The sequence below is a fragment of the Pogona vitticeps genome, chromosome 5 (genome assembly GCF_051106095.1).
Source record: "Pogona vitticeps strain Pit_001003342236 chromosome 5, PviZW2.1, whole genome shotgun sequence".
NCBI lineage: Eukaryota > Metazoa > Chordata > Lepidosauria > Squamata > Agamidae > Pogona > Pogona vitticeps.
Window position 1 is genome coordinate 106385946 of NC_135787.1, and position 72089 is coordinate 106458034.

Genomic DNA, 72089 nt, shown 5'->3' on the forward strand with positions numbered 1-72089 from the left:
TTCGGAGAGATCCAGGGTTTGCTGGAAGAAGGAACAGCAGAGAGGTGGCAGCCATTTTGGAGAGGCGGAAGCCATTTTGTGAGGCAGCAGCCATGTGGTCGCATCTCAAAATGGCTGCCTCCTCTCTGCTGTTCCGACAGCTGTTCGGCGCTAGAATCTGGCTGTTCCCAGGCTAGGAGCAGGGCTCTACTCGGTCTTACTACCAGGTAAGTGACTTCGCTGAGAGAGGGGGAGGGTTTGCTAGGCATGCACCCGGCGTACAAGACAAACCCCCCCCCCACTTGGAGGAATGTTTTTCAGGGCCAAAAAGTCATCTTGTATGCCGGCAAATACGGTAATTCTGCTTTGGTGCCGATAGAGTTGACAAGGCGTATGTTGACAAGGTTGACATGCAAAACATTGAAGGTCTTTGTGGTGCACTGCTGGACCTGAATTTTTGGACTGGCTGCCCATTGCTCCTTTAATGTACTACCACACATTCTTCAACTGAGAAATTAAGAATCAAAATCAGATTGTGTACATATGCACGGAAGGGAGAGAGCATGCGTAAGTGTAACACACACTAGAATGATATACATACTGACCTTAATTTGCATTTACAACCAATTCAGATGGCATTTGGACAGCAAGCAAAACAGAATTCAAATTCATAATGCAGAAATTGGTTATGAATTCCTCCTTACCTAATTGCACAAAACATCAAAATAAAAGTCAAAAAATAAACTGAGGAAAGATCACAGTCTGGACAAGACACATCTTTAGAAAATACATCCCCGAATATCCCAGTTAGTATGGCCACCAGCTGTAGTATTGGCAGACTGTGGAAACTGTGGGCTTAAAACCTCCAGCTATGTAGTGAATAAAAAATTCCAGACAGGGTCCTACAGAGCAGTTTATTACAATTACAAGTCGGCCTCAGTTATACCACCCCTTATTGTATAATTTAGATTTTACTTAGATTTTCCTCAACTGGCAATATAGCCTCAATAGATTGAATCGCAGACTCTAGTGTTCAGGGAAAATAAAAAAGTTTCCATTTTACATACAAATCTTCATATATGTCAGAATAACAAATAAAACATATTTACTTGTTACATAGTTTTGTATATAAACTGGTTAACTTCATTATTATGTTTAATTGACTGGTTATGTAAATATTTCACTCAGACCCGGCCACTCACAGAATACTGACATTACTAACTGACTCCAACTGTCACTGAGCTCTGACTGAATAGAAAGGCAGAGAAACGAATGTGAAGTAGAGAGGGAACAACTGGCTGCTACTGTGATTGATATTCACCCCAAATTCTCTCCCATCCAAACCCCTTAAAGACATAATATTCAGGTTGCTGGGTTGCTGGGTTTACTTGCAGGAGGCACAGTGGAGAATCAAACTCCCATCCTTGGGCTTGCCAGCCATCTACCCAAGAAACATTGTTGTTCTTCTTTACTCGTTAAGTTGCGTCTGACTCTTCATGACTCCACAGACCAGAGCACGCCAAGCCCTCTTGTCTTCCACTGCCTTACCAGAGTTGGTTCAAAGTCATGTTGGGAGCTTCGATGACACTGTCCAACCATCTCGTCCTCTGTCGTCCCCTTCTCCTCTTGCCTTCACACTTACCCAACATCAGGATTTTTTCCAGGGAGTCTTCTCTTCTTATGAGATGGCCAAAGTATTGGAACCTCTGCTTCAGGATCTGTCCTTCCAGTGATCACTCAGGGATGATTTCCTTCAGAATTGATAGGTTTGATTTCCTTGCAGTCCAGGGGACTCTCAAGAGCCTCCTCCAGCACCACAATTCAAAAGCATCAATTTTTCAGTGGTCAGCTTTCTTTATGGTCTAGCTCTCACTTCGATACAACAATACTGGAAAAACCATAGCTTTGGCTATGTGGACCTTTGTCGGCAAGGTGTTGTCTCTGCTTTTTAAGATGCTATCTAGGTTTGTCATCGCTTTCCTCCCAAGAAGCAGGTGTCTTTTAATTTCGTGGCTGCTGTCACCCTCTGCAGTGATCATGGAGCACAAGAAAGTAAAATCTGTCACTGCCTCTATATCTTCCCCTTCTATGTGACCAGTGGCCATGAACTTGGGGGGTTTTATGTTGAGCTTCAGACCATTTTTTGCACTCTCCTCTTTCACCTTGATTACAAGGTTCCTTAATTCCTTTCTGCCACCATAGTGCTATCATCTGCATATCGGAGGTTGTTGATATTTCTTCCCGCAATCTTAATTCCATCTTGGGATTCATCCAGTCCAGCCTTTTGCATGATGTATTTTGCATATAAGTTAAATAAGCAGGGAGACAATATAAATCCTTGTCGTACTCCTTTCCCAATTTTGAACTAATCAGTTGTTCCATATCCAGTTCTAACTGTTGCTTCTTGTCCCACATATAAATTTCTCAGGAGATAGATAAGGTGGTCAGGCACTCCCATTTCTTTAAGGACTTGCCATAGTTTGTTGTGGTCCACACAGTCAAATGCTTTTGCATAGTCAATGAAGCAGAAGTAGATGTTTTTCTGGAACTCTCTGGCTTTCTCCATAATCCAATTTGGTTTCTAGTTCCTCTGCCCCTTCAAAATCCAGTTTGTATTCTGGGAGTCCTTTTTGAGCATAACTTTGCTAGTGTGTGAAATGAGTGCAATAGTACGGTAGTTGGAGCATTCTTTGGCACTGCCCTTCTTTGGGATTGGGATGTAAACTGATTTTTCCAATCCTCTGGCCAATCTTGAGTTTTCCAAACTTGCTGGCATATTGAGTGTACTACCTTAACAGCATCATCTTTTAAGATTTTAAACAGTTCAACTGGAATGCCATTGCCTCCACTGGCCTTGTTAGTAGCCATACTTTCTAAGGCCCACTTGACTTCACTATATCTGGCTCAAGGTCGCAATCACACTATCTGGGTTGTCCGGGACATCCAGATCTTCCTGGTATAATTCCTCTGTGTATTCTTGCCATGTCTTCTTGATGTCTTCTGCTTATGTTAGATTCCTCCCATTTTTATCCTTTATCATGTCCATCTTTGCACAAAATTTTCCTTTAATATCTCCAATTATCTTGAACAGATCTCTGGTTTTTCCCTTTTTATTATTCTCCTTCATTTCTTTACACTGTTCATTTAAGAAGGCCCTCTTGTCTCTCCTTGCTATTCTTTGGAAGTCAGCATTCAGTTTTCTGTAACTTTCCCAATCTCCCTTGTATTTTGTTTCCCTTCTCTTCTTTGCTGTTTGTAAGGCCTCGTTGGACTCCCACTTTGCTTTCTTGCCTTTCCTTTTCTTTTGGATAGTTTTTGTTGCTGCCTCCTGTTCAATGTTACGGGCCTCCACCCGTAGTTCTTCAGGTACTCTGTCCACCAAATCGAGTTCCTTAAATCTGTTCTTCACTTCCACTGTGTATTCATAGGACACACTTTTATTGTTACAGCATCAAGCCATATAAATAAAACAAAATTAAATGCAGAGCCTTAAGTACTGTCATATACTACAAAAAAGCCAAGTCAAATAAGCAAAAGACAATAAAACTACAAATATGACAATGTAAGACCAATGTCTAAGTTTGGCTATCTATTCTGGCTACTATGACATGCCGCTCAAAATTTCGCTACCAGTTCTGTAGTAATCCGATTTTGATCAATTTACAATTGGTTACAGTAGTCTGAGTCTGACTGGCTTCTCTCCACAAGCAATACTGAGTATGCAATGGGATGAAGCAAAAGCAGCCCTAAAACAGAGAATAATGGACATGGAAAGACAGATAGATCTTGGTAGATGCCCCAACTTTAGAGCGATGGACACGCACAAATATCGCTTGCTCCCCATGGCCTATTTATCAAGCTTGAGACATATAAGTTTAGGAAAGCCTTTACTCTGGCTAGATGTGAGGCCTTTCCCTCAGCAGTCCTGGAAGTCAGGTTTAAGAAGATCCCGAGGGAACAGAGACTTTGCCCTTGTGGATCTGGTGAGATAGAATCCATTGAGCATATGATGCTCAGATGTAGCAGACATAACAAGATTCGAGGAAAATATATTACACCTCTCTTAAAAGACATGACAAGCCAGTCAGACTGTGTATTCATAAGGGATTTGGTTTAGATTATACCTGACTAGACCAGTGGTTTTCCTACTTTCTTCAATTTAAGCTTGAATTTTGCTACAAGAAGCTGATGATCAGAGCCACAATCAGCTCCAGGTCTTGTTTTTGCTGACTGTATAGAGCTTCTCCATCTTTGACTGCAGAGAATATAATCAATCTGATTTCGGTATTACCCATCTGGTGATTTCCATGTGTAGAGTCACCTCTTGTGTTGTTGGAAAAGATTGTTTGTAATGACCAGCTTGTTCTCTTGACAAAACTCTATTAGCCTTTGCCCTGCTTTGTTTTGAACTCCAAGGCCAAACTTACCTGTTGTTCCTTTTATCTCCTGACTTTAGCATTCCAATCCCCTAAAATGAGAGGACCATCTTTCTTTGGTGTTAGTTCTAGAAGGTGTTGTAAGTCTTCATAGAATTGGTTGATCTCAGCATTGGTGGTTGATGCATAAACTTGGATTACTGTGATGTTGAAAGATCTGCCTTGGATTCGTATTGAAATCATTCTATCATTTTTGAGATTGTATCCCAGTACAGCTTTCCCCACTCTTTTGTTGACTATGAGGGCTACTCCATTTCTTCTATGGGATTCTTGCCCTCAATAGTAGATATGACAATTGTCTGAATTGAATTTGCCCATTCCTGTCCATTGATGCCCAGGATGTCAATGTTTATTCTTGCAATCTCCTGTTTGACCACATCCAGCTTAGCAAGGTTCAGAGATCTTACATTCCAGGTTCCTATGCAGTTTTTTGTTTGTTTGTTTTTTTGTGTGTGTTTTTGCAGCATCGGACTTTCCTTTCACTTCCAGGCACATCCACAGCTGAGCGTCCTTTCGGCTTTGGCCCAATCACTTCATTATCTCTGGAGCTACTTGTACTTGTCCTCCGCCCTTCCTCAGTAGCATATTGGACGCCTTTCGACCTGAGGGGCTCATCTTCCAGCGTCATATCTTTTAGCTTTTTGTTTCTGTTCATGGGGTATTCTTGGCAAAGATACTGGAGTGGCTTGCCAGTTACTGATCCAGGTGGATCACGTTTAGTCAGAACTCTCCACTATGACCTGTCCATCTTGGGTGTCCCTGCATGGCATAACCCATAGCTTCTCTGCATTACTCAAGCCCCTTTGTCATGAAAAGTCAGCAATCTGTGAAGGGGACAATTCTTTTTAGGGTATCCCTAGTAGCACACATAGTCAATAAGATTAGGGCACTGAGGGAATATGAAGTTGAAGAAGCTCTAAGGTATTAATTGGGCTCTTCTTTGCAGTTTCATGCAAATCGGGCAGTGAGTAGTAAATTTAGTGGTGTCTGGAAATGTAGCATGCTTTCTTTCTTGTTGGTGGTGGATATGGGTTGGCTGAGAATTGAATGATTCGGTACCAATGGAAAAGAGGTCACACCTTTTGTAATCAACAACAAATTGCTTCCAGCAATGTCTTGTCATTTCTCCTTCTCTTTCAGTCTCCATGATAACTGTTAAAGAGCATTTGTTTTAGAAAAGGGCCTTTAAACATTTTAGTGTGAAAGGTAATGGTGAATGTCTCAGAACTATGCACTGCTGTCAGATTATGTCAGGAAAAAAGAGACCTTGTTGTGCAAATGGAATGCAGTGACATTTTCCACCAAGCATTTCAAGTAATTTAAATATGATCCACAAATTACTTTTAGGATGGGATTAGCCTCTGACCTTTACCTTTTGTGACATTATTTTCAGTTGTCCTTGAAGACTAATACTTGGACTTCTCCTATTCTTATCATTCTCAAAATGTTCCATTCTCTGATAGAAATGTCATTAAAATGCCTCCACTGACCTTCCATAATAAGAACCTGAAGAGAAAAGTAACAATTCAGAGCCATGTTCTGGAAAAATACGATGGAAATGTTTCCTTCTTTAAAAGCAGAGATGTGTGAAACAGTTTTCCGTTTGGAAAATGGACATCAATACTCTAAACATTCTCAAAATAATTTGAAGCTATTGAATAGCGCACAGCAGAACAATGAGTATGACCGAAATACTTTCATATAATTTGTTTCCCTTTCACGCATGGGAGGCTGAATAGATGATGGAGAGCACAGCAGCAAAAAGCTGCATCACTCAGCTTGGTGGTGGTGGAGAGGTACTGACTAATTTAAAAATTCCTTTGAGCAGAACCAGTTCAAATGCAATGGAACTGCCAAGAAATCCATGGAGGGTTGAACAGTATGGGCAGTGTGTGTGAAGCTGCAAATGGAGAAATTTCCATAGTATAAAACTCCAGTATCCTGTATTTGCACTTCAAAACTGTCCCAAAAGAATACAGTTGTCTCTACCTGCTGGGCTACACATCCATGTTGGTTGTGGATAACACTAAGAAGTACAGTGGTTCTGCAGAAGAACTGTACCTAAGGAAATAAATTTAACAATAAGGAATGGAAAGACGGAGAGTGCAGTACTTCATGTACTTAAAGTAGCAGCATGATCCACTGAAGACAGTAAACACAGAAGATAAGGCCACAAATTACATTACACTTGATTGGACGTTACCTCAGCAAATGAAGTTTACCTCAGTAAATGAAGTTTTGTTATTGCAGCATTTATTGAAGTATAAAATACATTACAACAGTTCCATCAGATTTTCAGACTAGGAAAATGCTATGGCTGTGTACAGGAGGAATAAATTGTGCTGAGATTTCTTTATTTTAGAAAAGTATTATGGCACACATCCCAGAAAAGGCATGAGAAAGGCCCATTGTCCAGAGGAGCCACTCCACACATGAGAAATGGGGATGTAGGAAGAAGGGGGCAAAAAAATTTCCATCCATGGAAAGGAACTGTGGAAAGGTCTCTTGTCAGCCTTGCTGTGGTACTTGGAAAGGGGGCTGGGCAGGGGAAAAGTTGAGAGCTGGAGAGCAGCTGGCAGACTGGAATCTTTTTTTTTTTAAACATTTTATTAGTTTTCCGGTCTATCTACATTATTTTGTGCTTATCAGACATCGTGTTACATATTTTGCTTAGAATTATTTGTTTTTTACATCTCAGTGTTTTCCTGGTTGTCCCCCCCAATTCCAAACATCTTTCAAGCATTCAAACCATTCACATACAGATTTTAGTACACAATATGACCACTATCATAATATTACTCTCATATTATATAAAATTCTTCTAATAATTCTTCTATTAACAGTCTTCTAGTAACATTTTTATTAAAGGTGGTTCCAGATCCATAACACAGCTTTATATCTAATTTAGTTTACCTACAGTAAAATAAAAAAATCACCATATTACATCTTTACTCTAATTAGGCCTCCCTTATTTCAATTTAATTCTCCTTTTTAATATACAGAATATACCCTTTTACAAATCCAAATGGTGAATATAAACCTGTTTTCAATATTAAGAGTCCCTTCCTTGTTTTCCCTTTTTTCATCTTTCTAGGTAATTCCCTCTCTAATTTCTTTCTCATTTAATATTACTGTGTTTTCAAGTTTTCTGTCATCCCTCATGTCCTCTGAAGCCATTTTATAGGTCTGATCTATGCCCACCAACTCTCTATGCACCCAGTCCATCCTCAGTGAGTCCTCCAGGCATCTTCTGGTTAATTTTGCTGTCTTTTTCCCCTTGTCCCTCCCTGGCACTCCTCCCTGATCCAAGACCGGTGCCTCTCTTGGAGCAATTTCCTCAAGCTGCTGTTTTAATTGGGATGCCTCATCTGAGATATTCCCATCTCCTTCCTTGCCGTTCCCTGCTGCCGGCAGACCACAATCCATCTGATGTTGATTATCTAATTTTGCTTCTTCATAGTGAGATTTCACGGTGTCCAATATTCTTTCAAGTGCAAGTTTTATTCCATTCCAGAATTCTCCTTGTTGTGCCATTGCAATATTGTAATATTGTGTCCACGGCTGATGGCCTTAAAAGTCCACTTTAGGGTTAATTTCCCAGCCAAGCTCAGAGGAAGTCAAAAGGGAATAACAGCCAAGTAGTCAAGGTCACAGCTCCTGGGCTCCACGCCAAGAGGTTCCAAATAGTCAAAATAAAATTCAGATTATCAAGTATAGGTTGCAGGAAAATTTCTCAAGCTTCACAGCATCAAACTGTAATATTTTCAAAGTATATTTTAAAGTTATTTCCTTTCCATCAGCTATCCCTCTCACCAGATCTTTTGCCGCTTTTTAGTTTCTGAGGGACAGCATTTCTTTTTCCATATACTGTATAGGAATTTTTCAGGGGTATAAGCAATTAGTTATAAAAGTCTCACCCGATGGTAAACAGCGATGTCAAAAGGCTGGTTCTTGCTTCTTTGGCCGGCTGCCAGCGACTTGCAAGCAAGCCGAAGCTGCTTGTTTCTGCCCGTTCGTTGATTGGGGAGTTTCCTGGATCAAACGGGGTGGCCGCCGCCCCCTGTGATCAACAGGCTTTCTCCCCCAGTTCACCACCCCTCCAGGGTGGTTCCAACACCCTACGGTGTCCCGAACAAGGTCAGGATTCAGCCCAGGGGACAGAGCTCTGTCCTCCTGCTGCTGTCTCGTCGCGACGTCAAGCCGGAAGTCCAGACTGGAATCTTGAGGGCTGCATTCTTTCTGTATCCATTTTTCTTAAATAAATCCAGTTTGGCTCGAAAGTAATACTGAAACGTCTTACAGATTCATTTTTTCAAGTTAGCTTAGGTTTCTTCATGTACAACACATTGCTGTAGCTGCTGATGGTTCTTGCCCTCCACCCGGGATATCACGAGACAGTTTCTGTCCTTAGAGACTTGTAGGGGGGGCAGCCAGGTTACTTAAAGGCTCCCCCCAGGACCACCCTCTTCTTTTCAGGCAATCGGGCAAAAAGGAGAGAGGCTGTGTGACTTCGCTATTTTGGCTGCGTCAGTTTGGCGATTGAGCTTCTTGGATGGGAGGACAGCAGCAGCTCCCTCCCTGGGTTTGGCATTCAGCGTTTATTTTGTTTTCTGGATTTTCTGTTACTTTAATTTAGTTGTTCTGTATTTGCATTGCATTGGTTGTTTGGGAGTTTTCGTTAACAAGGGGAAAGCGACGGCGTGAAAGGTTTTTAATTTTATTTTAAAACAGTAAGGACTGTAGCATAGGGAGACGAAGAGTAGCGGAATAGTGTCAACTGTTAAATTAACACACCATTTATAAAAATGATTTAAAAAGAACAATGTAAAACAAAGGGGAAACTGAAGAGGAAAAGCAAATGGCTAAATCGGGGTCCTGGTTTCACAAGTTACTGCATTATGGGTCTTTGGTTAGTGCTTGGTTTGGTTTTATGTTTTATTCTGATCTTCTCTGTTTTAATTTTGGTAGCCTTGCGTGGTGCTGGGGACCTCCATTTTAGTTTCTTCCTTTTGCACCATTTTGATTTTGAATCTTAATGAATGCAAGTTTGGGGATCAGGAGGCCGATGGGCCTATCATCCATTGCACACCACTTTTTCAAAATAAATAAATAAATATTAAAATAACATAATAATATAAAATAAGATAAAGAGGAGCTACCCTAGGGGTAGCTAAGAACTATTAAATAGAGTATTATTTGGCTATAATAAATAAATAAAATAATAATAATAATAATAAATTAGTAAAATAAAATAAATAACGAAGAAAGAAAATAAAAATAAATTAAAAGAAAATATAAAATAAATAAAAATAATAAATTAAAGAAACTTACAATACTTCAGTGATACTGTAATTAGTATAATAATCAGGCAGTTAATTAGAACTTATCATTTTTATTAAGTCAAATGGGTGTTCATTGCTTGTTGGACCAAATTAATAATTTGGTTGCCTTTTATCTATATAGTTAATCAACTGGAGCTTATTTACAGGAATAAATAATTGATTAATAATTAAATGCATACATGAGCTAAATAGTTAATCAAAGTAAATTCATTGAGCTGATTAATATATTAAAGTTGATCCGTTAATATTAATTATAATACATGAATATATAATTATTAAGTAATAAATAAATGCAAGCAATTACTGGGATCTTTCACTAACAGGGTGATACATTTACTGTAATTACAAATGGCACCTTCAATAATTTCCTCCAGGCATAAGCACACCAGCGGGAATCCATAAAGTTTTAAGCTTTGTGACATAGCTACCGAGGTGCCTTTAATGATCTCTCTTAAATATTTAATTTTCAATTAGACCAGGAGAAATGATGTTCAGGAAGGGGCAAGGCAACATGAAGGGGAAACAGCCTGCCAAGAAGAGGCTGGCACCCCAGGTGTCTCCCCCTCAATCATCACCAGTCTGGCAGGAGCTGCAGGAGAAGATTTCTGCACTTGAGGCCCAAAGGTTATCTAGGCACTGTCCCCAGGCGAGCATGGGGCTGCCACGGTGTTTGGACAGGGATACTAAAAGCCATAAAAAATGAAATTGAAGGCTGTAGCACAGGATTTAATGGACTGATTTGCCATTCTTGAGTCCATCCAGGTCGATGAGGGGGCATCTACGTGTGAAGCTGATGGGGCATCAGTGACCCTATGGGTGAGGAGTGTGGAAAAGTGACAGTTGTCGACCCCTGGGGTGTCCGAACCTTCTTTGGTTTGCCAGGAGGGGCAAGAAGAAGTGGAGGAGGTCAGCTTCACTTCACCACATCCTTCTGAGGACCTGTGCATGGCTTCTACTTCTTCTGGTGAGTTTATTGCACTGGACACACAAACACCTCCTCCCGCATGGCCCTCGGCTAGTGATATTCCTGAGAATTAAAATTCAAAAACACCCGACACTTCTTTGAACATGGGGCTACCCGGTGTGGCTGGCCTTATGCCAATCCACAATTTAGTGGTTGGGACATGCCTTATGTGCCGCCTTCTACCCAGGTGCAGGCAGAGAATGCAAAAAAATTGGGGGGTTGGCCTTACCCATCAGACCCTAATACAGGGTATAATATGGTACCCTTCGGGGCTTTGCTGTATGGAGACTATTCCATGCCCCTGGGGGACCATTTAACCCTGGCTATGAAAGAAAAGATTTGACAAGAAAAATATGTTGATGTATTTGATCTTCTCAACTGTAATGTAGAAAAGAAAGATATTAACAAGGAAGATAAGAAAGAAAAGGAAAAACAGAGAATGAAGAAACCAGACAGGACCTGGGCCAATTGGCTTCCAGGATTCCTTAGTTATGCAGGCGTTATTGTTAAAACCTTGGAGAGCACAGTCCCTCTTTCAGTATCTAGACATTATTTATAGGGCTTACACGGATTTTGAAGGACAAGCTTGTCTGCAGTATGATCAGGCATTTCATATGTGGATCGCTATTCAGCCAAGCTTGCATTGGGATGAACCACAGCCAGGGCTGTGGCTCCAGCATATGACCCCAGCCAGGCCAAACACGGTGAAAATTTTGATAGTGGTCACCTAAATAGGAAGATGTCCACTAGGAAGATATCCTTTTGGAGATCTGAGAGGAGTCTGAGGGCAGAATTTCAAGTGAACTCAGATGCAGCTGGATCTTTAGGTTTTGGCATATATTTTAGAAGTAGGTGGCACTCGAGCCCATGGCCGGAATCATGGCATAGGAATGGTACCACAAGTCACCTGACCTTCTTGGAATGTTTTCCTAATGTGGGTATACTTTGGCTTTGGGCGGAGGAGTGGTCAAATTCTATGGTCCATTTCTGGTGTGACAATCAAGCAGTTGTTTGTATCATAAACAACCTTATGTTGCAATCAGAACGGGTCATGGCATTAGTCAGGACCTTTACATTAAGGGCTTTGCAGTTTAACATATTAGTGCATGCCCACCATGTTCCAGACATAGACAATAGGATAGCTGACAGATGGAGTGGTTCAGGGAGCTAGCATCAGAAGCCAGGGAGCTACCAGAAGTTCTTCCTCTGGAGGTCTGGCACATTGGCACAAGGATGCATCCAGAGCAATAGGTTTGGCCCTAACATCGAGAACAAGGAAGGCTTACTCAGCCATGAGTACAGAATTTCAGGAATTTAAGAAAACAGTTAACCTGGAGCAGGTTTGGCCTGCCTCTGTCGAACACTTACAGCAATTTATGGTATATCTGAATAGGAAAGGGTTGGCTCCAGGTACCATTCAAGGTAGGTTATCGGCTCTGGCCTTTCACGCTAAAGTAAATGGTTATATGGATTTCTCAGGGGATTATTGAATCAGAAATATGTTAGAGGGATGGTCCAAAGGGAGAGGGAGAGGGAGGGACTCCAAAGTGCCCATTTCCCCTTCTCTGTTGGAACACATATGCGAGCAATGGGCGTTCCTGTGCAGGAATGGGTAGGAAAGAGCTTTATTCAAGGCAGCTTCCTTGATAGCCTTTTTTGGTGCCCTCAGAATTAGCAAACTGGTAGCTGCGGTAAAAGCGGACAAATCTAGGTGGGCTTTGCAATGGCGGGATGTTTATGTCCTGGACGGAAGAGTACAACTTTTATTTAGGCGATCCAAGGCTGATCAAACAGGCAAAGGAAAGCAATTAATCTTGGGGTAATGCAGCAGCGAATGCATCTGCCCAGTCAGAGCCTCAAGGGCATACTTGGATTGTCGGAGACAAGCAGCAGGATATTTTTTTCCAACATTCTGATAAGTCACCTCTGACTAAATATCAGTTTTGGAAACTGATGGATTTGGCTCTAAATAAGGTAGGGGTTACAGGTATGATTCCTCAGTTAGCCTGATGAGGCTCTGGGAGGAACTGTGATGTTAACCAGGCCCAGCAGGGCATTAACAGAGAAGTTTGCAGAGGCATCTGCAGTAGCCTTGAATTGGTGATAGGTCACCATAGGATCCAGGTGGACAAGATGGAGTTGTACAGGAGCAATGGGGTCCACCTTTCAGATGCAGGTTTGGATGTCTTTTTGGAAGACATCAAAGGGGGTCTGCTTGTTGAGCTCGAAAGGCTCAGCGGCGGGCATGGGGCATAGCATAGCTAGTCCCTATGCTGTGGTGGGTAGTGCGGAAATAACAGGTATTTTTGGTGTGTCTCACTGTAAGTTCAGGTAAGCCAACAGCACATCCGACCTCCCGGCACTGCAGATTGTGCGATTGCAGTGCCTGTGAGGGGAAGATGCGCTGGGCCACTGATGAACAGTCATCAACTAAAGATGGCTTGAGATCTGGGGGTGTTTATTAGTGGCCATCTGGGTTCCTGCTGTCTTTAGACCGCTGGAACCTGGGGCCAGGGACTCACCTATTTGTTCAGCAAGGGGTATTTTGATACCCATGTCATTTACTTGTTTCCGCACTACAGCAGGCTGCTTCTTTTGCCAATGGGTGGCAAATTCGAATTTGGAAATTGGTTTAATAAAGTGTGGCCTGTATTTAACCCATTTCACTGTCTCACATCTTTATTCCGGTGTTGGGAGGGCAATGCAATTGCAAAGTAATATCTATTCCCCCTGCCCCGCCCAGTCCTCGTTACCTAAAAAACCTTCTGCAATTAACACACACTTCACTTCTTTTATCTAAACCAGTGGTTCCTAGTCTTGGGCCCCAAGATGTTCTTGGACTACAACTCCCAGAAATTCTAGTTGTGAAGGTTTCTGGGAGTTGTAGTCCAAGAACATCTGAAGATCCAAGGCTGGGAATCATTGATCTAAATATACAGATCTTCCCTCTTCCATCAAGTGATCAGGATTCTCATTACAGTCGTGCTCCGCTTAATGATTACCCCATATAACAACAAATCCGCTTCACGACAATGTTTTTGCAATTGCAATTGCGATCACAAAACAATGTTTTAATGGGTTTTTTTTTCCGCTTTGCGACAATCGGTTCCCTGCTTCGGGAACTGATTCTTCGCATTACGATGATCAAAACAGCTGATTGTCAGGTTTTCAAAATGGCCACCAGCTGATCAAAATGGCTCCCCACTGTTTTTAGGAGGCATTTTTTGCAAGACAGGCACCCAAAAATGGCTGCCCTATGGAGGATCTTCGCTGGACTTCGAGTTTTTAGCCCATTGGAACGCATTAACCAGGTTTTAATGCATTTCAATTGGTTTTTTATTTTCGCTTTACAACGTTTTCGCTCTACAGCGATTTCGCTGGAACGAATTAACATCGTCAAGCGAGGCACCACTGTATGTTCATCCAAGGCCCCAGCTTGCTTCACTGTTTATTTTTTGGTTTCCTTTTTTAAAAAGCCCCAGCCACGGAGCTTGCTTCACTGTTTATCTTTTGTTTACTTTTTTTTAAAAAAGCTCCAGCCACGGAGCTTGCATCACTGTTTGTTTTTTGTTTTCTTTTTTTAAAAAGTCCCAGCACCTTCCAACTGGGCTTGCTGTGTGCTTTTTTTTTTTTTTTTTTTTTTTTGCCGGAACGGATCAATCACATTCCAACGCATTTCAATGGGAAATGGTGCTTCAACTTACAACCATTTCGAGTTACATCCATCTTCTGGAACGGCTTATGGTTGTAAATCGAGGCACCACTGTATCAATTTCATTGTTGATCACAAAAGTGTTGTAGCCTTTATAAAAAACCCATTAGAAATATAGATTACCCACCACTATTGAATAGGGAGTATCACAAAAGATTCCCAAGACTCAAAGTTTTGCTATACATTCCCTCATTTTAAAACACATCAGTTAAGTCACAATGACCAAAATTCTCTTCCATGAGCTAGACTTGCAGGAGGGTGATGACATCGTTGCTAGGCGGGGATGTCTGGTATTTAAAGGCGTTTCCTGTCCTGGGGCTCCCAGTTTTCACACAATGAAACTAATTGCTCGTAAGACAGACAAGCCTCAGGAGAGAAGGGGTAAGTTTTTAATTACTGAAAATCACTCCCTTCCAGAGACTGTACCATCTTTCTGCAGACTTATCTTGCACGAGAGCATTTCACTGTTTTTTTAAGTGCATTCAAGATTATGCTGTATGTGACTGAAGATGAGTAACCTGAATTTTTCCAACCTACATTTTAAGGGGACTTTCTGTGGTATGTTGTAACTAGCTCTCTGAATACCCAGCACACACACATACACACTCCCACTCCGAGGCACCCAGGCAACTCTGTGCTTATCAGCACAGAAGCCATTCCCCCTGATGTACACCAACACAAGAACCAATCGAATAAAACCCCTGAAACAGCTCCCTATTTAATTCAACAGTATGGTTGCACCCTGTGTGATAGAAGGTAGATTTTGTGAGCCAAATGAAACCAAAGAGCAGATAAACCAATAACAAAAGGGAACAAAAAACAATTTAAAATTCTGATAGCATACAAAAATCACACATTCAGTGGGGCAATAAAATCAACAGCCAGGTTTAAAATCACCCCTATCCTTTCAATAATCAAAGTGCCAGCAATGATCTGCCAGACTGGCTTTGGCCAAAATTCTAGGCAAAATAATGTAAGAAGCACTATGGAAAGGCTAGCCTTCTCTAGTTCATGCTTTGGTCCCTACCGTGGCTAACTAGGAAATCTGTAGGAAGTCGAACAGCACCTTCTCACTCATGCTCCCAGGGTCTGGCATTCAGAGACTTCTGATAGTACTTCTGATACTGATACTATCTATTTTATAGGCTTGTCCTCAAGGTGTTTGTCTAACACTCATTTAAAGCCATCTAAGTTGAGGGACATCACTATAACTTCTGGCAGCACTTTCTATAGTTCCCCTGTGAATAAATTTATCTGGCCTGAATCTTCCCTCATAGCATATTCTGGGATGACCTTTGATTCTGTTATTATGAGCAAAGTAGCCATTTTTGTCTCTGTCTACTTTCTCTACATGATGCCTGATTTATGCATCATCTCTTGCCCATTTTTTTCCATCCTAAAAATTCCCAGATATTGTAAGTTTTCCTTTAACGGTAATGGCCCTGTAGTGTTGAGATAGTTGTACTCTCATGCATCTTCTCTAGTTCTACAATATATTTTGGATATACAGGGAGAGGCTAACATTAAGGGGGGGAAGATAGTGAGTAAGGGAGAAAGCCATCTGCCAATAAAACTGCTGACTCAGAAAAGTGGCTTTGATCTGTGGTGTCAAATTAGTTAAGGAGCTCTTGACCAGAAACCATGTCCTAATCCTTCTGTCAAGACTTATTATCCCATTTTGGTCATTTTATAAACTCATTCACGGCCAAGCTATAAAGTATGCTGCTGCAACCTGGTCTAAAGAGATATCAAGTCAAATCTTGACACTGAAGAGCAGACAAATTGAAATGGGGATTAGTGGTATCCCAGGGTGTTGCCAAAGGGTCCCTCCAGTGATATGACCTCTGTATTTGTTTGTTTAACCCCTCCAAATACTTCAAAGGAAAGAAAATAGCAGAGGAGGATACAGCACAAAGCATCATGGAACTTTAGCCATACAATCCTTTCTTAAAGAGACTGACTGAAAAGGTCTTTTCATTGTGCTTCACTTCTTTAATCCCACAATTTCCTTGTTTTGTCACATTCTTGGGAAAGCAGGATTCTTTAGCAAGTGTAACTAAGAGAGGCAATGCGTAAGTCTCTTTGTTGAACTCAGGATCTTGAAGGTTGCCCTACTTGCTATGATAATAGGACTTCCTGTAGGGTGTAGCTCTTAGATTGTATCACAAATTTTCAATGCAGCATTAAAATATATGTCGTAGTTGTTATGTGCCATCAAGTTGCCTCCAACTCATGGTGACCCTATGAATGAGCAGTCTCCAGAATGTGCTATTCTCAACAGCTCACTTCAGCTCTTGTAAACTCAAGCCTGTGACTTCCTTTAGGAGTTAATTTGGTCATATTTGGCCTTCCTCTTTTCCTGCAACTTCAACCTTTCCCATCATTATTGTCTTTTCTGGAGAAGCTTGCCTTCTCATGGTATGCCCAAAGTAGGATAGCCTCAGTTTCAACATGTTTGCCTCGGAGACAGTTCAGGCTTCATGTGATCTGAACCCGTTTGTCAGTCTTTCTTGGCAGTCCAGATTATCCACAAAGCTCTCCTCCAGTGCCACATTTCAAATATTTTTTTATGTGTCAGTTTTCTTAACTGTCCAGCTTTCACACCAATACATGGTGATCAAAAATGGAAGAGTGTGGATTATCTTGGTCTTGATCTCCAGTGACACATCTTTATACTCTATGACCTTAATTCCTTCATGGCTGCCCTTCAAAGTCTCCATCATCTTCTGATTTTTTGCCTGCAGTCTCCATTTGGATTGATGGTTGAAACAAGGTATACAAAATATTTAATTTTTTCAACTTCTTCATTGTTAACTTTAAAATCATGTAATTCATCTGTAGTCATGATTTTTGTCTTCTCAATGTTCAACTGTATTCCTACTTTGACGCTTTCATAGAATCATAGAAAAGTGAAGTTGAAAGGGGCCTACAAGGCCATCAAGTCCAACCTTCTGCTTGATGCAGGAATAGAGATGAAAGAATATCTGCCAGATGGTTTCTTGAATGCCTCCAGTGTTGGAGCACTCACCAACTCCCGAGGTAACTGGTTCCACTGTCGTAGTGCTCTAACAGGAAGTTTGTCCTGATATTCAACGATATCTGGCTTCCTTTAACTTGAGCTCATTGTTGCGTGTCCTGCACTCTGGGATGATCTTCTTTCACTTTCACTAAAAGCTATTTCAAGTTGTTGCTGCTTTTTTGCCAGTAAGAGGATGTCATCTGTGTATCTTAAATGATTGATGTTTCACTTCATCCGAATATACTTTTGCATTCCACTCACCAAGCATGTCTTGTTTTGGTGTGTGATCAACTTCCTCCTGGATGCTTGCATAAAAGCTTTAAATTTCATCTTCTTCAGCATTGGTAGTTGAAGCATAGACTTGAAGGATGGTTATGTTGATAGGTTTTTCAAGAAGTCTGATAAATTTTATTTGGTCAGACCTTGCATTATATCTTCTAGCTGTCTATGCTACAACTTGCCTTGGTATTAGAACTACTTCATTTCTTCTGAGTTTGTCATTTCCAGAATACAATGCTTTGTAACTGTCTCATTGAAAATGTTCTGTACCAGTCCACTTTATTTTACTGACACCAAGCACTGAAATGTATTTCTTGCTTTATGGTTTCCAATTTACTTTGATTCATGCTTCCCATGTTCCATAGTCCAGTTGTATATGTTGCACAGCATCAGACTTTCTTTTTACTTCTGCATATATCAGCCACTAGATATCCTTTCAGCTTTAATTTATTTGCACTATTAGAAACAGTGCTGTTTGTACTTGTCATTTTCTGCCTTAGGGGTCTCATCTTCCAGCACTATTTTCCACCTGCCTGCAACAATGATGCAGAGCATTATCAGCATGCAATGGAATGAATTACCTGTGTGAATGGCAAAGGCAACCTAGCCACCAATAATAGGTAATTCAGTGTGTTCCTTTTACAATGTAGCATCCCAAGCTGTGGCCCAGGAAAAAAAAGAGAGAGATGGCTGGCTGCTGTTTTTTACTTTCTGTGACCATGGCAATGGTAATGTTATTTTTAAAAAATGCAGCCCTATGAGCAGCAAACCTCAAAGTAAAAAATTGAAATGGCAGATGTCATGAGTCAATACATGCAACAGATAAACATATTTTCAACATGTGCATTGAAAGCAACTGAGGTGGCTTATGCCTTATTGTGTATTGAACATGACTTTCTAAAGGAACATATATTTTTAAAAGGAATCCGCTCCCTTTATGCACAGCAATGTAAAAAACAAAAGTATCACATTTATAATTTTTCCTGACTTAAAAGTAACACACTGGGTTATTCAAAAGCAGCAACTACCGCATGTTTTAATTACATATCAATATTTTTAAAAAATCCCTAAAATAATTATTTTCCAAGTTATATTTTAATAACAATGACTAGATGTTATTCCTTAAACTAAAATATAATGTTGCTACTGATCAGCATGCTATTCTGAAATGCTATCTCCAAACTACCTTATTTGTTTCTCTACCGCTTTGCTGTACCAAGACAGTTTTACCACTACCCTTGGTGGGTTGGGTAGGAATCTTATATGTATAAAATACAAGGGGCTGAATCTGTGGATGTCTGTCCACTACTAAAGTGTGTCTATTGATTGTAGAAACCTCATTTTTACCTGTATGTGACTGTAGAATTAATTAAAATAAAATCAAAATTAAATTAATTTAAATTAATTAGGGCATCATGACATGAGCTGCTGCTAGAGTTAGCAATTCTGCTAAAGGAATGCATAACTAGTATTACAACAATGCCACCTTTTGTACTGTTTCAGTCTGTGTTTCAGGGAGTAAGCGTACAATCCTACCAGACAAACATGGAAAATTTATGTTTACCTGAATGTTTGGCATACTGTGCGGACTAAGAATATGTTGTGTGTGTTGTTCTGGGAAATATATATAGGCTACTCCCTTTGTGCCATACTTTATTGCAATCTCCCCCCCCCCAAATTCAGTTGATATCCCCTTAAATTACTCCAACTTAAGCCACATAGACTTAAAATTATACATAGATTTCCTGTCTTTTAAATATGCTTAATGGCCAGTTATTAAACTGAAGGATATTATTCTCATAGGTTGCTTCTACTGATAATAAAATCCTTTCATATGGTTTAGGAATTATTAGAACGTATTATTAGTTTCTTTTAACAAGGGAGGGGAGTTCTTCCCATTGTTTCCAGCTTTTCTGTTCTTATTCTTATTTGCTTAGCATAGAATAACGGTGTTGTAAGAACAACTTTGCACTCTGGCCTTTCCATTATTCCAAAGGCAATTGACAGGCCTCCGGGGACAGCCTGTTCCTGTACTCCACAAGGAGATGGAGCACTGAGTGATGCAAGAGTAAAAACCTTGCCAAATCATATGTTAAAGTGATTAGCCTTGCATTAAAACAAATATGATTTCCTTCTCTTGATAAGCATTATTAATCAATGCTTGCTAAAAAGGCCTCTTTCATGGTTCATATTTTTAAGGAAGCAGGTGTGCTTTAAGGGGCTGTGGGGAAGACCAAATCTTGCTGACTTCGTAAAACTGTGCTGACATTATTTTTTGAAGCCCCCAAACAGACTGTGTAAATTACCTCTTAGGGTGCTTCTGACATTCTGCATATTGTGAGTGGCAACTCTGGTTGGACCTTCCATTTGTATCAGAAATTTTGGGCCTGCAGTTATCATCACCCCTGGCTAGTATAGACACTGGCAAAGAATTAGGCCCCATTGCACACTCCAGAGAAACAAGGTTCCCAAATACCGTACATCTAGAGGCTTCCATGACTAAGAGTTGGCCAATTTTTTTCTTTCTTCATATCTCATTTTTTAATTGTTTAAACTGATTATTGTTTAATTTAAAATTACATGTCTATTTTATGTTATGGTTTAATTTAATTTTCTAAATTGAATAGGCCGGACTGGAGGAATCACAAGCCAGAATTAAGATTGCCGGAAGAAATATTAACAAGCTCAGATATGCAGATGATACCACTCTGATGGCAGAAAGTGAGGAGGAATTAAGGAACCTTGTAATCAGGGTGAAAGAGCTAAGTGCAAAAAACGATCTGAAGCTCAACATAAAAAACCCCCTAAGATCATGGCCACTTGTCCCATCACCTCCTGTCACATAGAAGGGGAAGATACAGTGGGGTCTTGACTTGAGAACTTAATCCGTATTGGAAGGCGGTTCTCAAGTCAAAAAGTCTTTAGGTCATGTCTCCATTGAGCTACAGTGCATTGAAAACTGATTAATCCCGTAACAGGCCGTTTTTGTTCCATTTTGGTTTTTTTCTGGTCTGTAAGTCAATTCTCAGGCTGCAAGTCAAACCTAAATTTTGTGGCCAGAGAAGTCTGTAACTCAAAAAGTCTGTGAGTCAAGCCGTCTGTAAGTCAAGGGTCCACCGTATGGAGGCAGTGACAGATTTTACTTTCTTAGGCTCCATGATCACTGCAGATGGTGACAGCAGCCACAAAATTAAAAGACGCCTGCTTCTTGGGAGGAAAGCGATGACAAACCTAGACAGCATCTTTAAAAAGCAGAGACATCACCTTGTTAACAAAGGACCACATAGTCAAAGCTATGGTTTTTCCTATAGTGATGTATGGAAGTGAGAGCTGGACCATAAAGAAAGCAGACTGCCAAAGAATTGATGCTTTTGAATTGTGGTGCTGGAGGAGACTCTTGAGAGTCCCCTGGACTGCAAAGAGAACAAACCTATCAATTCTGTAGGAAATCAGCCCTGAGTGCTCACTGGAAGGACAGACCCTGAAGCTGAGGCTCCAATACTTTGGCCATCTCATGAGAAGAGAAGATTCCCTAGCAAAGACCCTGATGTTGGGAAAGTGTGAAGGCAAGAGGAGAAGGGGACGCCAGAGGACGAGATGGTTGGACAGTGTCATTGAAGCTCCAGCACCACAATTCAAAAGCATCAATTCTTCAGCGGTCTGCTTTCTTTATGGTCCAGCTCTCACTTCCAAACATCACCATTTGATGAAGGATCAGCCGGCAGGGTGGTGCCCTCTGTGGTTTGAGGAATTGGAGGTGACATAGGGATTTCTGTGATGTTAACTAAGTTGGTCCTCACTTTTTCCAGGCTAGTGATAACCTTCATTTGTTCCTCCCTGGGTAAATCTTTAAAAGAGGCCATGGCTTCTTCCACAACTTCGTCTCCATCAATATCCAGTTGCATCAGTAAGTCCTTGGATGGTGATTCAGTTTTGTCCTGACTAGTTATCGAGTAATACTGTTTACCTGCTTTGCAACACTGCCCCAGTTGTGGCCCAAGTTGAGTGTCTTCCCCTGGACCTTGAAAAGCTCCAGAGCAGACTCGATTTGGTTTCATCCTGCCTGCTGGCATTATTGTTGAGCTATGCACAGCTGGGAACCCTCTTAAATTTACTAGAGATTCTTCCAAGGACTTGGTCAGGCACTCCAGCTTATCCAGGGAGACTAATTCTCTGACTGCTGGTAGAGATACAACTGATCGCTGCTGCAATCTTCCCTGTTGCTGCTGTGCCATGAGCTGACTTTCATCTACGTTGTGTTTTGGCTGAGAGCCCATTAGCTGTGGCCTTGTGGTCAGCAGAGGAGTACTGTTTGCTCCACAGAAGTTTGCTGAGTCTGTTTTATATGTGGATCTGGAGACACATCCGAAAAAAAAAAAATCTTTTTGTTGCAATGGAGAAGATGCTCAGAAATCTTTTCAGCCTGCAAAGCATGAGGGGGATTGTGGGCTTGTAAAACTCCTTCCATAGCCTTAGTATATAGTGAGGGGCAGGTACGTGTTCAATAGATTTTAAATCAAGTTGGCTCATGTCTATTTGCAACAATTTACTCAGGGAGGTGAGAACCTTTTGGCTGTCTGTCCATTTTCCTATATTTATATGATTGTCCATCACTTCTATGATTATTTCTCTTACGAGGCGTCAAGAAGTGATTGTTTTGACTATGTTTGGTTTAGAGGCATCTTGTGCTGTTCCCCCTCTGCTGGGACGGGCACCCTTACTTTTCCCCTGTGCCTGGAGCTGATGGGGGTGTGGAGATTATTTTCCCATTTGTTTTAGTAAGTCCTGGAAGGAGTCCAGCTGATCAGCAATATGCTGGATTTTCTGAAAGATAGCCTTCACTGTCTTCCAGTGAAGCTATGCAGTGCTCCCCCATTAATCTCAAATAGTTGGAGATCTATCACCAGGGTCAATCAATCTTCAGTCTCCTCTGAGGTTTCTAACCCTTCACCAGCTTGAATAGATACAGTTTGTTTCATAGCTGGTCCTGATGTTTTCAAGTCAGTAGGAGGGGGTTTCAATAATTGAGTTTTTTCTCTCTCATTAGATTCCTGGGAATCTGTAGCCAAAACAGAGAACTTATTTCGAGTGGTGTTTATAACTGACTCGCTTACAGTTTCCGTCACAAATAGGTCCATTTGATCTTGCCACAGTTGTTTAGCGACCTTGGGAGGAGAGTTAGAAGCAGTTCACTGTTGTTTCTTCTTCTCCATTATGCTTGTTCTTTGAGCTCCAATAATCCATAGTAATCGATGTGTTTAAAAATCAGTTTAGGCTCTAGATACCCTCAGGACACCCCAATAGTATGATGAATAAATAGAAAAGCCTGAGTGTAAGGTTAAAATGGAGGGATGTGATGATGCTGCGGGTTAAAATGCAAAAGCCTCTGAGCTGCAAGGTCGTAAGATCAGCAGTTCGAATCCACGCGATGGAGTGAGCTCCCGTCGCTTGTCCCAGCTCCTGCCAACCTAGCAGTTCGAAACCATGCAAAAATGTGAGTAGATAAATAGGTACCACCTTGGTGGGAAGGTAATGGTGTTCCATGTCCAGTTGCACTGGCCATGTGACCATGAAAACTGTCTACGGACGAACGTTGGCTCTACGGCTTGGAAACAGGGATGAGCACCGCTCCCTAGAGTTGGACATGACTGGACAATTTATTTATTTATTTATTTACCAGATTTTTTTTAGCTGCGACATTACCAATGATCTCTGAATGGCGATTTGTCAAGGGGAACATTTACTTTTAGCTAAGGTTAAAATAAATAAGGTTTAAAAAGGGGGCAAGCCATAGGACAGTTGTCACCACTGAGTGGCCGTCTTGAAAAGGATCCACAACTACAGAATTTGCCCCATACCAGCAAAAGCTGAATATCTGTTTAAAATCTGCAACGCTGTTGCCAAAACCTGCAGCATAGCAGCAGCCTAAAAAGGCCAATTGTTCACTGTAAAATAAGATTTGCAAGGAGTGTGCAACTTTCTTTAAAGGGGGGGGGGAAGGGGCTTATTTTGCTGCACTTGCATTTCTAAGTTTTAGGGGCAAGAAGGAAGGAGAGTGCAACCTGCAGCAGATTCAGGGTGCACCTCACTGCCAGAGGTTGCCCATTCCCTGCTTTACAACAAACAGCTGGATGTCAGGAGTGTGTGATCGTCCCCACGTGCAGCCATTACTAAGTGTTTTGTGCTGAATCCCATTCTTATAGAACATTTCTGAGGAAATCAGTTATAAAACCAATATATGATATGCAAATATACAAACTGATTCTACATATTAAAAACTTAACTTTAAAAATATTTCTCCACAAGATTCATCATTATATATACATACTGTAGTAAAACATTAGTGACAGCAACATGGACCATTTTCAACGGTTCCAAGCCCTTTTCTTACTAATTCATATAAAGTCCATGCAATCTGTAGTTTTACTGTTCCTTATATTATGCATGCAGCCAAAGCAATTCAAACAATTACCTCCACTTTGAGTATTTTTTTTCCACTTCTACATTTTTTTAAAGTTGAAGATGGAGTTGCCAGATAAGGACCTAGTGCAGTACCTCCATGCAAGGAAATTATCTCAGTGTTCAAAATACTTTGTCGACAATTATTGGCAAGCGAACTGATTTAAAGCATGAGAAGGAAGAAAGGAAAAGCTGATTGCAGAATTTCTGAAAGAGTGGAAGACACAGCAAGACTGCAGTGACGAAGTAATTGGATTCACTCTTCCTCAACATATCTGAGTTTTGTCATTGAGAGAAAGCAGCTGCTTATCCAAACTCCCATTGCCAGTGTTTTACATGTTAAAGCAAAATATGTCATTGTGCAATTCTGCACTCAGAGAAGGGTAATTAAGGAAAAAAGAATGCCAGAATAAGACATAAGAGAACAAGCTCAGCAAATACAGCTAGTGCATCTGCAGTTTCTTTTTCTCAGAAAAATCACCTTAAATCTGAGCTATCGTAGCAGCTGACATGTTTCCTGTTCTGTTTCTGCAATAAAGTTGAGAGCATTTGCTAGACCTCCAGAAATGATTGCCTCATTCTGGGAGTGCACCTTATTGTTTTATATACTGCCCTGCATTTATTCGGGTGGTTGACAAAATGTAATACACATTTTAAAACTCAAGTAAAAAAATGGCTACTACATGAAAACAGAAAATGCATAAAACACATAGCTACACCACCTGGCTTCATAAGCCAAGAATATTCTGAGAGTCCAAAACCTTATACAAAACCAATTGAAAAAAACAATGCTGCGGTCGCTGCCAAGTCCCTGGACTTTGGGAAGCGTGACTGGCAGTTTGCCCTCCACCCTAGATACAGCAAGACTGCCTCAGTCTCTAATGACTTGCAAGGGGGAGGGAGGAAAGCCAGGGTACTTAAAGAACTTCCCCCCTTGCACTGCCCTCTTTTTTTTCAGGCAACCCGGCGAGGAGGAGACCGTGCTGCTTCGCTGTGCGATTCAGCCGCGTCATTTGGCTAGCAAACTTTGCAGATGGGAGGGAAGCATTGGTTCCCTCCCCAGGTTTGATTTGACTTAGCGTCTGATTGATTAATTTATTAATCGCTTACTTAAGTTTTATATTACTTATACTTTCACTGTATCACTTATTGAATTAGATTCTTCACTGAAAAGGGGGAAAGTGGCGGCACGGTTTCACACTGCCGCATCGCGGCACGAAGGGTTTAAAAAAGGGGGGGAAGAAGAGGGATACACAGAACCAGCGGGAACAAGCAAAGACCCAAAAAAATTAAATAGGATTTGGATTACTTTTAAAGTTTTTAAAAAGGGGGAACTGAAAGGGAAGAGTATGGGGTTAAATGGTTTTTTTTTTTTTGTCTCAGTTCGATCAGAGGGGGAAGATGCGTTGGGCCACTTCCAGACCAACAGTCATAAACTAAAGATGGCTTGAGGTCTGGGGGTTTATTAGCGGCTGGCCAGGTTCCTGCTGTCTTTTGACCTCTGGAACTTGGGGCCAGGGATTCGCCCATTTCTTGATCAAGGGGTAGTTGGCTATCCCTGCCATTTACCTGTTTCCGCACTACAGCAGGCCCCCTCTTTTTGCCAAAGGCTGGCAAATTTCAAATTTGGATTTATATCAATAAAGTGTGGCCTGTATTTAACCCATATCATTGTCTTGCGTCTTTATTCCGGGGTTGGGAGGGCAAAAGCCCTTTTCAAACTCTGCAGCCACCTGAAATGGAAGCAGGATTATCACTAACAGATTTATGAACAGTTAGTCACCAGACACTTCTAAAATTTAGAAAACAGTTCATGATAGGCAGTTTATTACAAAATACAGTGACGCCTCACAAGACGAAAATAATTCATTCTGTGAGTCTTTTCATATTGCAAAAATTTCATATTGTGAATTTTCCCATAGGAATGGATTTCAATGCATTTCCATAGGAATGCATTGAAAAAAATTTGTCTTGCGATGCATGGCCATAGAAAAATTCATCTTGCGAGTCACCAAAAAAAATCACAAAACACTTTCGTCTTGTGAGTTTTTTGTTGCACAAGGCATTCGTCTTGCGTGTCATCGCTGTAGGTATATATTTCTTCTATTCAAATATAAATTCTGTTGGGTTAAGACTAAACAACAATAACAAGGGTTTATATGTGGAAAGGTGGACCAAAACAGTCTGACATGTACTTTCCAAGCTTTTCAATTCATTATCTATCTATTTATTTTATTGTACTTGCAGGCCACCATTCTCCCAGAAATAGGACTTGAGGCAACTCACAAAACTGTTTTCAAAAATAGAAAATTAAAATACCATAGAATTACAAACATTGAAATAAGATTAAATTCATTGTACAATTACAATTAAAACACTCCTAAAATATTTGATTAAAAATACTAATAATAATTTAATTTAAAATGAAAGTCTGCACATTGGTTAAAAGCTTATAGTTTGAGGCACTTAATTTCTGTTGAATTTCCAAGGACCTAGTTGTTTTTCTCTCAGCATATGCTTCTTATGAACTGGGAGCTCTACAAATAGAAAAACTGGTAAAATCAGGAGAAATCAGGAGAAAAAAAATTAAAAGGCAAAAAAGAGAGAGAAAATGTGGATGGTGGAAAGATTGGTCCCAGCATAAGATGATCTGTGAACTAGACATATACCTCAGTTCTAGCATTTGCTATCCTGGTTTCTTATGACAGTAATCACTTGTAAAGGGATTTTTTTCCTTGACTTTCCAATTTACAAATCTCTAATGTGAATCATCTTTCAGTTAAATGTCAAGTTATGAATCTGCTTTTGGTTAAAGCAGAATTTGCGTAGCTACTGTTCAATATTTGTCAAGATAAAGTAAGCTTTATTTTATATCTTTAGACCTTTCCTCCAAACCCATATGATCTGATATATCCCATGTTTATAATTTTGATTCATGGCAACGCTTTTCAAGGTTTTCGAGGTAGAGAATATTCAGGTGGTATACATAATCAAGCATAAGAATGTGGCACTGGAGACCAAAAACAAGATGATCCACACTATTGTAATTAAGCAAGCACCTAGAAAACACTACAGTAATAACTAGAAGTCAATGCAGATTTGTCAAGAACAAATCCTGCCAGACTACAGTAATCTAATTTTATTTTTTTTTCAATCAGATAACCTCCCTGCTAGACATAGGGAATGCTGTAGATGTAGTATATCTTGACTTCAGCAAAGCTTTTGACAAAATGCCCCATGATATCCTGATTAGCAAGCTAACTAGTTGTGGACTGGATAGATCAAGTGTCAGGTGGATACACAATTGGCAACAAAATCTTACTCAGATAGTGATGATTAATGGCTCCTTCTCAAACTGGGAGGAGGTAACAAGTGGGGTACCCCAAGGCTCAGTCCTGGGTCTGGTGCTCTTCAACATTTTTATTAACGGCTTATATGAGGTAGTCCAGGGAACACTTGTCAGATTTGCAGATGACACAAAATTGTGTGGAATAGCTAATACCTAGGAAGACAGAAACAAAATTCAAAAAGAACTTGATAGGCTAGAGCACTGGGCTGAAAACAACAGAATAAAATTCAACAGGGATAAGTGTGAAGTACTGCATGTCAGGGAAAAAACAAAACCAAATGCACAGTTACAAGATGGGGGATACCTGGCTCAGCAATACTGCAAACAAGAAGGATCTTGGAATTGTCATAGATCACAAGCTAAATATGAGCTAACAGTGTGATGTGGCTATATTTTAAGCTTCATTAACAGAAATATATTTTCCAAATCCAGCAAGGTGCTAGTTCCCTCTATTCAGCACTGGTTAGGCCTCACCTTGAGTATTGTGTCAAGTTCCAGACACCACACTTCAAGAAGGATCCTGACAAATTGGAACAAGTTCAGAAGAGGGCAACAAGTATGACCAAGTCGCTGGAAACCTTGCCTTGTGAGGAAAGACTGATAGAATAGGGCATGTTTAGTTTTAAGAAAAGAAGACAGAAGGGTGTTATGATAACATTTTTCAAATACAGTGGTGCCTTGCATAATGAGTGCACCATTTAACGATGAATTCGCATAGCGATCTGTTTTTTGGGATCGCTAATGTGATCGCATTGCGATGATTTAATAGGGCAAAAATCGCTTTGCGACAATTGGTAAGCGTTTCGCTTACCGATTTTCGCATAGCGATTTTTTAAAATCAGCTGTTCGGCGGTTCCAAAATGGCCGCCGGATGCCCAAAATGGCTGCACACAGCATTTTCACGCCCTGCCCTCGCTTACCGAGGGCGCGAAAATGGCGCCCGGATGGGGAAACTTCGCTTAACGGTGAGTTTAGAAGCCATAGGAACACATTAAATGAAGTTTAATGCGTTCCTATGGCATTTTCCGTTCCGTATAGCGATGTTTCCTCATAGCGACAGTTAATCCGGAACGGATTAACCTCGCTATGCGGGGCACCACTGTACTTGAAAGGCTGTCATACAGAGGAGGGGCAGGATCTGTTCTCAATCATCTCAGAGTGCAGGACACACAACAGTGGGCTCAAGTTACAGGAAGCTAGGTTTCAAATGAATGTCAGGAAAAACTTCCTTACTGTTAGAGTAGTAAGACAGTGGAACCAATTACCTCAAGAGTGGTGAGTGCTCTAACACTGGAGGCATTCAAGAGAAACTTAGACAACCAACTGGCAGACATCCTTTGATTTGTCTTCCTGCATCGAGATAGGGGTTGGACTTAATCGCCTTATAAGCCCCTTCCAACTTCATTATTCTATGATTCTGTGATTCTGTGAATTCCAGTCACCATGTACAAATGTGAAAGCTGGACAGTAAAGAAGATACTGGCCCATTAAAATGTGTATAATTTTTATTCTGTATATTATCTACAGAAAGGGAAGAACATAATGCATACATCTAAATACCAGCTTTCTGTATTGGAAGTGGAGATTGTGAATACTCTCTTGTGCAAACATGAGAAAAGACCAGTCGCTTTGTCCATAGACCACTGCATAAGCACTAATGAATTGAGAGGATTCTATACATGGTATTTAATTTTGTAAGACAAGCAAAGCACCTGGGAGGCCACATATATGTTAAATAATGTGTAATAAAAGGGGTTATATGCTTTGGCTGTTTAACAGGATTTAACATGTACTACAACCTTGATAAATTCCAACTATTTTTCACCTGGTCCTGAATTATAACCTTTATCTAATAGACCTTGATCCCATGTACTTCTTGATGGACTTCAGGTGATCATCCCATTAGAAATACTTGGCGTCCCATGTTTTGCAACACTAATCCTGTTTGAAACTTTATTCAGAATTATATCAGAATAGGGTAAGCAAACTATGGTCTATGGATCACACATGATTACAAGGTCATATCTGCAGATCCATGTGGATTCCCCCACACCACCCCAAGTAAATGGCTGATTGTTCCTCAAAAGCTGTGTGTAAGAGAGAGAGAGAGAGAAAAAGAAAGGATTTGCCATTTTGGACAACAGGGAGCTGGCCTGTTTTAGATGGAGGTGGAAATGACCAGAAGGATAGTGCCCAGGAAAACTGATTTAAAATTAGACTGCTTTAAACCCTATTTACATAATGCGATGCTATTGAGATCAGTGAGATGAGCAGCTTGATCTGCACAGGTTAATCCAGAAGAAGTCCCACAGAGTCCACTTATTCTCATTCTTCCTTAAATATTACAGGATCATCTTGTAAATCTGGACTGTATTCATTCTACTCTAGTCTTAATACAAATGTGTGTGTGTATACATACATACATACATACATACATACATACATACATACATACATACATACATACATACATACATACATACATACATACATACATACATACATACATACAAGAAAAACAGCAATATATAAGACATACATATAAGAAAAACAGCAAGTGCCATAAAATGTAAGCTGATTTCATGGTGTCTTGCAACATGTTTGAATATCTAAGAAAGAGATGGGGGTAAAAAACAACAACATTTTTCTTTAGGCAATAATAGTCAAAGCAAGTGTTGGAAGTCAAGCTGTGAAAGAAAGAAAACCCCAAGAGCATAATAGAAGACACAAAAGAATGTATTTCTTTCCTGTGGGAGTATGCTTTGCACGTCCAAAAAAGAAAAGAAAAGCTTAGGCCAAACAGAGGACAGTCAGTTTTAATAATCCAGGCTAGAACGAAATGTCACTTCAACAGTACCAGCGTTTCTATTAGATCTGACAAAAGGGGAGTACTTCCAAAAGATAAAGATCAAAGGATTTGAGCTAGGACAGGGAGGAGAGCTCAGATAAAATTCCAGTTGTAGCCTAACATTATTACCTAGCCTAGCATTTGCAGTTTCTCTCTTGTCTTGCCTCCCTGCTGCTTCTATGAAATATAGATCCAAGGCTTTGCTTCTCGTTCATATCTTCTTCCAGGTGAATCACTCCCCCTTCTCTCATTTCTTTGCTACCATCTCTTTCCACACAGCTCATTCTTTCTCTTCTAACTCCCTGCCCTTGTGAGCTTCATTTTACCCGTCCCATCTGTGCACAGTTTCTTATTCCAGAACACTGAGGCAGTAGCAATATACATATATCATCATCATCATCTTAGAACTGCAGAGCTAGGTCATTGAGTCTAGCCCCTGTCAAGGGGTCACAGTGGGGAATCGAACTCCCAGCCAAACCTAAACCGCTGAGCTACCCAGCAGTAATTTCTGTGAGTGGAGTCTGTGTGAGAGAGACAGCCATATTACTCCACTGCAGCAAAAACAACAGGAAGTCTTGTGGCATCTTAAAAGACCAGACAGTGACACTGGTCTAAGCTTTCATTAACTTCAAGCCCACTTCTTCAGAAGCTAGTCTTTAAGGTGCCACAAAACTTTTTCTTGTAGGACTGCAGGTCTCCTTGTTTGTGCCCCTACATCCTTATGTGCCAGGATGGGAGATTGGCCCATCATGTTTGCCTTTTGAGCTAAAACGCTTGTGGGGAGAGAGTGAGTGGAAGAGAGAGTGTTGTTAAACTTCTTCTGAGAGTAAAAAGTACAAGGATGGTTAGAAAAGAATACCTTGAACTGAATACACCACAAAGATGTTCTAAAATTGTGGACCATGGTTTGTATTATTATTATTATTATTATTATTATTATTATTATTATTATTATTATTATTATTATTATTATTATTATTATTATCATCATCATCATCATCATCATCATCATCATCATCATCATCATCATCATCATCATCGTCATCATCGTCGTTGTCGGTGGTGGTAGTAGTAGTAGTAGTAGTAGTAGTAGTAGTAGTAGTAGTAGTTTTATTTATATGCCACATTTCTCCCAACAAGGGACCCAAAGCGGCTCACAATATTAAAATTCACATAATTTAAAAACACAATAGGTTAATTATTAAAAGATAAATTAAACGCTATATGATTTAAAAATTAAATTAAAAGATTAAAACATTAAAACATGGAAAAGATTAAAATTATTTGCTGAAATGGGCTCAGGCATTCATTTCTAATTGTTGAAAGCCTGCGTGAAGAGATGGGTTTTTAGCTTCTTTCAGAAAGATAACAGGTAAGGGGCCATCCTGATCTCCCGAGGGAGAGCGTTCCATAGCCTGGGAGCTGCCACAGAGAAGGCCCTCTCCTGTGTCCCCATCAGCTGTGCTTCTGCAGGCAATTGGACCGAGAGGAGGGCCTCCTCTGCTGATTTCAATTGCCGAGAAGGTGCATATAGGGATACGGTCCTTCAGGTAGCCTGGACCCAAGCTGTAGAGGGCTTTACAGGTAAAGAACACTCAGGGTTGATTTCCTTCAGAATGGATAGGTTTGTTCTCCTTGCACTCCAGGGGACTCTAAAGAGTCTCCTCCGGCACCACAATTCAAAGGCATCAATTCTTCAGCATCAATATAAATCCTAACCCTCTTATATCCACAGGGAAATGGAAATATCCAAGTTGAGTCCTGCCACCACCATAGCTATTTGACCGTTAGGCCTTAATGCAGAATAAGACTTACTGTGGTTTCCCCATGAAGTACCCCTGACTATGAAAAGGCACTCCAAGACACATTAGAAATACCTTAGTTGGCATTGCAGATGGACATCTAGATAGAATATGATGATGTGAGTACCTGGAAGACTGCTGTCATCCTGAGATCTTCCTTCCTCATCCTTGTGGTATTAGTCTTGCATTTTCTGCAAAGGCCCTAGTGCTGAAGATGGGGTGGGCATGACTTCCCGTTGTCAGTTTTGGTGCTTCAGATTGACTTTTGAGGGGGTTTTTTTTGCCAGTAATTAAAGCAGACAGCTAGTGCAAGAGAAAGAAATGGAGGGGGGGGGGAATCAGGAAGGAGCACCTTTTTGGACAGCAAACAAATGTCTGCTTCTTCCCATTAAATGAATCTGCTGAGCAGTCCATTAACTGGACCCCTTCAGCACAGCTACAGGATGCCTTACACCAATGGCAAAAAGGAGGGGAATGTGTTGTGGGAGGAAATGTGACAGAAGGCTTCAAAGACTGCCTCTTTGAATTAGCAGACTTACACACAAAAACCAGGCAAAGAGAGTGGGAAGATGGGCTTCCTTCCTCCATCCCTGGGACTCTGGCATATGTGCCACACTAATTAGGCTAGATGTTCATCTCTTGTCCTTGATCCCCCATTCCTCAAAAAGAAATGGGAGGAAGCTTAGTGAAAGCTGCTGGATTGATCAGCTACAATAATAAGGCTTTAGAGCTAGATGAACTCTTGTGCCAGATGCATTTTATAGTATTCATGACTAGCAGTGACTAAACCAATGGTTTTGTACAGTAGGCCCTAGGTCCAATCTCTGATATGTCCTTTATGGAGTCTGTATCCTCTGGACTGGGATTAGGGAAGTTGGCTATTTCTTTTGGCTTGCTTATTGGTAAGAACTGTCCAAAATTGACAGGTGTCGGCATGCACGTAGCAGAAGAAATGTGAGATCTTTTTAAATGCTCTGAAAAGTCCTGGCTTGAGTCCTTGTGTGTCCAAGCTACCTTTGTGAGCCAAAATTAAATTGTGATAGGCAACTATCTACAGTGGACCCTTGACTTACAGACGGCTTGACTTACAGACTTTTTGAGTTACAGACTTCTCTGGCCGCAAAATGTAGGTTTGACTTGCAGACTGAGATTTGACTTACAGACCAGAAAAAAACCAAAATGGAACAAAAACGGCCTGTTACGGGATTAATCGGTTTTCAATGCACTGTAGGTCAATGGAGACTTGACTACAGACTTTTTGACTTGAGAACCGCCTTCCAATACGGATTAAGTTCTCAAGTCAAGACCCCACTGTAACAGGGTTCTCATTTTAATAGCTACATGGCAGACAAGTATCACATGTTCCTATGCTGAAAAATATCTGTGCCTGTTGAATTTGGCCAATGCAGGTGGTTGAGAATTTATTTTGTCTTGTTGAGGACAAGAAAACCAGCAACTCAAATGGCAGATGTGGTCTACAAGAGGTTGTCAGAGCTGCAAATGATGGACTGGTTACTTTCACTGACCACTGGCCTTAAAAGATCTGGGACTGGGGAAGGAATCAAAGCAGATTAGGACCAAGTTGGTAATGTCTCAGAAGAGAATATGTTCTGGTTGCTAAGAGACTAGAGGAGTGAATGCACTTCTCCGGGTCCTGCTCTTTATACTGAGGCAGACTTTGGTACATTTGGTACATTCCCAGCCTTGGGTCCCCAGATGTTCTTAGACTAAAACTCCTAGAAGTCTTCATTAGCTATGCTGACCAGGATTTCTGGGAGTTATAGTCCAAAAACAACTGGGGACCCAAGGTTGGGTACCACTGATTTAGAAGAACAAGAGAAGGAAACTGTTGAAATCCATTGACTGCAATTTGCACCTTTCTTCTTAGAAAGTAATTTAAATAGTTTGTTTTATTATGGAATATAGTTGAGACCCAGAGTCTCTAAGTTAGCATCTTAACAGTGACAATTAATATCTGGGGGTTTCTCTTCCTACACTGCCTCACAGGTAGGGGTTGCCATACTCCAGTTCTCCAAATTTAGATAACCTAATTTGTATTTGATGTTATCTTCCATAAGTAGCCTTTTTTTTTACAAAGCTGCATATTATGCAAATTTAACACACTAGTTGTTGGGTTTTCTCCTACCAATAGGTTTCAGTCTTGCATCATTTAGATAGTAACTATAAGTGTTGGCAGAAAGTGAGGAGGAATTAAAGAAACTCTTAATGAGGGTGAAAGAGGAGACCACAAAAAATGGTCTGAAGCTGAACATCAAACACACACACACACACACACACACACACACACACACAAAGACCATGGCCACTGGTCCCATCACCTCCTGGCAAAAAAAAAAAAAAGGGAAAGATATGGAGGCAGTGACAATTTTACTTTCTTGGTCTCCTTGATCACTGCAGATGGTGACAGCAGCCATGAAATTAAAAGATGCCTGCTTCTTGGGAGGAAAGCGATGACAAACCTAGACAGCATCTTAAAAAGCAGAGACATCACCTTGCTGACAAAGGTCCACATAGTCAAAACTAGGGTTTTTCCAGTAGTGATGTATGGAAGTGAGAACTGGACCATAAAGAAGGCTGACCACTGAGGAATTGATGCTTTTGAATTGTGGTGGTGGAGAGACTCTTGAGAGTCCCCTGGACTGCAAGGAGAACAAACTTATCCATTCTGAAGGAAATCAACCCTGAGTGCTCACTGAAAGGACAAATCCTGAAGCTGGGGTGCCAATACTTTGGTCATCTCATGAGAAGACTCCCTGGAAAAGACTCTGATGTTGGGAAAGTATGAAGGCAAGAGGAGAAGGGGATGACAGAGGACGAGATGGCTGGACAGTGTCGTCGAAGCTCCAACATGAATTTGACCCAATTCTGGGAGGCGGTGGAGGATAGGAGGGCCTGGCGTGCTCTGGTCCATGGGGTCACGAAGAGTCAGACATGACTAAACAACTAAACAACAAAAATAAGTGTTGGGAAAGTTTCTCAGTTCTTTGGCAGACTCTGGTTCTATCATTATTCTGGGTGAAGCAACAAATATTGGTTGTCATGAAAGGGCAAGAAATTGTAATTCTTTACTTTATTATTGTTGTTGTAATCTTCTCGCTGGAGCTGGGAACTTTGTGATTTTCTGCCTCTAATATATTTCCTTAATGGGGCTTCTCACTATTTCACTTTTCTTTCCCATCAGGGCACTTCTTTACTTCTTTGCCTTCACGTGTTTTCTGCTCCACTGCTCTTCCTTCATCAGCCTTCTCCCCTGCTCCCACTGCTGTTTTTCTCCTCAGCAAATCTACCTATATAGTTCAAACAGTTGTTTATGAACTAATATCAGGTTGTCTTTTCTCTGTGTCTTTTCATTCCTGCTTTTCACAGCTTGCATTGTAAGACTGGGGAGGTCAGAGCAGAAATCCAAACCATAGACTTGTTGATTCAGTGCTCATATCTTCAGCCACTTAATATGTCCCTACCTCAATGACAACCACATACCGCCAAAGAAAACGTGCTACGTATTCCCTCATCATTGTCTGTGCTGGGAGTTGATGGGAGTTGTAGGTTAAAAAAATCTGAAGGTGCAGAGTTCCCTGATATAAGACATTTGTAGAGCACTAAGTTGCTTTATCTGTTGCTATAAATAGGCTGACTTCGAAGAATTTGAAAGTTTTTTCCCAAACTGTACACATGATTTTTAATGAGATATGAAGACTAGTTTCCTAAATTAGATTTATGTACTTGACCAAATTGTTTTTCTTAACCCTGAAGGCATTACTCCCACCCCCAAGCTGCCCTTGTGTTTTGTAATTTGAAATCAAATAAGCACCCAAATCAAAATGTATGATAATATTTCAAGATTTTATTTAGATGTAAGAAATGGCCTCCTCAAGTAGTTTCATCTACACCCTCAAAGCATGAGTCAATGTATAACAGCAGGAGCCAGTAAGTAGCCAGCCCCAAAATGATTAATTGTTTTATGGCTCAAAGAGGCAATATATTGAGTCTGCAAAGTATTTTCTTCAGCAAAGCTTCAACAAAAAAGAAAAAAAGTCTAAAGCTCAACAAAACCTGGCTCCCAGCACTGCAAAGGGTCAAAAAACTCTACCCAGCCACAAGGACCAATGATCACTCACACAAAAGACCAGCTAACGATGCCCATCAATCACAGTGACAGATCATATCTCCGCCTTATGACAACAATACACCCACAATGAAAACACACTGATCACCATAATCGCCCAATCTCCTGAAAAGGACAGCCATAAATACTCAACTATTCAAACTGCAACAGAGCACAGAGTTCAGACTCCTATCCTCTGATGATGCCACCCTTTCAAATACCCCACCAGGCCCTTGATAAATAAAAGCTTTTAGAAACAAGAGATTGTTGTGCAGCATCCTGTTGATCAAACTTGTTTTAGGAATTATTGCATGGAACACCAGTTAAAATACCAAAGACTGCAAATAAAGTAAACAGGAGGTGGAAGGAGCAGATATATAGTCATTTAATAGTTATTATAATTGTAACTGTAGTTATAGCACACAAACATCCCTTCAAGATACCATATTTCATATATTATTTTGTGATTTATTTTACATGTTTTTTTACATCTTTTTTCCATAGTCCACAGTAGTTATGGGCTAAAGTTGGGGTTTAAAGATGAAATCTAGAACAGTGTCCTGACTATATGCTACTTTTCCTCCAAGATCCCATTCTTAATGGCAGGTATGCCAGTACAGTGCATTTTTCCATCTTTTCTGATTCCTTCCAAGGGAGAGGGAAGTTGTGATTTGAAAATTAAAGAGAACTGAATCCTGAACATGCAGACCCACTTTCATCATTCTAATATGTTAGTTTTCACAGCAGATATTGCATACTGTATCTGATTTTGTCTTAACCCCTTCCGCATTACTCCCCCTAAGCTGCCCTCACCTTTTCTTCCCATTGCTCTCTATCATTGGGCTAGTGAAGTGTAATGAAGTGGAGAACACTGGAGTCAGGAGCCATGGCTTTAAATCCCTGTTTGCCATGAAAATGAACTGGCGGGTAGAATGGTAGACCACTCCTCAAGCATCTCATATATCTTGAAATCCCTATCAGAGATGCCATAAATTGGAAGCCAATTAGCAATATATAATAGCAACAATGGGTCTATAACCAGGATTTGAGCATCATACAAAAAATAATATACCAAATGTATGTGCCAAATGTTCTTTCAATACATCAGTTTTAAAAGCATGATTGTGCAGCAGCTTAGATCATTGCATGACCAGTCAAAAAAGTAAGCCATTTCTGATAGGAAGAGACAGTTCAAACAAAAAGCTGGAACTTTTGAACAGATTCTGGAATCAGGATCATATTAGGCTGGATTATTGGAGACAGCTCTGCGCCAAGCCTAGAGAAGATTGGAGAAGTACTTTCAAAGATCTAATTTCTGTGGGTTGTTGGTTTTTTTTTTTTTTTAACATTCTTAAACCAATTTCATTTTGCCACCACTTGAAGTTGGCTTGTGGTGAATTCAATAGCTCTGTATCAAATGCCTACTACTGCTTCCTCAAAAGGAAATAATTCCTGTTCCAAGCTTTTCTTTATTTGAAGCCGATCTGACCCATTGTGTATAAGATATGGGAACTTAAGAACACCTGTTTTACATAAGAACATTTTCCTAGTTTGGCTATTATTCAGTAGCCATAGCCCAACTTTTGTGCAAGAACTTCAGAAAACTAATGAGTGAAAACTGAAGTGAATTAGACCTGTTTCTGGAGAAAACAGTACATCTTAATTTTTACCTATATTTGCTTGATGTCTGCTTCTGAATGATAGTGAGCCCATCTTGACTGCTGCCATTGGTGTTGACAACATTCAGGCTGGCCTTTGCTATGTAAAGCATAGTATCCTTTTTCCTGCTGGCAACAATGGTATGATCCAGTGTCATGCCATCTCTAGGTATTTTGAACCAAAGATACAAAATACCACATTTAAAATCCAAAATTGTGGGTTGTTTACTTTGCTTTTCTTTTTTATTGTGGGATTGAGTGTATAGGATGTTGTTCCAATTAAATCAAAGAAATAATTTTGTTTAGCCAATGATTCTTACATATAGAGTATTTCCAGTATCTTACGATTTAGAAAACACATTTTATACATTTGGATACTTTAATAATGATTATGTTTTGATATGGCCTCTCTCTATCTCTCTCTTTATATGAGATTTTAGATGTGTAACCAAAGCTCAGGAAGGTGCTATTTTATTAGCAAAATACATACATTTGGAGGCTATACTCCATTATTAGCTTCACGTATACTATACTATCCCAGCCAAAATGCTGAAACCTAGCAGCAATATGGCTAAGATACAACAAAACCTCTCACTTTAAATGTGGGAGGACTTGACGGTAGGGCCAAAATACTGTAGAAGTTAAAGATGGTGCGTCATCGGAAGAGCAAAATTCTTAGGGACTAGTTGCATGTGAAGTCACAGATCAGTTTCTTCCATCTCCTGGAGAATCTGCATTAGCCTGAGTGGTCATCACCATGTTTTTTTCCCCTGGAAATCTGATTTCTTGAACACTGTCTCAATCATATCCCTCACAACACTGATGATCTTTGTGATCGCTATAGATTATTTGGTTCAATCCAGTCAGTAGGAAAATTGTAGGAAGGGGTTTTATTAAAATTTCAGTTGTGAAAGAGGTGGGGGAACTGGGAAAGAGAGAGCTGCCATTCCCTTGGGCCTATCCTTACCACCTTGGTTTAGGGCCCCTTGGTTTGTACACCCAGAGCGGTTTCCTTTGGACTTTGGATCTTCTGCCTTCAACAGTAAAGATATCTGGGACTTTGTTCTTGACACATTTTGCTTTAAAGAGCCATTTGTACAGCTTCCTTTTTCTTTCAAGGAACTCCTGCTCTAGTACTGTACAGTGTTGGTGAATGGAACTCAAACAAGTCTCTTTTGTAGCAACCATTTTGTGCTAGGTTTTATACCTTCGATAAAGTTAATTGTGTTTGCAATGCTCACACAGCCCCAGAAAACCCAGAATGGTACACTTTCAGCTCTAATTATGGGCTATCTACATCGTTTTAGGCTCTTGACATCACTATCCCTTCAACTCAGGAGTGAACAGAAAGCTGATTGACATCTATAAATATTTCTCTCGCTGTTAGGGGGTGCTAACATCAACTCTTTCATGGTACGTGTTGAAGGGCATGGAGTACACTGGTACAGGTGTGTAGTTGCTTATTCTTCTGCACTTGTAAAGGACTATGACAGTACAAAAACTCAATTTTCTTAGTAAGGGCAGGTGCACTTTTTTCTTGCCAACTCCAGTTCAAGTGGCTCTAAAATAACCCAATTCTCTGTGTGAACAGGAGATAGCATTTCCTGGGATTCCATCCACTTTTAGAGGATTTCTTTCCACGTTATTGTCCTTGCATTCTGTACTCTTCCTACAAGATTCACAGATGATTCTGTCTACTCACAACATGATGGACTAAGATTCAGGAGTTCTTGCTTAGAAATAGATCTTCATTGGAAGGGGGGGAAATGATGAAACCACTAGTTAAATATCTCACATACCTTGGGAACTCTACTAAGTGCCTTAAGACAGAATCGACTAGAGGGCACCTAAACAAACAAATAACAATAAATAAGCAAGGGACTGGATTGTGCTTCTCTTCCACTGTGATATTTCAGAATTTTCCACTGAGTGAATGATGAAGTTTGTTGCCTTTCAGAGGTTTCCTTATGGAACAAATCCCAGAAAATACAATGAAAAAGAGATGGCTGTGTGATGTCAAAAAGAGAGAAAAATAGTATTAACAAATGTTATTACAAAATGTGCATTTCATTTTCATTGTTTGGCTTTGTATATAAATGTGCCTCAGTGAATCTTCCCTCCCACTCTGCCCTTCCTGTCAGTGAAAATAGAAAATGAGTAAAAACTTAACATGAAATCCCAAAGTGGTATCTAATCTCTGTGCAGACTGAAGGGTCAAACCATTATTTTCTGAGTGTTTTCATTATTGATGCTTAAATTGCCTTTGATCCACTCACACGCTATACACTTGAACTTTGATCACAGTTAACATGGAAGAGGAAGTAAGAGAAGAAAGCATTTATAGTGCAAGTTATTCTTCTGGCAGATACAGGTTTTACATTCTCATCACAAGCCACCTGACAAACAAACAAACAAACAAACAAACCATTTTAAAGGTTGTGTGTTACTCCATGCACACTTATCTGGGAGTAAGCCCTACGGGATGTAGGATTTATTTCTGGGTATAAGTTTCTAAGATTGCATGGTAAATGTCACATGTGAACTGCCCCTTTCCCCTTTGTGTACCCATCAATCTTCTGAACATATTCTAACTTTTTAAAACCTTCATCTTGATATACAGTCAGATTAACATATTATTTTTGAACCAGTCATATAGGCACCAATGAGCTAAGAACATATTCTGCATTTTCCTTTTTTATCGGAAGAAGATGGGGGGGGGTATCTAAGTTAAGGTCTCTTTTGAAGGAATAAAAATCAGTCCAATGGAACAAGAGGTAAAGGTAAAGGTAAAGGTTCCCCTTGACAATTTTTGTCCAGTCATGTTCGACTCTAGGGGGCGGTGCTCATCCCCATTTCCAAGCCATAGAGCCAGCGTTTTGTCCGAAGATAATCTTCCGTGGTCACATGGCCAGTGTGACTTAGACACGGAATGCTGTTACCTTCCCATTGAGGTGGTCCCTATTGATCTACTTGCATTTGGATGCTTTCGAACTGCTAGGTTGGCGGGAGCTGGGACAAGTGACGGGCGCTCACTCCGTCGCGTGAATTCGATCTTACGACTGCTGGTCTTCTGACCCTGCAGCACAGGCTTCTGCGGTTTAGCCCGCAGCACCACCACATCCCTATGGAACAAGAAAGCAATTTAAAAATATAATAGCTATGTATTTGATATTACTAAAGTAAGATACAACCATCTGGCCTTCTTAAGGCTGGTAGGCTAATTGCCCTCAGATCCTTTGGTTCACATGACAAATGAAATTCTATTTAACCTATTGTAAGAAATGGTCTGTTGAAGGTGTTGAAGTGTGATGCAGATAAAAACAGTGAAGAAACAATGAAAGCAACAGAAATTGGACAAACCTCAGTGCTATTTTCCTTCTTGTGCTTCACAATGATATGGTAAATTATATTAGCACTTGATCTGCACACAAAGATTATTCCAATGTGAAATTAAAGCCATGTGCTACTTACGTAGGTATCACACAAACTCTCCAAATTTGCCATGTCAGGATTCCTAACAGTGAGAAGATCTTCTGTCTGTACATGAAAGCAAAAGTGAGAGAGTGAATTTCCTTCCCATTGTTAACAAAACATCAGATCTTTACAACATTAACCATCTCGTATTTACCTACCAGTCCCTGTCATGGTTTCCTATTTCGAGGCACTATAGTCCTTTAAATCAGATATACATGTCAGATAGGGATAGAAAAATACAGCCTTCTTTGATATCTTTGCCAACTGGAAACCAATCTGGATATGCAGTATATATTTATATACAGTCCTAACAGTAGTTACTTTTTTATAAATCCATTTCTAATTTCTTTTAGAAAAAATCCACAGCTTTTAAGGATCTATACTCAAAGGATCATAGCTATTGTAATCTATAAAACTTATTCAGTTATTCTTCTGAAATTCTTTTGTATGCTCCACTAGCCAGCATATATTTCCAGTGTGATTTCTAGGATCTCTTCCTTTTCTGAATCCTGCTGGAGCATCTGACATTTTTTGCTCCACACATGGCAAAATTGTTTGTTATACAATCTCCATTTTCAGTAACAGTTTGTTATAAAAGTGTTGTGAAATTGTGAGCATCACTTTGCTTGTGTGGGGAATTATTGCTATGAGCCTATAATTACTGCAATCTTTCTGTCTCCATTCCTCTGAACTGCAGTCTATATTGAATGTTTCATGTCGGTGGACTGTTTTGTTTTCCATATTTATTGACATTCTCTTGTTAGGATTATGATAGATGATGTTTCTGTACCTTAAATCACTACCGTATTTGCCGGTGTATAAGACGACTGGCCGTATAAGACAGCCCGAACATTTCCACTCAAAATCTAGCATTCGTTATATACTTGCCGTATAAGACTACCCCCTCAATCTGCCTTTTACCCCACCGGAGGGGCCAAAGAAGGAGGAGAAGGAAAGCAAGTTTCTGGGATGGGCTACCAGCTGGCCCAAGGCAGAGGCCAGCACCTGCTCGCTCGCCTGGCCTCCGGAAGTCTCCTCGGGAGCCCGGCGCGGCGGTGGCACTGGCGACGAGCAGGGCAGCACTGGCTTGGCGCAGGCACTGTTTGCTTGCCAGCTTCTCTCCACCTGGGCAACATGGTGGTAGGTCATGGGGAAGAAGGAGGTGGCACTGCTGCTGCTTTCTGCGAGGGCAATTGTGCGAGGAAGTGACTGAGCTGGTGGGGACTGAGCTCCACCCACTTCCCAGGCTGTACCCGCCTCTCCATGCTGCTTCCTGCTGGGCCATGCAGTGCCTGAGAGCCGGAGCCACCCGCTGCCTCCTTGGGAGAAGAGGCACTGCCTCCGCCACCTCCTCTTCTTCCTCCTCCTCCTCCTCTTCCTCGTTCACCTCTCCTCTTTCCTCCTTGTGCTACGTGCTGCCCGCTCTGGGTGCACCCGGCATATAAGATGACCCCCACTTGGAGGCATGTTTTTCAGGGCAAAGAAGTCATCTTATACACTGACACCATCTATTCCTAGTGATTTACTTCTTCCAATTGCTTTGATAGCAGTTTTCATTTAACTTTTTTTTTCCTTGAAGGACTCTGTAATTTTTTTCCTCTTCTGTAAGTTCTTCATATGTTGTTTCCATCTTATTTTTATTTTACCCAGATCTGATATATTCCCCTGTAGATCTGTAGATCCTTCAGCTGGCTGAATAGGTCTGCAATTTAAGTATCTGGCTGCAGAGCCAGATGCTGAAAGTTTGATTCCTCACTGTGCCTCCTGAGAGAACAGCCAGCCTATGAGGCCTTGGGGCAAGCTGCACAGTCCTGGGGTGTCCCCAGAAGAAGGGAATAGTAAACCGCTTCTGAATATTCTGTACCTAGAAAACACTGGAAAAGATTGCCGTGAGTGGGAATCGACTTGGTGGCACACAGTTATTATCATTATAAATCTTTCAGCATCCTTAATCTTGATTTAATCCTGCTCTCTCTCATTCTGTTTGTTTGCAATGATTATTGTAGTAGTTCTCTGCTCCTATGTACCTTCCACTGAAAAGTTTCATTTAGGATCCTGATCCTGTTTCTGTTCTATTTTACTTCTTGTTTTCTATAGTTGTTTGCAATTTAAAAAGAATGTCCTCTGTCATCCATTGAGGAGTTTCTCTTCTTTTGTCTATAGCAATATATATTTTTTCATTTTAATATTCAGAAGTGCTTTACCATTAGCTTCTCCCATGCAGAACCAGTGAAAGCTACCTTGATTGTCACTATAATTGTGAAGTTTTATTATCTGTTTAATGCTACTACACAGTGCTCCCCTAGTAAAGGTGTTGGGAAGAGTTCATCTTGGCCTTTGCCTGTGCTATAGATTTGATCTAGATGGTCAAAGAGAGTGGCTGTCTTTTCTTTCTTTTCTTTTCTTTTCTTTTTTGGAAAAAATATATAGAGATATCTACTTAGGCAAGATTCTTCACAAATCTTATTATTAAAGCTCTTGGTGAGATTAATGTTTAGTTTTTTAAAAAAAACTATATAGAATTGCAATGAAATGCAGCAAAAAGTATGTAATTTGACTACTTTTCAGGCATTTGTGGCTGGAGGGCAAAATATCCATTTAATTCACAAAGTGTACCCCTCAGCAAGCACTTAAAATCTTATTGAAGTACAGCAATGTTTCATCTACTAAAACGCTAATACATATATCACAAAACCTGAAAGGTGCCTATGAATTTCACATTTCTGCATATTATCAGAGCAACTTCTGCTGCTTGCTGTGCTCCATTTCCATTTCTGATACTAGGAAAAAGAGCTCTAGTAGGATCTTTCATCTTTTTCAAATTCTGGATGATCATGGATCTGCAACAATCCTGAGTCTACATCCAGATGCCCCTTCTGTATTTATACGATCATAATTCAGTCAAATCTTGGTGATGAATTGCTTCAAGTTAAGAAATTAGCATAGGCTTTTGCTTGTTGTGTTCCCTGTCAAATGCCTCAGTGAACAACAGTTAATGCTACCGTGTGCTTCCCTTCTACTCTCTCACCACACAACCATCCATTTATGCACCTCAAGCAACTGTCTTATGCATTTCAAGGGGGTAGAGTCAATATGTTAGTCTGTTGCAATGAAAATAATAAAGAATATTGTGGAAGCTTGAAGACTAATCTATTTCATTCGATGCAAGCTTTCATCAAGCCCACTTCATTAAATTCTTGAAGATGCCACAGAAGACTATCTGATGTTTGCCTCAGGAATACTCTCCAAAAAGTTTTGTGATCTCAGAGACCTGTCTCTGTTGTACTTTAGACCTGTCATTAACCTATGAACTTGTTTGGATGATTATGTGGGCCCATTATTTTCCTTCTCAAGGGTTTATACTCTTAGAATGTATCCTTGTGGTGAAGAACTTGTTTTTGGAAAATAACCATCTGAACCATCTTGGGTGAGCCCTGAGGAGCTCTCATTCTCAGTCAGCATTTCTCACAAAATCATCTTCAGATTTTTAATATAAAAACATAGTATGAAGCTTCCAAAGCAAACAGAACAACATCTCTGAATAGGAATGAAAAATATGTTTTCTAATAAAAAGAATGCCCCAAGCTACCCAGCAATGCTTCTCCAATCCATTTCTCAAAGTTATCCGTGGACATCTTATTTCCCATATGATACAGAGAAATCCAGCTCATAACGCAAAGTCACATGATGGACATAACTTGTTTTCTAGGCAAATAATGTTGAAGTCCAGTGACAGAAAGATTTCAGATATATTATTTCAAATAAATGCTTTCATATGTTAGTGAGACAATTAACACCAGCCATGGATAAAGATGCACAGAACCATTCAGTCTGAAAACAGTAAGGGAAACAAGTTTGCTAGTGTTCTTCTCTACCAAGTGCTTGAGGCCATTTCACATTTCACAAGGAAGATTGGCTGTTGTCTTGTTCCCTGTGGTAAAAAAATAAAATGAAGGGCAAAATCGTATGTCTCTAAAAACCCAAACACTCACGGGGAACACAAACTGTTGTACATGTCCATTACACATTCACAATTGTGTAGCCTTTTCAGATGCCACAGACTGGAATACTGATGGAAACTGGCTGCCATATATAATGTCAAATAGCTTTCAGTGGTGTTATTGATCCATATTCTCTTCCAATGTTATATCTGGAGTCAACTCTAAGATTTTCCACAGGGGTCCATGTTTGGGCAATTTTCATACTTTTCATAAGATAATTTTGAACCAAATCCACACACACACACACACACACACACACACACACACACACACACACACACACACACACACACACACACACACACACACACACACACACACACACACACAGAAAGGAGTTACTCCATAATGCCAGTCAACTACTGACATTTTGATCTTAGATTCATGTGAAACTATTGCTCATTGTCAGAAATAATAATAATAATAATAATAATAATAATAATAATAATAATAATAATAATAATAATAATAATAATAATAATAATAATAATAATAATAATAATGTGCTATCAAGTCAATTTTGCCTTATGGTGACCCATTTCAGGATTTTCCAGGTAGACAATATTCAGATGTTGTTTATCATTCCCTTCTTCTGGGGGGGGGGGCACTCTGGGACTGTGCAGCTTACCAAGGCCACACAGGCTGTCTCTTCTCGTAGGAAGCACAGTGGAGAATTGAGCTCCAAACCTCTAGCTCCACAGCTAGATACCTAAATTGAGTTATTCAGCCATTAAAATCCAGCTATCTGAAATACTCTTGTTTTTATTTGAAGCTTGATGTGTGAACCGCATGCAAACTAAAACATATTTGCATGTGTGTGCATGCATATGTGTTTGAGTTCATATGTGTTTGATTGTAAATTGCCTGTTTCAATGTTTGGGCTTGGATAACCATGATAAAAGAAACCTGATAGAATCAAATTCCTACATTTTTAATTTTACCTTTGAAAACAAACACATAACAGAGACAGCCAGGACACAACCTTTCTCCATGTGTCGCTGTCTACATGGAGGGTTTTCTGGGGGTGGGATGGGAATGGAGCAATATTCAACCTGAACTCCTCTTACTATCCAAAAAGCACTACAGATTCCACAGATGTAGTCAGACTGTCTGACCATTTTCATTACTAGCAGAAGCAAGAGCCAATTATACTGATTTAAACCATGAAGATATCATCCATTTACTTTAATTATAAACTTCCCATACCAAATTACATTTTGCTGAAGATTCTAACTTTCAACATTAACCCCTCTACTATAATTAAACTGGAAAATGAAATTTCAATCAGATCAGAACTAGATTTCATGTGTTTTTATTTTATTTTAATTTTGTTTTAAAAATAATCTTACTTCCTAAAATCTGTGAAGGGAGGGAACTATTATTATTTAAAACACTTAGTTCAGAGATTATTCATGTATTAGTTACACTAATTTTAGTTTTAATCACTTTTTGTACTCCAAGTGACATATAATGTGAATGTTAGCACTCGTGGAGGCTTCTATTCTTATGTTGGTGGGTGGGGTGAATCTGTCAGTTTGCCAAAACTAGTTTTTATCCCCATCTGGAGCAGGTTTTGGAGATTCTTAGAAGCGTAAATAAGAATGGGACATTATGCTCAATTTTGCTTTTGGCTGTGTGGAAGATAAGATATTGGATATAGCTCATGGAATGGAAAGTTATATTCTGAATGAAAGATACTGCAAATGAGAGATAGATGCCAAAATGATTCAATCAATCCTTACCCACAAAGGGCCTGAATTATAAGGGTCAATCAATGGTTCAGGCATGAATGAAAGCTTACAGCTTTTCAGGCTCTAAACCTCCATGTTCCTGGATAATATGCCTGGGAAGAACAAACAATGCCAAAGGGCTGTTGTCTTCATTCCCTGATTTTGGGCTTCCTATTGTTTTAAGTTGGCTGAAGAGCCAGTCAAACAGATGGAGACAAAGCACCTGAGGTTGGGAGTTTTATTCCCTCTTGTGCCTCCCAGGAAAATAGCCAGCCTGTGTGGCCTTGGGCAAGCTACACAGTTTCAGAACACTCCAGAGGGGGGGGAAAGAATTCGGTGTTGTCAAACCAATTCCAAGTTATGGTGAGCCTTTTCAGATTTTTCTAGGTATAGAGAACTCTGAAGTGGTTAACTGTTCCCTTCTTCTTGGGGAGATGTGGGACTGTGAAACTTGCCCAAGACAACACAGGTTGGCTCTGCTCCCGGGACATACAGTAAAAGGCGTAGCAAACCAGGTCTGAGTACTCTGCACCTAGGAAACCGTGGGAAAAGTCACTATAATTCAGAAATGACAGCACATAATTGCTATTTATAGGGACGTGGTGGTGCTGCGGGCTAAACCGCAGAAGCCTGTGCTGCAGGGTCAGAAGACCAGCAGTCATAAGATCGAATCCACGTGATGGAGTGAGCTCCTGTCACTTTGTCCCAGCTCCTCACCAACCTAGCAGTTCGAAAGCATGTAAATGCAAGTAGATAAATAGGTACCATCTCGATGGGAAGGTAAAACAGTGTTCTCTAGTCATGCTGGCCACGTGACAACAGAAACTGTCTTCAGACAAGCGCTGGCTCTAAGGCTTGAAAAACAAGATGAGCACCACCCCCTAGAGTCGGACACAACTGGACTGAAAATGTCAAGGGGAACCTTTACCTTTACTTACTATTTATACCTGACTTGCCATTTTTAGAAATTCTATGCTGAAGTAGATAGGTGACCTGTATTCTACAGGAACATTCTTACAACAAACCTCCCTTTCATTCGTTGATATAGGTGCAACTGGAACTAACAGTCTTCCCTAAGCTCAACTATGTCTCTTCACCTTATTTGACACTGTTAAATGTGTGACAAGACCGAAAACACACCAGGAATGAGGTCAAGAAGTGCCTGTCCCAAATGACCACTGTGAACTTTCCCATTGTCCCCTAGCAGCTGTGAAAGAGAAAAGGTTGACTGCAGGGCACAGGATCTCACCCAGCCTGACTGGCAAAATAAACAAGTGGCACAACTACAAATCTTTAAATTCCTGATATCCTGCTGTGGCAGGGAAGAGAGGGAATGCAAATGTAATAAACAAGCAGCTTAATGCTTGCTTTCATCTACACACTGATGTTATGTCTGGGGTAAAATCACCCCACAAATACCTGTACTTCCCACCATAGAGGGGAAATTGGGTACAAATGGCACTAGCAAATGAAATGGAACACAGAACATCAGCTGAGAGATCTCATTAGTCTTAAGCAAAATGGTAAACGTTATATCCAGAATCTTGCTACCGCAGTTTCATTTATGGTTTTGGCCTGATCAAAATTCCTGAGATTAGCTTCTACTGAAATATAGAACATCCTTGTATAATTGTGCAGGGCTTATTTCTGCTTTCCCCTTCTTTACCCCCCTTAACTCTTTTCCATATTTATCCCCCCCCCAAAAAAAAAACCACGGCAGTCTTGATTCACTTATCAAGTAAATTCCTCGTTAAGTTCCAGCTTGTTCCCCAGAGATGCATCTTACCACTTGTTATAGTAAGACTTGTCTGAAGGAATAACCCAGTGCCACCTATGGGAATATTTCTGTCATCTTAAAATTGCACTTTCAGAAGGATTTGAATCAAACACAGCTAGCAGGGGATGTTATTTTAATCGCACGATTGAGGGCTAAGTAGGAAGTTGCAGAGGGGAGAGGAAAACAGTCTCCAGTTTTTATATAATTTTTAATCTTTAATTTTTTAAACTGGAGAATAAAGAAGGGGAGCTTCAATTCTGAATGAAAGAGCAGACAAGAAAGGCCACTTAGCCCTTCCCTTCCTTTTCAGTGGTTCCTCTACCCACGCCCCTCACATTCTTTTTCTCCCCACCACAGCAGCCGCCATCAGGAAGGCTCCGTGGCCCAAGGCATATTTTGCCCATCTTCCCATTTCCACCATCTTGCTACTGCAGTTTTGTGGAAGCGCTTTATAGAAAGAACTGACAGACTTTCAAGAGATGGTTTCTGCCTCTCCTTACCTAGTGAAACCCTGCAACTCCTCCCTCCACCGCGTTCCTGGTAGAGGGGCATATAAGCACTGCTTTCGCTGAGATAACATCTTGTTCTTTACTTAGAAGGCCAAGTTCAAGGCTCTAAGTATGTTGTTACTGCTCCTGCCAGGGACATGTCTACCTTACAATTCAGGAGGCTTGAAATGAATTCTGAGAGGCTACTTTACCCATCTTTTGGGTAAACACAGACAGATCCGCTTGGCTTTACTCTTTTACTTTGTTTACTTGCTGCTTATTTTTGAGGAATTTGCGCTCTCCAACAGATTGACTTGATTATTTTCTTTTTAGGTAGATGAGAAAATTGAAGCATGATCTTCTCCAAGGAAAACACACAGGGGAAAAAAAGAGCAATTTTAAAGCTTCCTACTCTCCCTCTCCATTTTAACAAAGGGCCTGAACTAAACAAATATTAGTGTAACAGAGCTGGTTTCTCTTCCGCTGTGGCTTTAAGTAAAAGCTGGATTTTATTTTAAACTTGCTTCTCTAAGCCAACACTCATTTCCTAGAGTATTTTTTATGCCCAAAGCGCTGCTGCTGTGAGGCAACTCAGTGAAAGTTTGTTTCTTTTGCTGCTTTGAATCTAAGATCCATTCTTCAAGAAAGGATTTTTTTTTTAAAAAAGACAAGAAATATTTAAGCAATCAATAATAGTTTAAGTTTATGCATCACATTCAAATAAGAACAATGGACAGTCTCTCCCAATCTGCCACTCTCCAGATGTGTTAGACTATAATTCTCATCATTCTTAGCATCCATGTGTGGAGATGGGAATTCTAGTCCAAAACCTGGAGAGAGCCAGTTTGGAAAAGGCGAGTTCTACTTCAGCAAAACCACATTCAAGTCCACGCTCATTGTTTCCTTCAGCAGAAAACACATTTTTCTCTGCATTCACCCTATATGTTTGTATGGTACAAGAAAGACATACATAACATAGCAAAATCAGCCTTCCCGTTGGTTGATTTTGGGTAGCATCAAAGATAGTAAACACTGGATATATGACAATTATATTTTTCTTGGTGTCAAGGGTCTTTTTTTAAGGAGAAGAGCATGATAAAAATATTTTAAAGCAAGCAAGCAAGCAAGCAAGCGAGCGAGCAAGAAAAGAAAGAAAGAAAGAAAGAAAGAAAGAAAGAAAGAAAGAAAGAAAGAAAGAAAGAAAGAAAGAAAGAAAAGGGGAGAGACGCTTGTAGCATTTCCAACCACAAGTACCAACCATGTTTCCATGAAAATAAGACCTAACCTGAAAATAAGCCCTAGTATGATTTTTCAGGATGCTCGTAATATAAGAACTACCCCAAAAAATTAAGCACCAGTTAAGTGAAAGCCCACCCTCCACCATTGTGCAGCAACCAGAAGACGATGACAAGACTGTATTTGAATAAATGTAGATTGCCATACATGGGGGGAAAAAAGACATCCCCTGAAAATAAGACCTCATGTGTTTTTTGGAGCAAAAATCAATATAGACCCTGTCTTATTTTCAGGGAAACAGGGAAGATGACTATTGGCTTTCTTTGCTCAGCTTTATAACAAGACTGTTTATGGTGGAATTCCTATTTCCTCCATAAATGAGAAATCTTGCCAAACATGATAAGAAAAATGTTATCTAAATCTTGGATTTTAGAATCAAACATCTGTACTACAAGAAAAAGAACCAGTGAACTTTAGAAACACCTGCTTCACAGAGGAAATCATTGACAATGATCTTTCCAGGAGAAAATCTTCCTCATGGAAAATATGAGTCAAACAAAAAATATCCCATGTGTGTCAGATTTCCATCTAGCATCTCCTAACTGCCACACGGCATGATGAAGTCAGGGAAAGCCACTCGTTGTTAGCCCATTGTGAACATTTTGCTGAATCATCTGCAATCTTCTTACACTTTCCAACTACCCTCCAAATATACAGAGAGTATGGATGAAAGCTGCCCTTAAATCACCAGTCCATAATACTGGATTACATCCTTCCGAACTGAAGTGCTGCATCTTTTATTTTTATCACAGGACACTTTCACTTGCTATTGGGAATTATTAGCTTAAGCAGAACACCACCTGCAGACCATGGAATCCAATTTACGTTGTTGTTTGTTGTTTGTTGTTTAGTCATTAAGTCATGTCTGACTGTTCATGACCCCATGAACCAGAGCACGCCAGGCCCTTATGTTTTCCACTGCCTCACAGAGTTTGGTCAAATTCATGTTGGTAGCTTTGATGACATTGTCCATCCATCTCATCCTCTGTCGTCCCCCTCTCTTCTTGCCTTCACACTTTCTCAACATCTTTTCCAGGGAGTCTTCTCTTCTCATGAGATGGCCAAAGTATTGGAGCCTCAGCTTCAGGATCTGTCCTTCTAGTGAGCACTCAGGCTTGATTTCCTTCAAAATGGATAGGTTTGTTCTCCTTGCAGTCCAGGAGACTCTCAAGAATCTCCTCCAGAGCCACAATTCAAAAGCATCAATTCTTTGGTGGTCAGCATTCTTTATGATCCACCTCTCACTTCCATACATCACTATTGGAAAAACCATAGCTTTGACTATGTGGACCTTTGTCAGCAAGGTGATGTCTCTGCTTTTTAAGATGCTGTCTAGGTTTGTCATTGCTTTCCTCCCAAGAAGCAGGGTTTTTTTAAATTTCGGGGCTGCTGTCACCATCTGCAGTGATCATGGAGCCCAAGAAGGTAAAATCTGTCACTGCCTCCATATCTTCGCCTTCTATTTGCCAGGAGGTGATGGGACCAGTGGCCATGATCTTAGTTTTTTTGATGTTGAGCTTCAGACCATTTTTTGCTCTCTCCTCTTTCACCCTTGTTAAGAGGTTCTTTAATTCCTCCTCACTTTCTGCCACCAGAGTGGTATCATCTGCATATCTGAGGTTCTTGATATTTCTTCTGGCAATCTTAATTCCGGCTTGGGATTCATCCAGTCCAGCCTTTCACATGATGTATTCTGCATATAAGTTAAATAAGCAGGGGACAAAAAGATATGCAGACTGCTGAAAAAGATGGAAACAACTCAGCCAATGCTTTGGCATGTTAGAAATCCATAGAACAGTTCTGTAGACAATGTAGTTTTGTTTTATGCAATTTATATATAATTTTTTTAAAGGATGCATACAAATTACAAAATAATGCCTTAGTAAACAACAACAACAACAACAACAACAACAACAACAACAACAACAACAACAACAACAACAACAACAACAACAACAACAACAACAACAACAGATAATTATGTTTCTTAAATGAGGTTTGTAGGATGATCACATTGGCACAGAGAAAGCATATTATTTCTTATACATACACATACACAGAAACAATTCAATCTGTGAAACTGTCTGTTCTGGGGTATATGGCATTGTTGGATATTGTTCAATCTAATGGTTGCTTTTCTACATCAAAAGCATTATCTAATCTTTCATTTAACACTAGAAATGAAATAGAATTTGATCAATAAGGACTGAGGGACCCTTTCCTCTTTCAGATCCCACAGCCTGAAATACGGCCTTAGACGGATGTTCATAAGTTATATTTACCTGCTGCTATATGTTGAAAAAATAAACAATAGGAAATGTGAAGTTACCTGCTTAAAAGGGCTCTCTTAAGTTTCTGTTTGCTTCTAACAATAATAATGAAAGCCAAATGTGGAACAGCAGGATGCCTGATGACCAAGTGCTCTTCTAATAATAAGTAGCGAAAAAATATCAGCTTTCATGTTTTACCTCAGTGAACAAGCAACAATCTTCAAACCAGCAGAACATGATATTGGATATCCATACCAGGACACGCCATGGTAGTAAATATGTCTGGTACAATTTAGAGACCAACTTCAGGCTTTTGAATTTTGTTCTAATTCTTGCAACCAAAGAGTACACTGCAGGAGAATAAAAGTCAGTTCAGCTTTAACATTGACTTTCATCAAATAGGGCTCTTTTGCAGAACTGGAGAAGAGGCACCATGTTTTACTGACAACATGTTGTAGACTATAGAGATACGACAACTATTTGAAAAATGTATTGTTCTCCGTGGTTTGCCAGGGCTCAGCAGCCCCACAAAAGCAAGAACCTGGACTCATATTCCCCTTGTAGCTTTCTTCTCAATTTCTACCCATTCTGTGCAGAAAACTGTCAAGTTCTGCAGAACTTAGTTCTTTTCTGGTAAATCCTGCACAGTGAAGATGACAGCATGAGTGTGACAATCCTATGTATCTTGGCATAAAACTGAACATGAAACAAACAAAAAACTCACAAAGAGAAATCTCACAAGAAGACAAAAGAGTGATTTTGGGAGTGAGAAGATGCAAGAGTCACGGCCCTAGAATAATATACTAATTAGTTGATTCCATACCATCTAGTTGATTCTGACTTATGGCTACTCTTTCAGCATTTTCTAGATATTAAATGCTCACATAGGATATAATATTTGCAACATGCTCATCTCTGATTATAACTGAAGTAATAAACAATATGTATTGCTATAGCACTTCCAAAATATTTTGCTGATCTCAAAAATCCCTTATATGAACCCCGTAAGGGAGATTAATTATTCCTATAATTGTTCCACCTTGCCTCATTCCAGTGATACCACACTGTGTCAATGGGTGGAGGTGAGGCGACAGCTTCTTCCCCATTTCTATGCTGCTGCTGTAGATTGCAGAGACAGAGGAGAAGCTTTGACCTTGCTCCCACCCCAGAGAGCTTTGTTCCTGGAAGTTCTCTGGTGCAGAAGGTTGATAGACCATCCCACAATGTAAAGCCTAGACAGCATCTTAAAAAGCAGAGACATCACCTTGCTGACAAAGGTCCACATAGTCTAAGCTATGGTTTTTCCAGTAGTGATGTATGGAAGTGAGAGGTGGATCATAAAGAAGGCTGACTACCAAAGAATTGATGCTTTTGAATTGTGGTGTTAGAGGAGATTCTTGAGAGTCCCCTGGACTGCAAGGAGAACAAACCTATCCATTTTGAAGGAAATCAACCCTGAGCGCTCACTGGAAGGACAGATCCTGAAGCTGAGGCTCCAATACTTTGGCCATCTCGTGAGAAGAGAAGATTCCCTGGAAAAGCCCCTGATGTTGGGAAAGTGTGAAGGCAAGAAGAGAAGGGGACGACAGAGGATGAAATGGTTGGACTGTGTCACTGAAGCTACCAACATGAATTTGACCCAACTCCGGGAGACAGAGGAAGACAGGAGGGCCTGGTGTGCTCTGGTCCATGGAGTCACTAAGAGTCAGACACGACTTAAGACTAAATAATAACATCTTTTTGTGCCTGCTGCCTGAGATTGCTTTGGGAAACTAGTTCTAGTTCTTTGCTCACACATTTTGCTCAGAAAATGAGGGACACAGTGGGGTAGGTGTACATTTTTTTTTTTTAAGATTAGGCATCCTCCAGTTTTGAGAGACTATGGTAACGTGCTCTGTATGGAGGACTCGGAACAGCGTCTATTGTGACTGAGAAGACCAATTTGAGAGTGGCAATCCCTTCCACAGTGAAGACAAATACAAGCTGTCCAACTCCCTGATTATGCTGGTTTTGGGACTGCCTCTTTGGCTCAGCTTGCTGGACAAGTGTCTCTTCAAAATGGGAGAGGCCATGATGCAATGCCTGCCTTCAGGCTGAACACTCAGATGACAAGGTTTCCCATCTGTTGAGGTCCATTCCTAAGGCCTTCAGATCCCACTTGCAGATATCCTTGTATCACAGCTGTGGTCTCCCTCTGGGGCGATTTCTCTAAACTAATTCTCCATACAGGAGATCTTTTGGAATCCGACCACCAGCCATTCTCACGACATGCCCAAGCCAACGTAGATGGCACTGTTTCAGTAATGCATACATGTTAAAAATTCCAGCTCATTCTAGGATTGCTCTATTTGGAACGTTGTCCTGCCAGATGATACCAAAAATGTGTGGGAAACAACACATATGGAACGTATTCAGCTTCCTCTCCTGCTGTGCACAAAGGGTCCAGGACTCACTGCAGTACAGGAATGTACTCAGGATGCAGGCTCTATAGACCTGGATCTTGGTATATGCCATCAACTTCTTATTAAGCCATATTTGTGAGTCTAGAGAACATGGTAGCTGCTTTGCCAATGTGTTTATCCAGCTCGACATCTAGGAAGAGGGTGTCAGAGATCGTTGAGCCAAGGTACACAAGGTCATGAACAAGCTCCAATTCTTGTGTGGATATGGTAATAGAGGGAGGTGAGTCCACGCCCTGGCCCATGACTTGTCTTTTCTTCAGGCTGATTGTTAATCTAAAGTCTTGGCAGGGCTTGCTCAAATGATTCATGAGTTGTTGGGGGATTTTTGGGCTCTTTGGCCATGTTCTGAAGGTTGTTCTTCCTAACGTTTCACCAGCATCTTCAGAGGACAGGAGTAGCTGAAGATGCCGGCCACAGAGACTGGTGAAACGTTATGAAGGGCAACCTTCAAAGCACAGCCAAAGAGCCCGAAAAACCCACAACAGCTATTATATCCCAGTCATGAAAGCCTTCACGAATTCATGAGTTGTCGGAGAGTAGGCAATAACAGCGGCATCATCGGTGAAGAGACTAATATATTTTATTTTAAATTTAAAAATAACCAAAATGAAATTATTCCCCATTTGCATTGGCAAATTCATCAGGTATAGTTATTCCCAATGAGAAGAGGACCATCTGGTACCTATTTGCTATACAGATGTTACAGTGAAGTTTGAAATAAAATGTAAATACCCCACTTTGGCATTAATGCAAGTATAGACAAAGGAAGTCAAAACTTGATTTCTGAGAAGGTTGTACTCAACTCTTTAAGCCTGAATGTCTTTCTTTTATGTTTGGTTTTCATTTATTTCAAAGTAAATTTCCTTCCAAGCCGAATGGAAAAGAATAAATGTATGAGTTTTGTTACGTTTTGAGATAAACAACTGTTGTTGACATTCCTAATAATTGGTTACCCTTCCCATCAGCTCCTTCTCCCAGGATTGCCGATGATAAGCAGTTATGGGCGCCCTATGCCAAGACTTTGTACAGTCAAAAGTTCCCTTATAGAGTTTTCCAGACATCATACTGAATGGGCATAGTGGCCATGTAGGACTGGGTATATCCTAGCAGTGGTCCCCAACTTTGGGCCTCCAGATGTTCTTAGACTTCAACTTCCAGAAATCCTGGCCAGCAGAGGTGGTGGTGAAGACTTCTGGGAGTTGTAGTCCAAGAACATCTGGAGGCCCAAGGTTGGAGACCACTATCCTACAGTGTCCATGTTCAGACCCATGGCTAAACAGAACTGACACTTCCTCTTTTGAGTAATGTGAAAAAAAACCCTCTCAATTGTGTCTGCAAAATGACAAAGGGATCGTTTTAAATGTTGATTTCTCCTCAAAATGGAACTACTGTATATACCCACCTCTACCTAGCTGGTTCTTGTTTAATAACACTTTAAATGATGCTCATTTCACCAGTGTCTAACAAACAGTGGTGCAAAAAAGCTGAAAGGAACTCTTCACCCAAAGGTTGGTTGCTACTTAATGAGAAATGCCAAAGAGGAAAGGATGAAATGTAAATTTCCCAATGCAATTTAAGAAGGATTTAAAACCACACAGGCAGGGATCTAAATATATCTGCTGAGAAGAGTTTGTCATTTTGATTATACTGGAGATTCATTTTCAAGCTTCCCTCAGCAGCCTCTGCACTGCTCCAGTGAGATTGCTGCCATAAACCAGATTTACTTTAGCATAACTTAGATAGTTTTTTTTTTCTCTCTTGTAGGTGATTCTCATTGTTTAAGTGACTTTGCAAACTACTTACTGACCCCCTCATGAGAAATCTTATTTCTTAGCCCCTCCCAGTTTCACTTCTGCGGAATGATTATAGCAGATTATCTATAGATCCTGCACTCAAGGTTTGTATGATGTACACTGAGCTTTCGCCAACCAGAGAATAAGCAAGTGCCATGCAGAGAAAGCAAGAACTAATTAATTTAAAAAAAACATAGAATCTGTTTAGTTCAATTTCAGTGTTTGTACGCTCAACCAGCCTTGTCAGCTTCAGTGTGGCATCTCTCCTCCATTGTTTGGTTCATAAAAGCATGACACAAAGAGGTCAATGATTTTAAATATATGAAAACAAACAAACAAAACATAGAGTTTTCAGATAAGTGCAAACAACTATAGCTTTGTTTAAGAAAGAACAGAAGATTAGCCATGCTGATTTAGTGCCCTCCTTGTTTGCTCTCAGCATCCGGAATTATTATTGCTTTTGGATTGCCAGAGTCCACCATGGCGAAAGGAATAAGCATGTAGGGAAACCTTACTTACCGGTATTTTTTTCCTGGCTATACTGATATGCTGTGCTATATCAGTATATTCCTCCATACTTCAGATTTGTGGCATCCCATCACCCATTCTCCCCTCCTCAGCTGCTTCTTTTTTTGTCTCTCAGATTATGATTGCCAATAAAAATACTTTTTTGTTCTCTTAGACCATAGTTGTCCTTTGATTTTCTTTTGCTATCACTGTTTCATTTCATGCCAGTTGGTCAATGCAATGAAGTGGGGGATATGGGACCATATATCAAATAAGATGGTGCTCCCCCCCAACACCAATACCAGCTCTAGAGGCATTGTCTTCTACTTCTAGGCCATCTGCCTCATTTGAAGAGTTTGCCATGCTTCTAATACTGGAGGGAAAGAAAGCAATTTTGGATCTCCCGATTTTGAATCTGTTGCTGACATCTTATCTAATCTGTTCCCTCGATGCCATCTGATGCATTACTTCATCTCTCTGCTTTGTTGCTTGACATAACAGGCCCTTCAAATGGCATTCCCTTGTTGGCTGAGACATCATCCCCGAAGATCAGGAGCCTCTGGGAAAACAGACATATGGCATCTAGTTCAGCTGCTTCAGGAATGGAATTGCCTCCTGTCCCATGCATTCTTTAGCATTCTCTCTTTAATTATCGAGACTGGGTGAACTTGTGAAGGCATTAGGCTTATCCTGCAAAATAAATATACAAAATAAAAAGCAGGCATTTATGTATGTGCTAGAGTAGTATAGCACATAGAGCAGGGGACAGGGAACTTTTCTACCTTTTACTCCCCCCCCCAAAAAAAAAATTACTTTACCACTTTGATTTGAACCTCTTGGTGTACTCAGATGTCTCGCAGGCAGAGGCAGTCGCAACATGGACCCTCTGGCAGCACTGCACTGGGAGGGGGAGAGGAAGAGAAGTGCAGCCAGTGAAGGCCCCGATGCTCCAGCTTCTCCGAGCCAAGGGCGAGAGAAAGGGAGCCGAGGAAGATAAGGGCTTCTCCTCCTCCTCCATCTCTTCCTGGGCTCTCCCTTTTTGAGTGACTCAGTGCAGCGAGCGAGTGACCAACCCGGCCCCTTCACACACACATTTAAAAGGACGCAAAGTAGCTTACGTACATTGTGAAATATTTAAAATTGAAAGACAGCAAGACTACAAATGTTAAAATGAATCAAACCAAAACTATGCTAAAAATGGTAAAACAAAGTCAACATCTAGAAAACATCAGATCCCATGTGATGTAGTGAACCAAGGGTTGGACCAGCCCCTCTGTTCTCATGGGACCATTTATTATTTTTGTCACCTCAAGGTGACAAGGGCACATCTCTAAAGGTGCTCCTCGGCCTCCGTACCAAGTGCCCTGTCTTGTGGGGTTGCCAACTAAAGGCAGGCACAGTTCAGGTCTCAGGACTTTTCTCACCTGCTGCAAAGCAAAGCATTTCATGATCACTTGGTCTGGAACAGACCCTTCAGAGCCATTCACTCTGCAAAAGACCCGCTGGGAGAGGGAACCTCCCAGAAGGAGAGGCTGGGTTGCCTTCCAGTCCTTCTTTCCTCCTTCCTTCCATGTGGAAGGACCGGAGCTCCTCTGGCCTCTTCCCAAAGCCCCTTTGCTCCACCCCACCTCAAATTGGAGGCAGCAGGGCAAATCCCTAGGAAAAAGGAGTGAGGGGCAGGTCTTTTGTACAGCCAATGGCCCTGAATTGTGCCTTCAGGACCCAAACACCAGAACAGTTTTGGCTCTGTGGGAATAACAACTTCTAAGAGGAGACCGTTCCTGGGGTGATCTCCCTTTCAACCTCCACTACGAAACATTCCATGGAGGAAAGTCCATCACCTTCTCTGTCCAGCTTCTCTCCCGCCTGCCTTTCAGAAAAGGACAGTCTGTGTTCACAAGCAACACAACAAGGAAGCTGCCAGGCAGGGTGCAGGTTGTCCATCCCCCCTCTTGCCACTGATCCTAAGCTCAGGATTTGGTCTTGAGGGGGATCCTCTCTGCCAGATCATCCAAGAAAACACTAATACAGATAGAGTGTGTGGAAAAGAGCAAGAGGTCCAGCAGATGAATCCCCTAGCAGGGAAGGTGCAGAGAGGACCCCCACCCTCCCAAACCCCACTTCTCCTGCCCACCCCCAAGTTGCTGAGGTGGCTCTTCCACCTCTCGCCTTCCCCCAGCACAGCCGCCTTCCCTCTCCAGACCCACCTGGGACTTGGCTGAAGAAAGGGAGGGGTGTCCTATGTCATTAGAGGGAGGAGGGAGATGAAAGGCAAGTTACGTTCTTGCATTCCTTTGTTTCCATCAACCTGTGCCGGCAGGATTCAGGGGAAGTCAGGCTCTCCTAACCCCCCTACAAACACATACAGTGGTGCCTCGCTTAGCGAGTGCACCGTATAGCGATGTTTCCGTATAGCGAGCCCTTTTTCGGGATCGCTATACGGAAACATACCCGATCTTCGCAATGGGGAAAACCCGCATTGCGAAGATCGGGTATTGCGGCGGCCATTTTGGAGCCACCGAACAGCTGTTCGGCGGCTCCAAAATGGCCGCCGAAAGCCCGGAAATGGCTGCCGGCAGCCGTTTTCACGCCCTGCCCTCGCTTAGCGAGGGCGCGAAAATGGCTGCCGGCAAGGGGAATCCTCGCTGAATGGGTAAGTAAGCAAGGTATTGGAACGCATTAAACTAAGTTTAATGCGTTTCAATACGTTTTCCCTACCCGTTTAGCGACAATTCCGCATAGCGAGGGTTAATCCGGAACGGATTAACCTCGCTATGCGGAGCACCACTGCACATCCACACACACACTTGAAGAAGACCTAGGGCCTTGCAGGGGGCATTGGTCTCCCTGCCTCTGGGATTGGGATCTTTGAACCCCCCTCCCCCTCCCTCCAGAGGAGACCCTGAGGAAAAAAATGCTTTACAAGCAGGTCGAGCAGCGCAAACCAGCAAACCACAATGAGACTGGTGGGGAGCTGGCTATCTCAGCTCTCCCTGCAAATCTCACTCCCACCTCACCCCTGATCTGCCCGGACCTCTCTTCCTCCCTCCATGAGCTCAGGTGAGACAGGAAGGGAAGGGGGGGCCCTCACCAGTACACCGGGTGGGTGGGAGAGGGCAGGAAGAACAGCCCTGGCCAGGGCTCCGCTGGACAAAGAGTCCAGCTGGCCTGGTCCGCCACCCTCTCCCCCCACTTTGGAGTCGAGGAAGGCAGGAAGGTGCCCTTGTGCAGATATTTTCAGGGGCTCGCTCTCCCCACAACGGAATGCCCACCTACAAACATCATCATTGGAAATAAAATGCCTGGGGGGCAATGCTGCAACCATTCTCATTACCCCCAGGATTTCCATTTTATCCCATTTGGGGTAATTTACCCCTGTTCCCCGACCACTGACATACAGTGACAGACTAGTGCTCAGGAGATCTGGATTTGAATGCCTTGGCCATGGAAACACACTGGAATGAGGCACAGATAAACCCACTCCTTAAATTTATTTGAAAACCCTATTAGGGCATTATAAGCAGATGTAACTTGATACACATAACACCAAATTAAAGTATGTTTGACTTAATTCCTGTCAAGCACAAACAAGCTAAGTTAGGTTACTTAAAGCTGGCAATCAAGTCAAAATAAGGTGCTTCCTGCCTGCAGTGACATTGTTCATTCCTGAATTTTCAAAAATTGATTGTAAACTTTCAAGATAGTGGATGATGTGTAAACACAGGACCATACTTTTAAAGGTTGTGGTTCTAAGAATGCTCACCTAGTAGGTCATTACACTGAAACAAAGAAGTGTTAAGGTTAGGACTAAGATCCAAGCAACCAAACACAAGAGCTACAATTGCTTCCAAATGTGGGAAATACACTTTTAGAGAAGAAAAGTGCATTCTGCTCCTATTCCCGGTGTGCTCTATGAAAATACTGTATGCAATACCTATACTCTGTTGCATCAGAAGCTAGGGTCCTCTTTCCTGAAACTTAGGATGACCTTGATATACGTGAACAAAGGTGTTCTTAGATAAGAGGTTAGTGGATTTAAGACTGGCAGGATGAACATTGTCTTTAACCAGAATTTAAAGGTTTAGATACTGAAGCAAGATGCATAGCAGTGGCTCGCAACACACTCTTACAATTAAGGAACAAGAGGCTTCTGAGCATATGCTCACCCCAGGAATGTGTTTACCTAAATGACTTTCCCAGAAAATCCAATTCTGTCCCCTGAGATTTCTTTGTTACAGCATCCTAATTTTCAAGGGAAAGTTGAATTGTTGCTATTGCTAAACTATATGGAGTCAGATTCCTTAGCCAATTCACTACCAAGTACGAGGAATCAAGGAGTACCTCTGAATCTATGTTCCATCCATCCTCAGGTTATAACGTGTTCAAACAACATATGAAATTTTCATAATGTATTTCAATCCATCCTGAACTATAATTTATTCTTATATATATTTTTCTGGCTTAGGTACTGTAACAAATTTCACTAGAAATAAAAACAAAACAAATCAAAACACAATACGTGATGTTCATTGGGATTGTGTACATGTTCAACTGTTACTGATCTTAATAAACAGTTTAACAATAGCATAGCATTACACTGATTAGGTATCCCAATCAAGTAGGAACATTTCAGAAGTGTTTTGTCAGAATTTTTTTTCCTGCAAAAAAACTTCCATAAATGGTGATATTACTCAATGAGGGCAGTGAGCCACATGTCCCTTAATATAGGTTTATGCAATAATGTCATTAGTGACCTACAATGTCATGTACTATGACCAGTTATGTACTATGACCAGACAACAAGTGCATAATCAATCACTACGGATTCAATGTTTTTCAATTGATATATATTTCCATGGCCATGGGATAATTTGTTTTTAGACAATATATGCTACATAGAATCATGTTTATGTATATTTCACTGAGATGGAACATATTAACTGAATTCCAGTAGTAAATCAAAGGTAGATTTGGTGAGTCAACTCCTCTGTAAGTTCTACTGGTTTAATAGGCCTCTTCTAATTGCAATTTACTATGATTTCAGCCATCTTGCATAATGAATACCATAGCGATGGTTTATAGAATTCTAACCTGAAATATACAGGTGGAAGATGGGCCCCTCAGGTCAGAAGGCGTCCAACATGCTACTGAGGAAGAGCGGAGGATAAGTACAAGTAGCTCCGGAGCTAATGAAGTCGTTGGGCCAAAGCCGAAAGGATGCTCAGCTGTGGACGTGCCTGGAAGTGAAAGGAAAGTCCAATGCTGCAAAGAAAAATACTGCATAGGAACCTGGAATGTAAGATCTATGAACCTTAGTAAGCTGGATGTAGTCAAATATGAGATGGCAAGAATAAACATTGACATCCTGGACGTCAGTAAGAGCTCACAGCCAAATGTCCACTTCATGCCTTTCTGGTGGGATGGGTTGCCCCCTAATCAATCATGTTATGTCCATCTCTTTCTGAGGTTCCAACCTGTTCCTGGTGTTGCATGCCTGTCTTATCCTATCCAGTGGCCTTATTTTCCCAAGGAGCAGCAAAGCATTGCCAAGCATCAGAATAACCAAGAGGGACCATCTTGGGAGTTATCACAGGGTCCTCTACTTCTTTCATCACTCAACTATCATCTGGGGGCCATGGCAGAGGATTGTAATCACTCTAGGCTGACTGGACTCCTGACTTCCTAGAGGTCTTGTGGGTATAACATAAGAACGTTAAGATTTGTTGCCTCTGTGCAGGATGCATACATCTGTTTGAATTCCACTCTAAGACCACATTTCTGTAAGGTTGAACCCAAAAGTGAAAATAGGTAAAATCTACCCAGCCACCTTTTCTCATTACACTCCACAGATAATCCTTCTACTCACTCAGCCCAGCCCAAGGGAGTTTGTCACTACACCATGGAACTCAATCAAGACATCACAATACACACCTTCTGTACATTGTCTTTTCATTCAGATCTGAAAATGTACATCCCTGTCTTCTGTCTCCAGTCTCCAAGAGCCTACCCCTACTTCTCTGGATCCCAGAAAGAGAGCATTTCTCAGTGTGATGCTCTATAATTTGCCCTATTAAGGTTTGCCATCTTCTGATGCTCAGAAGGTCTGTATTAAGTCAGTCTACACAGAGAAGCACTGGACCGATCAGGATAGACAGAGGCTGACTAAAGTATAGCTCAGGAACAGCTTGAGAATGATAGTCTCTCTCCCCCTCATCTAAAATGCCTTAAGGACCTGAAAAGATTTGGAGACTTAACAGGTGGCAACAGAGCTGTTAAGGCAAAAAAGAAAGATAGAATTGTGACTGAAAAGACATACATTGATAGAACAGGCTGGAATTCTATTGCACAGCTAAGTGTGTGTGATGCAAAGCTATGGACACAGTAAAAAATTGCTGCAAGGTGGCTGTAATATCCATGAAGCAATTTCACAGGCATTTTGTGCATCAATCTCAACTTAAACACACAATTAGTTGTACAACTGCTATGTGAGCCACACAACATGGATGGTGCAATCAAATGTGCAACGCTGGCTTCCTGGGCATAAGGTTTGGCACACTTCTGCAGGCATAACTTTACATTATGCCAGCTTAAATAGGGATTCTGCCAGTGTCTGGGAAGCCAATTGTGGGTGGCATTAAAAAGCTGACTTGTGATGTTCCGTAGGGGACCTTTCCACATTGTCTCTAGGACTGTGATTGCTAGCTAATTTGGAAATTACATTTTAAAGTGATAATAGGTGAATACTAATTACTCAGAGGAGAATATGAAGGATATTACTGTAAAGTCACTGGCATTCAACTGCCCACACACAACGATCAAGAGAGAGAAACTCAGAACACTGCAGACTTTAAAAATCTTTATAGTGTTTTACTTTCCTGTTGTTTTAAGGTTTGCTGTCACTCATGGTGAATATAGGAGAGCCAGGAAGTAAATATTTCACAATATTAAATAATTTTATAAATGTTACTTATAAAATGAACATATTAGGATTCTGGAAATTGGCAAGAATTTTCTTTGCAAACTATGTGGGAACACCCAACAAGGTTGATCATTTCAGTTTCTCCTAAACTCAGGGCAATCAATACATAGACCACACTTAAATCGGAAGTCCACATGTAGGTCTGGACCACACACCTCACAATTCGTGATCCTCTGCCACTCAGGTGAAATATTCCCAGGCTTTTAAACTTCAGACTGCAGAGACTAGAAGTTGGTTTTCTCTCACACACACACACACACACACACACACACACACACACACACACACACACACACACACACACACACACACACACACACACACACACACACACACAGAGAGAGAGAGAGAGAGAGAGAGAGAGAGAGAGAGAGAGAGAGAGAGAGAGAGAGAGAGAGAGAGAGAGACACAAATGTGTAATTTAATGCACAAGAAATCCGGTACTAGTTGTAATGTTCCACAGGTTTATTGCAAAGCAAACCCACAACTGTAAGACAATACCCAAATAAATTTCCTTAACAGTGGACTAAAGGCACTGCTGTTATATTTTGAAATAAAGAAGATTCTAGGGTAGAACCTAACCCCTACCTGTGCACAGAAATGCTACCCCTCCCTTTACTGTACAACTAATGTATCTTTGCCAGAGCTAATCTATTTTTCCATCAGCCGTGTAATGAATTCAATTTATTATAAACCTAGTAATAACTACAGATAATTACCAGGAAGCGACACCACTCATGTGTTGATTAGCAAGATTAGATGTCAATTTATTTTGCATTAAGAAATAGGATTGCATTTGCCTAGATTACAAAAGAAAAAGCTTGAAACGCATTGAAAAAAGGCTGTGGCTATTGTATCAAATCCTTTTTGATCTTTTTGGTTTTGTCTCCTGCTGCATATAAATGAGACACCCAAAGCATCCATCCATCTCCAAAGCTATGAACTCAAACTATGAACATCTAAGGCCCCTTCCAACTACTTTGGTCTCCAGAATGTTGCAGCTGCTGATGAGTCCTGGACTTTGGGCAGTGAGGCTGGCTTTTTGCCCTCCACCCCGGATAATGTGAGACTGTTTAGTATCATGAGTTGCAAGTAGGAGGGGGGAGCACCTAGGGTACTTAAGAGGCGTTCCCCCCTGACACCGCCCTCTTCTTTTTTGGGCACCGAACTTTCCCTGTAAAGTAGTGGCACCGGAATGCACATTTCTCCGGTGCCTGTGTAGTGCTATGAAAGGTCTTCACCGACCAATGCACAGAACCAAGGTAACTCGAGGTATGAGGGAAGATCTCCTTGTATGGAGTCAATTCCTTGAAAAATTCAACAGAATCTCCTTTTGGAGAAGCAAAATAGGTTTGAGAACAGATTTCCAGGTGCACTCAGACACTGCCGGATCATTAGGGTTTGGAATTTATTTCTGGGGTAGATGGTGTTCAGGCATATGGCAAGATGACTGGCATCAGAAAGGCATCACAAGAGACTGGACCTTTTTGGAATTCTTCCCAATAGTGGGTGCATTATGGCTCTGGGCAGAGGAATGGTCAAATTCAGTGGTCTATTTTTGGCGTGACAACCAAGTGGTCGTTTGTATCATAAACAACCTTACGTCACACTCAGAATGGGTCATGACATTGTTCAGGGCCTTTACATTACGGGCACTTCAGTTTAACATATTGGTGCATGTGCAGCATGTTCCAGGCTTAGATAATAGGATGACTGATGCATTGTCATGCCAACAGATTGAGAGGTTCAGGGAGCTAGACCCCGGAGCCAGAGAGCTGCCAGAAGATCTTCCTCCGGAGGTCTGGCAAATTGGCATTATGATGCATCTAGAGCAATAGGTTCAGTCCTGTCACCAAGAACAAGAAAGGGTTACTCAGCCATGAGTATAGAATTTCAGGACTTTAGGAAGATGGTTGACCTCGAGCCGGTTTGGCTGGCACCAGTCAAGCATTTACAGCAGTCTATAGTATACCTTAATAGAAAAGGGCTAGTACCAGGTACTATCCAAGGTAAGTTGTCGGCCTTGGCATTTCACACAAAAATAAACGGCGATAGGGATTTTTCAGGGGACTATCGAATAAGGAAAATGTTAGAAGGATGGTCCAAAGAAAGGGGGAGAGTGCTGGACACTAGGACACCTATTTCCTCTCTCTTACTGGAATGCATATGTAAGCAATGGGCACTCCTTTGTAGGGACAAGTATGAAAAAATATTATTTGAAGCAGCATCCCTAATTGCCTTTTTTGATGCCCTCAGAATCAGTGAGCTGGCAGCTGGGGGTAAAGCAGATAAATCCAGACTAGCCCTGCAATGGCAGGACGTGAAAGTCCATGAGGGAAAAATGCAAATTTTGATTAGGCAATCCAAGGCCGATCAAACAGGCAAAGGTAAGCAAATTGTCCTTGGGCAATGCAGTATAGAGGGTATATGCCCAGTTAAGGCCACATGAGCATATTTAGAACTCAGAAGACAAGATGCAGGATATTTTTTCCAGCATTCTGATAAGTCAGCTTTGACTAAATATCAGTTTTGAAAGTTGACAGACTTAGCCTTAAACAGAGTAGGTTTTGTGGGCACAAGGTTTGGTACCCATTCATTTAGGATTGGTGTGGCTTCCACTGCAGCAACCTTGGGTTATAGCTCAGAGGACATTAAGCGATTCGGCTGGTGGTCATCTTCAAGAGAGACTGAGGTAAATTTACTTCTGAATAAACATAACTAGAAATGCTGCAGAAATCCTGGCCAGCACAACTAGTGGTGAAAGCTTCTGGAGGTTTTAGTCCCTCTGAACCACAGAACACCTGTTGGGCTGACAACCAAACCAGCAGGAACAGTGAGATTGTTCATGCTCATCTCTAGTTGGTAACCACTGCTATAGGGAAAGGGAAAGATAGCTTCAGTCAGAGTAATTAGGGAGCTACAGTACATTTCTATATGCAGTCTGCACCAAAACTGCAGTGTGCAGAATTCTCTCTTCAAAGAGTCCCCACCTGTCAAAGTAACAAGCATTTTAAAATTATTATGTAATATTGATTTCTTCAACTCAATAAACATGGAGCAAATAATTCATGTGGATGGAGCAAGCAGGAGAAAAAACATATAGTGATCATCAGAGAGCTGTCTCCTACTGTTTACAGGGTATTGCAGCTGTTGTGCTACGTAGGTATGTTTATTCAGGAGTAAATTACAGTACATTGAAACTATTGGAAATTATGTCCAGATCAGTCTGTGTGAATGTGCCTTTTTGTGCAATTACTATCCTTTCTTGTATTAGGATGTAATCAGACAACTGCAAAGGCATGCGCCTAGTCACTCCAGAAAAGATCACTTTGATGGAAATGGCATCCCTTAAAGTGACCCTTCCATCTGCTGAGTAGTCAGTCCAGCCCAGTCCCAAAAAGCAGAAGCCCTACAACTGGACAGAAAGATCCAGCGTGGGGACAACTTGGGGGTTGGCTGAGGCACATTTCCTCATGTGACATGTGATTGTTGGGAAATAGATGGCACTGGACCCACTCCACAAGCAGTCCAAATAGCAATCTATTTCCCTGTGCGATCACGCCCTTATTCTGCAACAGTGCTTTGAAATACATATTAATACCTAGAACCTCCTTCCCAGGCAGGGTAGCCATGGCAGTACCTGTCAGAATAGGGAGGGGCAGTGATAAAGTCCCAGTGCTGGGTTTGCGGGTTAATTGCACAACTCCTACTAGTCCTTAATATTATTTGCCCTTACATAAAGTCAGTGCAAATTTAGGGCCCTGTTTTTTAATGCTTTTGCTTCCTGCACTTAAAATCTGCTGATGTCTTCCGTTCCTTAAATGCACACTTTTATTACTTTAAGACATGAGGAAACAGCTTAAGTTAAATGAGAGGAGCCACAAAAACTGTCAATTCAAGCTGAGCCATCTGGAGTAACAGGAAGCAAAACCTCTCCAAAATCCCATCACAGCAATAAAGTTGAAAGGATGGGGATATAATGGAATACATTTCTACAGTTGTAGATCTATTCTTGGTGTGCATGAGAGAGAGAGAGAGAGAGAGAGGTATGTGTGCGTGTATGCGTGCTTCTGATTGGCCTAACTCAGGCCGTGGCTATATTGCAGAACTGAATTGGAAGAATCCAGCTTTGCTGCAATTTAATTCACGGCCTGCATTACCTTTCAAATTGCAAACAAGGGATACACAAGGGCTGCAGATTGATTCATGAGTTCCCTGTTCATATTGTTTGTGATGCAACCTGGAATCCTAGCCATGCACTCCCCTTATTTCTTTCCTTCCTCTGGTCCCACCTCTGTTTTCCTTTTATAGTCAACTGTGACGCTCCCTCCTTACAGAAGCATTCCAAGCATCTTTCTTTTCAACCCACGTGGGCGGGTGGGTGGGTGGGTGCAGAGGACATCTAGTGGCAAAATATTAAATTAATACAATACCTCATCACAGTATAATTTCTATTTAATGTATTTCGATTTTCTTCCTGTTTCTCTATGACTTGCTTTTTGGCAATCTCCTACAGCTAAATATCAGAGGACAGGTGTTTGTGTGCTCTCACTGCCCTAAAAAGCATAAAAACACCACCTAAAGACACACCCCTGTCTTCATAGGAATGTCTGTAGGGGAAAAAATACACTTGAATCCAGCCCTCTGGAGACGGTGTGTGTGTGTGGGGGGGAAAGCTGATTCCACTTTATATGCTGGACCAATTGGATTCAGCCTTGTACATCATGCAGACAGGGAAAAACCTTTGAATTCACCCACTTTATAAGCAGAGCAAATCCTGTGGTACTTGACCCTCTAGTTGCCCCATTAAGTGAGCATTCACACAGGGGCTTGTTAGTTTGCTGTTGCACTTGACCAAATTTCCCTTTCTGCTTCTCAGATGACATCCTAATCAGTCCTATGATGGCCTGCCTTTCCAGTGCTTTTTGCATTTCCAAAATAATTAGTTTGGAAATTGACTGTCATTTTGCAGCAATTCCACACACAGGATACTGAAAGAGCCTCATAGCACATTGGTTTAACTGTTGTACTGCAGCCAAAACTATGCTCATGACCCAGGGTTCAATCCCAAGTAGCTGACTCAAGGCTGACTCAGCCTTTTATCCTTCCGAGGTCTGTAAATTGAGTACCTTGCATATTGGAGGGAGGCAATATGGAGCCTGCATAATTAACTTGTAAACTGCCCAGAGAGTGTTTTAAGTGCTATGGGGTGGTATATAAAGCAGCACACTTTGCTTTTACTGTATGTTTGCACTGAAGGATGGTAGTGGTGGAAAAGATAAGTGTTTCTAGTAGTTAGGGAGCATCCCTAGGAAGCAAAGAATCGATGCTACCTCCATGTATCAGAGTTTCCTTCCAGGCACAAGGTCCTCCAACTCCTCTATTCATCTCAACCCCTTCCAGAAAGGATAGGGCAGCTGGGAAGGGGTTTCATTTCAATGAAATGAGAAAACTTCATCTCCTGAATCAACATAGTTCTTTTAAAAACTTGATGATCATGTAAAATGGAAAAAATGCTTTAAAAATGGGAATAGTATTTCTATAAATGTTTTTAAATCTGACTGTTTGGAAGAGAGTCTGGCCAGGGTAGAGGGGAAAGCCACTGGCATGTTTTGTACATACTGGATCAGGAATAAATTATACTTAAAAGGGATGTGGTGGATATTCATGCCAACTGACACCGAATCACTCCCATGTATTATTATTACATTATTATCCTCTACAGTGGATGTAGTGCTGCAGTTCACACTTGCTTAGGATCAGTGGGCCATTCTTTTGTGAAAACAGAATGTCCAGCACGCTGCATTTTCGTAAATATCAGTATTTGCCCCACAAAGCAAAGCTAGGCTAATCCCTGCAAGTGTATAGGTTTGGGAAAGAGGAGCCTCCAGTGCCATTTACATAACAGCATGCATGTGAGACCATGCGTTTCTGATGAAGAATATTTTATTTACTTTAGCTGCTTATATGGAAGGTGTAGGAACAATTGGGATGGGAGAGTGATGGTGTGTGTAGTGTGACTGCCTCCAGTGGAGTCAGGAACGCACTGAGAGGAGAAACTAAAGTGAAACAGAGGAGCAGTCAGCAGTTACGTTGTGAATACAGGCATCCCAAATTCATATTAGACGTTCCCCATGAAAGTCACTGGCTCCCTCCTTCTTTGATGGGGACCTGTGAAAGTGGCGAGCAGCGGTGGGATTCAAATGAAAAAAGAAATCCAGTGAGCCATAATAAAGTGAAATAATTGACATTGTGAATAAAAGAAATCCACTGGTGGCAGTGAAAAAGAGTGAAAATTAAACGCAACCTGGGTTGCGTAGAAGAACAAACAGGGGAACTGGGTGTGTGTGACATGTGTTTGCATTTCCTTACATGAGAAGAAGCAAATGGGATGGGACTTTTCCAGTCTGTTACAGTGAGCCAGGATAGAGGGTATGCATCACTCAGGGACCCCCTAGAACACTCACTTGATAGGAAAAGGATTCCAATGCAACTCTGAGCGCATATGAAGGTGACCATTGTCTCTTTCTTTTCCATTCTTTGTCTGTTTGAAAGGCAGAATTTGCCCATTGTTGCTTGTACAGGAAGCAAGAAACTAACAGGAAGCTATATATACGGACAGCTAAAACAGCTTCCGTGGAATTAAATAAAACATAGATTATCATACTGATGAAATTGAATCCAAAAATGTTGCTCATCCTCTATGTATAGAGGATTCAGGGAAAAGAACACTTCCAGGCCCCGATTCTTACTGATTTGAGTGTGTGCAGTGCACAGAAACACACATATGCGCACACAGCTATGGGAAGAACGTGGTGGGAGTTTGGCCTGGGTGACTATTGAGAAAGCAGCTTTGTTTCAGCAGAGCAGGAGGCATCCTTGGATTCTAATAGGAATGGACCTCAACAGATGGGAAACCTTGCCATCTGAGCGTTCAGCCTGAAGGCAGGCGGTGCTTCATGGCCTCTCCCATTTTGAAGAGACCCTTGTTCAGCAGGCTGAGGCAAAGAGGCAGTCCTGAACCCAGCAAAATCAGGGAGCTGGACAGGGGACAGATTGTATTTGTCTTCAGTGTGGAAGGGATTATCACTCTCAAATTGGTCTTCTCAGCCACACTAGACGCTGTTCAAAGTCCTCCATACAGAGCACGTTACCATAGTCTCTAGAGACTGAAGGATGCCTAATCTAATCTAAGAACCCATATATAAATTATGCAGTAGGAATATAGAATTCTACTTATCCCCACATCATCCCAAATTCACAAGCATTCCCCCGTCCAAAAAAAGTATGCTAGACGTACGTTCAAGCTACAGTATTTAAAATCTGAAAAGTCTTCCTT